The sequence below is a fragment of the Populus trichocarpa genome, chromosome 9 (assembly GCF_000002775.5).
Source record: "Populus trichocarpa isolate Nisqually-1 chromosome 9, P.trichocarpa_v4.1, whole genome shotgun sequence".
In the NCBI taxonomy this organism is placed as follows: Eukaryota; Viridiplantae; Streptophyta; class Magnoliopsida; order Malpighiales; family Salicaceae; genus Populus; species Populus trichocarpa.
The window spans coordinates 2,187,497-2,248,444 of record NC_037293.2 but is presented as its reverse complement, the minus strand read 5'-3'; the positions used below and the strand labels follow the sequence as shown (position 1 = coordinate 2,248,444).

Sequence of the window (60,948 nt, the reverse complement as noted above, 5' to 3'; positions counted from 1 at the left end):
CTCGAAGCTCAAACAACCTACAATTCAGAGAGATGGTCCGCAGATGGATCAAAGAGTTGAGCTTGCAAGAAGTTTGAGCTATATTTCTCACAGGTGATGAGCTCGGAGATTCAAAGTTCTGTCGCTATTATAGACACATGCATGCTGTAAGAAGAGAAGTATAACCCAATCAACTACACAAGTCTATCCATCATTTTGAGAAAATTCATCAGGAGCTTGAAAAACTTCACATAGACTCGCTTTATCCTCGTAAATCCTCTCGGGCATGACCATCCATCAATGGACTTACAGTTTTAAAATCACTCGGGGGCACGACCACCCTTTAATGGGCTTCGTGATAAAAATCATTTTGGGCATGTATATATATAGTCACACTAAACTGCTGATATGAACAATCTTTCATCTAGTTTCTTAGGTGATTGCGACCATATTTCCCGTTAATAACATATGATCACTCTATTGATCGACTTTTTTAAGTTTCCAAGGTAATTAATCTATCCTTTAAGAACACATGCAATTACTATGTAACAATATCATTCTCTTACGTAATTATATACTTTCTTTGCATAATTACTATGTAAAAATGATCACTCTGTTGTGTTACTAAGTAAAGCAAATAAATTTTAGGGCGTGAAGATTATTATTTTTAAAATATTAATTATTTTTATTATATTTGTTGTATGATTAAAGTAATATATCTTTGAGATCCAACAAAGTTTTAAACTTATAAATAGTAATTTTTATAAGTTTTTTAAGAATTTCTATTTTGTTTTCGATAAACGTAAATAATAGTTTGTAGATAAAAAATGAGAGAAGAAAATTGTTTTCTAATTGATTTTTGTCAATAACAAACTGATATTTATAAGAAAAATAATACATTTTCAGACCAATGTGTCTGTAGAATTTAAAGAAGCACACCTCTTCAGAGTGTCTGTAGAATTTAAAAGCACATATTTTTAGACCAATATATTTGTAGATTCTAAAAAACAACTCTTCAATCAAATTAACCGGATAACTTGGCAAGAGGTGTCATGTATAATTAATTAATTTTAAAAATAAAAAATTATTTATTTTACGTAATGTCAAGTGCCTAAGTGTCAAGTGCCATTATATATATATATATATATATATATATATATATATATATATATATATATTGGCTTTCCCTCCAAATCTTCCCTCTAACCTCCAAATCTATTGATTTGGTGTCCTTCACATTATAAGTCACAACAAAACCTCTTACCTTTTCAATGTGTGGGATAAAGTTCTATTTGTTTATTTACCTAATATACAAGCTATTTTATAACAATCCTTTAATTAGCTTGTAATATTGAGTTGTACCATGTTTTATACATAGAAGAAGGTATCTTTTGATTTAAACTTCTTCTTAGTGTAAGCATTTCAAAACTTTAAAGAAATCAGGATGGCAAAAAGCTTAAATCAGAATTTCATTCCATAAAATTGGAAATACTACACACATGATCCAATTAATTCAAAACATAAGTTCGCCATTATTTTAGCATTAATATGATCTTGTGCTACTTCCTGTATTCATGAACATTTACAAAGATTTCTAATTTCATATTTTAGCTTAAATCAGATTTGTTGAAGCGGCACCATTTCATATGTTCATACAGATGAAATTTCTTTCTCACATTGAGATTTCATTAAAAGTGTCGCACGTGTGCGGCGTCGCGACGATTGTCCACCCTCAAGGAAAACATATAATGGTCTATCTGACAAATATGGAGAGACAAGGAATTCTTGTCTCTTATCAGTAAAATATGGGCTGGGAGTCGCCACCTAGTATTCTGGTCACTAGGAACCCTAACTAGTCTCAGAGATCGGGTACGGAGACTGGTTGCGTAAAGGGAAGGTATTAGCACCCCAACTACGCCCTACCTAAGGTACGCTGCATTGTTTTTGTCTGATAAAATCTAAAGTCGTGTTGTGATTTCTAATTGTTGGTCTATCTAGGGTTCAAAACAAGCTCTCCTTCAGAAGGAGGTTCTTATCTTAATGCGGTAAAACCTAACCGTTCTATTGTCCGAAAAAAAGAATTAAATATCTAGAATACGCATTACGTGTAATGTCGTACCCCAGATACTAACGGATAAACAAAATAAAATTTTTGTTGTTTTTGAAATTTTGGCCAATGTTCTCTTGACTTTAATAAATTGGTTATTAAAACCAAAATGTATGCTAAAACATTGTTTTTTGGTGTATGAAAAAACACAATATGATTTTTTGGCTTTGAGACACTTGGCCGTATGCACAAAAATATTTTTTTCTTTTTTCAATTTTTTTTGTATTTTTGGAAGTTTTGATGACAACCGGGTATTTTAATACCAGATTTTTATTTTTACGATGTAAAATACTGCCCGATATTAATCAAAATGACATAAAAACTACGCGGAAAAATTATAAAATGCTGAAACAAATATTTTTGATTTTTTTTCTCTTGAAATGGGCCGGATCAGGCCCAAATACATGGGCTAGGCCGAACCTGGCCCAACTACATGGGCTGGGCTCGGCCCAGCCCACATTAACTGGTTACTGTGCATGAGCACAGTAACCAGCTTCTTCCCGCCTGCAGACGTGCACTGTGCACGTCTTGCATGGCTAGGGAAGAAGTGAAGGCAAAAAAAAAAAGGGCGGGCGGCTTACCTGGAGTGGCGGCGCTTCCACCTGAAGCGGTGGCCGGCGGTGCTGAGGGTGGCAAAGGCGGCGATTTCTTCTTTCTTTTCTCCCCTGTTTCTTTCTCCTTTTCTCTTCTTCTTTCTTCTTTCTGTAGTCCCCCTTCTCTCTCCTTTTTTGTTCCTCTTGTTCTCTCTCGGTTCGTTCCCTCTTGTTTTCCCGGTCTCTCTCTCTCCTTTTTTTTTTCTCTATTCCGCTCTCTCTCTTCTCTTCTATTCTTTCCTCTAGTTCCCTTCCTTCTTCTTTTTTTCCCCCTTTTGTGCCTCTTCTCTGCCTCAGTATTTATAGGCAAAGAAGGGCGGTGAAAATGCCCTGCCTCTATCCGGTCAAGGGACAGGGCAGGGCAGACAGGGGCGTCAGCTGGGGGGTGGTAGGCCACCGGTTGGGTCGGCGTCTTTTTGAGGTTTAAGGGAGAGAGGGAGTCGGTGAGAAACATAGGAGAGAAAAAAAAATCTTATTCCCCTGTTCTCTGCGCGTCCAGGGGAAGAAGATGACATATGGTGCCGTTCAAAACGGCACCATTTTTGCTTCTTCTCTGTTTTTTTTATAAGTGAACAGTGTATGAAACGACACTGTTTTTTCCAGAACGCGTCGTTTCATTAAAATTGGAATTGGCGCCAAAACACGTCAGATTTAAAATTAGGCCTTCAATTTGCGCGTGTTTTGCATTTTGGTCCTTGGTCTCAGATTTCTTCAATTAAGTCCTTAATTGGCCATCAAACTTCAATATTTATGCAATTAAGCCCCTGATTTGACCAAATTAACTCTCAAAAATTATATTTTGACCCAGAACTTGAATTTCTTCCAATTAAAGCCCAAATTAACTCCAAAATCAATTTTTCTTGCAATCAAAACCTCCATAAGTTCAATTAAACTTCAATAAAATTTAATTGAATCCATAAACATCTGATTTTGGACTTTTCTTCCTCAAATTGAATTTTCTTTGTCAACAGGACTCTCATCAGTCAACAAAATACTGCCAAATTTTAATCTTTGTAATTTTGAACCTCCTCAACCAATTTTTGACCATTTTTAGGGCGCTCTGGCATCCTCTTCTCACTGCTATTATTTTTTGATAATATTTTCTTGATTTTTTCTTGTATTTTATTATTTTTTGTGCGGGGACCCAAAAATGGGTTACAACAGTTGCCCCTTTCTTTACAATGCTTACGGAGCAAAGATTTTGTGTAGTAAGTGTTGTAAAGATAAACAAAATTGGTCTTCCGAAACTAGTCTTCTCAAAATTTGGTTGACCTGAAACATCAACCGGACCCAAAGTCCTGTGTGTGGTTGGGCTAAACTGAGATTCCTTTCGCCAATTCCCTTTTAACCAGAACCAAAATCTTATGTGGTTAGGATAGACTGAGATTCATTTCACCAATCCCCTTTAACCAGAATCAAATCCTGTGTGGTTAGGCTAAACTGAGATTCCTTTCGCCAATCTCCTTTAACTAGAACCAAAATTTTATGTGGTTAGGATAGACTGGGATTCTTTTCGCCAATCCCCTCTAACCAAAACCAAATCCTGTGTGGTTAGGATAGACTGAGATTCCTTTCACCAATCCCCTTTAACCATAACAAAAAATCATGTATGGTTAGGATAGACTGAGATTCCTTTCGCCAATCCTCTCTAACCAGAACCAAAAAATCATGTGGTTAGGATAGACTGAGATTCATTTTGTCAATCCCCTTTAGCCAGAACCAAATCCTGTGTGATTTGGCTAAACTGAGATTCCTTTCGCCAATCCCCTTTAACCATAACAAAAAATCATGTATGGTTAAGATAGACTGAGATTCCTTTCGCCAATCCCCTCTAACCAGAACCAAAATCCTACAGGTGGTTAGGATAGACTGAGATTCCTTTCGCCAATCCCCTCTAACTAGAACCAAAATCCTATTTGTTCAAACCCTTTGTTTTTTTTGAAGAAAGATAGTCTATTTTCACGGGTGACCTGCCCACGCACTCACACTTACCCTGATCTATTTTCATGGGCGACCTGCCCACACATACTTTAAGTGGTTTATTTTCAGGGGCGACTAGCCCACACACTCACGCTTACCCTGGTTTATTTTCATGGGCGACCTACCCAAGTAGAAAAAGGAAGAGTGGTCTCATTGTAATGGGTGACCTACCCAAGTGAAGGAAATGTCTCATTGTAATGGGTGATCTACCCAGATAAAAAAACATAAAGAAGTGGTCGAATTGTAATGGGTGACCTTCCTAGATAAGAAAACATGGAGAAGTGGTCGAATTGTAATGGGTGACCTACCTAAATGGAAAAAAAAAGAGTGATCGTGTTGTAATGGGTGACCTACCCAAGTGGAGGAATGGTCTCATTGTAATGAGTGACCTACCCAGATAAAAAAATATGAAGAAGTGGTCGAATTGTAATGGGTGACCTACCCAAATGGAAAAAAGAAAGAGTGGTCGTGTTGTAATGGGTGACCTACCCAAGTGGAGGAATGGTCTTATTGTAATGGGTGACCTACCTAGATAAAAAAAAACATGGAGAATTGGTCGATTTGTAATGAGTGACCTACCCAAATGGAAAAAAGAAAGAGTGGTCGTGTTGTAATGGGTGACCTACCCAAGTGGGCGAGGGCTCAAAGATGCACTCGAAAGGAGGTGAGGGCTAAAAAACGCACTACCTAGGTGGTGATGGTGTAACACCAATCGGTCAATAAAGGAAACAATACAATATGACAGATATGCATGTATACTTACCTGAGAAATATAGGCCCCCATTTCTTCATGGTGTCTTTCTTTCTCTTAAAAGTTGTAGTGTTGGTAGTAAACTTCGATGGCTTTTCCACTTTTTCTTACTCGAGTTATATCTTGTGATTTTGACCTCTAGGAAGGGTTTGATGTCGTCATACTTCTTTGTCCTCCAACCTGTATCTCAAGGGTTGCCAATTTTGCCCGACATTTTCCTTAGAAAAAGGAATAATAGAGCAAGCCCTACCATGTGCTTTTGGATTGCCCCCCAGCTTGATCATGCCCCCTAAGTGTTCAAATTGGGTTTATTTTGGGGTGAGGCTATGTGAAGGTAAGTTTGGGTTTTTTGTACAATGAAATGCTTTCATGCAAAATTTTTGGAACTTCCAAGTTATTCCAACCACAAAAATCATTTTGACATTGGTTCAAAATAAACTTATTCTAAAGAATTCAAGCGATTCCTATTGACAGGTTTCTTAAAGTGATGAAAGCTTTTTGCTTTTGGTTTTGGGTTAAAGATGAAGTGACATCTGATTGGTCACAAAAGGTTTAAAGTTCAATTTGAGGGTTATTAAGAACCGAATCAGTTCAAACTATTGTAATTGCTTTCCAATAATCTATACTATGATTACTTATGTATTTGGAAAATTTATATATTTTGAAAGCAATATTTGGTCTAGTACAATGTATGTCATTCATTAAGCTACCAATTACATTAGTATATTCAATTTACGTAATTGATATACTAGTATTTTCTGTCAACTTAAAAGGAACATCATACATAATATTTGCTACTTTGATATTCAAATGATTAAATTTATTGAAGACTTTCTCAATATAATGAGATTGACAAAAAGCAGAACCTCCCATTATGTTTTCTTATATTGATACCTAAAATTGTATCTACTTCATTTAAGTCTTTCATTTTGAACTGTGAGGTTATATATTTCTCTGTATCATTGACATCATTCATGTTAGCACTAATAATAAGTATCTCATCCACATAAAATCATATTATCACATTAAAATCATTTGTAAATTTAGGATAACTACATTTATCAGCATTGTTATATTTAAAACTATATTCTAAAATTATACAATCAAATTTTTCATGTCATTGCAGGCGTTTTCCAGAGGTGGAAGATTCTAGTTCTTCCTATTTGACCCAAAACCGATCGATCTAGCCATGAGCAGGTGGTGTTTGTTTCAATCCATATAGAGATTTGATCAATTTGTAGACTTTATGCTCATTTCCTAGTAGAACAAAGCCCTCTGGTTGTTCCATATAAACCTTATCATTGAATTCACCATTGAGGAAAGTTGTCTTAACATCCATTTGATATAGATACAAATTATAAATTGATGATAAAGCTAAAAGTACTCTTATAGATGTTATATGAGCCATCATAGCATATGTATCAAGATAGTTTATTCATTCCTTTTGTATAAAGCTCCTAGCTACTAACCTTGCTTTAAAAGTTTGAACTGATCCATCACTATTATACTTTCTTATAAAAACCCATTTACATCCAATTACCTTGGTACCTGAAGGCAAATCAACAATAGTCTAAGTATTGTTATATAATAATGAATTCGTCTCATCATTAACTGTCTCATCATTAACTGTCTCTTTTGAAAAAGTAATATCTCGAGATATCATTGTCTTTTTATATGTTTTAATCTTCCACTACTAATAAGATTGATATTTTATTAAGCACATTAGTCATATTTCCTTCAACTAAGAAAACAATAGATTATAAAGAGATATAATATGGATGTATGATTCTATTTTCTTCATAAAATTAAAAAAAAAAAAACTCTATGGGAAAATACTCAGCACCTTTATCACTTCCTTAGAATTTCAATTTTCATCCTCTTTTAGTTTTTAACTTCTAATTTGTAATTCTTGAACATTTGAAAGGCTTGATCTTTATGTTTCATTAAATAAACATAAACATACTTTGAATAGTCATCAATAAAAATTATAAAATACACATTCCCTCTCATACTTAAGATGTCATTCAATTCATATATATCAAAATGCACAAGTTCTAATAAATTTGTATTTCTTTCAACTTTAGAAAAAGCCTTTCTAGTCATTTTTGCTTGAACTCAAATTTTACATGTTCTTTTATTTTCAATTTTATAAAAAAAATTTAAATTATACTTAGCTATATATTTTAATGATCTAAAACTAACATGTGCCAAACAATCATACTATAAAGATAAAGATAACTCATTCATATAAATAGAAACATTAACTATATTATTAATATTGAGTTTGAACATTCCATCACATGAGTAGCTCTTCCAAAAACATAGTCAATTTTTGGATAAAATAATCTTATCTGACTTTAAAATAACCTTAAAACCCTTCTTCTAAAAAAATTTGCATACACAAGATTTTCCTTATATATAATACATGTAAGACATTAACCAACAACAATTTCTTTATAGAAGTGAAATTTAGTTCAACACTTTATTTTCTCATCATCTTTATAGTATTATAATTTCCCATTAGAACTTCTTGTTCATCTTCTGCAACATCATAATCTTTGAAATGATTTTTATTGTTGCATACATGAATGGTTCTTTCAAAACCTGCTCTCATATGTGTAGTGCCTTTTATTGCCACAATTATAACAAGTTTTTCCTTTCTTTGAATTACTTGGGTTGCCTAGATTTTTGAAGTGTTTTGTTGCCTCATAATTTTTTTTTTCCAGTATTCTTCTTTCGAATTGATACGAACCTCGTGATCATGTGGTCACGTAACCTATAATAAGATTGACAACAAATCCTAGAAATCCAAAACAAGTTTGATAGGAGTGTGACACAATGAAAACTTATCTTAAAACACCAACACTTTTGGAATAAACCTTGTAAAATAAGGATTAATTTCTAACCAATTAATTCTTCTTGTTTGATATGGAATCCTTATAAAATAAGTAAGCTAAAGGTTTCCACATACATTGTAGTGAATGAAATTCATAACTCTTGAGGAAACAATGTCTTTTCTGTTTTTGTACTTTATTAGCAAATTATAAGCCCAACTTTAAACTCTTTCTCTTATGAATGAATTAGTGGGCTTATCATTCATCATTGAAAAGGTAAAAATATCTCGTTTCCAACACAATTAAAGTCAAATCCAATATCCTCATATAGCTTCAGATATGACCTACAAAGTAGAAAAAAGGAATGGACTGGAAGATTTAAACATTTTTAACCCAATCCTCTTAACTTAGTCAACTGAACTCCTCTTGAATCCACTTCATTTTACGTCTTAGAATAGATCCAATTGACACTCTTAATAGATCATTTGATGTCGTAGCTAGGATCACATCATAAACATTTTGATTTACTTCAACATAATTCACTTTTGTTGCAGGTTTACAGGTGAATTTCTTTACATTTATTTTGGTTTCCTTTTTAATCCGCAAGTGTTTTTAAATCTATTCAAGAGAAAGTTCTTATATGGTATACAATATATTCTTGTAATCATTTCAACTAGGAGGAAGTTTTGCAATAATTCCTTTTACTTGTAATGCTTCAGGAACTTCCACTTTTAAGTTTAGAAATTAGGACTTGTAACTCATGGACTTGATCCATAATAGAAGCATTATCAATCATTGAAAATTCAAAATATTTCATGATAAGATATTTATCATCACCTTCTTTTTCTGTGTTGTATTTGTACTCTAGTGACTTCTAGATTTCATTTGAAAACTTTTTAGATGTAAAAAGACCATAAAAATAATCAGACATTTTATTGAAGATGTGACCTCTGCATAACAATTCATCTCCATCTTGTTTTTTACGACCTGTCTTCAACTGATCACTATCTTCAGGTGCAGGTATAGGAATTTTAGGTAGATTCGGATTAAGAATGTAAGAGATCTTTAAAGCAGTCAACAAGAACATTACCTTGTCTTTCCAATGAATAAGATTTGTTCAATCAAAATGATCTAACTTTATTACAAATGAAAACCTTAAATTTGTTATGTCAATGGGTATAACAAACAAACTTTGAAGCGTGAAGATCATTATCTTTAAGGTATTAATTCCCCTCATTATATTTGTTGCAGGGTTAAAGCAATAGATCTTAGGATACAACAAAACCTTAAACCTATAGACAACAACTTCTATAAGTTTCTTAATAATTTATGTTTTGTTTATGACAAACATAAACAAAGAGTTTGTAGAGAAAAAAAATAGGGAGAGAAGGAGATTGTTTTCTAATTGATTTCTGTCAATATCAAAATGATATTTATAAGAAAAATAACACATTTTTAGACCAATATATCTATAAAATTTAAAGGCGTACCTCTTTAAAGTGTTTATAGAATTTAAAGGTACATCTCTTCAGACCAATATATCTGTAGAATTCAAAAGGCAACTTTTCAGTCAAATTAATTAAATAACTTGGCAGAGGTATCATGCATAATTAATTAATTCTGGAAATAAAAAAATTATTTATTTTACATAATATCAAATGTCTAGTGTCATTGTGTGTGTGTGTGTGTGTGTGTGTAAAGAAAGCTAAATGACATGGGATTTTTACTTAGCTCTAGACACAGATTACTATGGTTTGGGACAGTGAAATTTACTTGGGTATAGTGTGTAATTAAGAGGACTATGGGGGGCATTTTAGTATTTTCACGTTGTTTTTTCTATTTTTTATTTAAAAAAGCTATCGGCTCGTGTTCCATACGTCCTAGTGAGTGGGCAGCGCCAACGCCATTTAGAAGGCGCGTGAGAGGCCTCCCGGTGGCTAAATCTGGCCATACACCGTGTAGATAGATGTGTAAACATGCCCTATTTCACATGGTGCGGCGCGTGTAAACATATTATAGTTGGATTGCCCCGGTAATTGATTGTTTGAATTTTTTCTTTCTTTTCTCTCTCATGGCAACTAAAGTACACAATTCTTCTTTATTTGTTTATTGTTTGCTTGGGTCTAGCAAACATGCCAGATTCAAGCTACTTGGTTCTGGATATCACACCAGACCCAAGGACCTTGGGTCTGGCAACAATGCTAGGCCCAAGAGCCTTGGGTCTGCATGTTTGGTGCTAGACCCGGGCATGGGTTGGCAGCCATGTTTGGCCCCAGACTCACGATTCTTGAATCTGGCATGATCGCTAGACCCAAGTGTCTTGGATTTAGCATGGCCACTGGACCCAATTTGCTTGGATCTAACATGACTGTTAGACTTATATTTAAAATATTTTTAAATATTTTTATATTTTTAAAAAATAATATTAATTTGTTGCGAAGCACAAATCAATATGCTAGTATGCGTGTATAATTGGAAAATAGTAAATTAAAAGAAAAAATGTAAATCATTAAACGGTTACGATTCCTTTAAGGGTATGGAGACAAGTCCAGCCCAATCGCAACTGAAGGCCCAAAACCACTAGTAATCCTTGGAAGTCGCCATCGATCGCCAGTACCTACTGTCGGAGAGAAATGGAGAGAGTGGCGAAATCCAAAAGAGAAATGAAGAAGAAAAGGAGTAGCAGCAAAGAAGTCGTCGTCGTCACAAAATCAAAGCAAGAGAAGAAGAAAAGCAAGAGCAAGACAGGCAATAGTTCACCAAGAGAACCTGTTGTCTTATTACTCTCATCCTCCTCCAGCAGCAGCAGCGATTCACAGGAATTAATAGAAATCGAGGGAGAGGATGATGAAACGAACAGCGGAATCAAGAATCGAAGCATGAAGAGCTCTAAAATCAAGAGTGCTAATAATGCTAAAAGAAAAGGAAAAGATGATGACTTAGACGGAGAAGGAGAAGAAGATGGGACGGCGTGTAGGTTTCCGATGGCCAGGATAAAGAGGATTATTAAGAGCGAAGATTCTGAGTCGCTATTGAGTCAGGATGTAGTTTTCTTAGTAAACAAAGCCACGGTACTTTCTCTTTCATTTTGTTTTCTTCTGTCAACGCAAATGTCAGGGTTAAGGAGCTTAAGGGGTTTTATTTATTTGAGAATTGTGCCCCAACTGTCGTAATTAAGGCTTTATTATTGCATCAGCATGTGTCTTACTGTGTATGCTATGGTTGGTTTTGAGCAGGAGAAGTTTCTGGAGCAATTTAGTGACGAAGCATATGATTATTCAGTTCAGGATCGTAAGAAGTCTCTTGCTTACAAGCACCTATGTAATCTCTCTTTCTTTCTTTCTTTCTCTCCATATTAACTTCTATTTTCTACTAAGTTTGCAGTTACTGTAACTGTAACATTGCTCTGTGTGATCATTGCTTTACACTAATTTTGATAAATTTTCATTTGAGAGCTAGAAATTGAGCTCTTTTCTTGTTGTGAATGGGATTTCTCAGTATTTTTTTTTATTTTGCTATGTCAACATTTTCAACTGTAGAATCTAGTACCCTTTATCCCACTTGATATTTCATAGATTCTCCTTTTGTTTTCTTTCTCTCTTTTGGATAAAAAAAAACCTAATCTAGCTAAATTTATTGCACATGATGTCCCATTTATTTTATCTCTCACTTCTATTTAGCTGTTTGCAGCTATGACAAGCTGGTTGTTTTTATGTTTTGTGCTCACTGCCAAATCAAATTAATTTCATTTCATGTTTTAAACTATATCAGCTTCTGGAAACTATCTGATGGCTCACATAATTAGCAAGCAGGAGACAGTAGAATCACTATACAATGCCTTGCTAAATAATGTTCCCGAGTTTAATAGACATGCTGTTTTCTTTTTTGTTTCAGCAACAGTTGTTAGTAAAAGGAGGAGATTTGACTTCCTTTCAGGTACTTTTTACTCATGTTCTGTCCATTCTTTCTCATTTTTAATGGCAAGCATAAACTTTACCTATATTGACTATGCTATGCTGCCTGGTATAACTTATTTTGTGCATCTAGATTTTGTTCCTGAGAAATTAAATGCGAAGGATGCATTGGCAGACAGAACACTGGCCATGACAGGGCAAGGTTAAGCCATGGGAATGGAGATGATAATCCTAGAAGTTTTCTTTGGTCTTGAGTTGCTTGCGGAATCATGCTCATTTCATAGCCTTGCCTCGTTGTTATCAGTTGGTAATATGATTGCCTAGGCATTGCTTCTCAACAAATTTGATGGGATGTAAATCTAAGAGGGCATTTTGAAATTTGTGTGCTTGTGGTAATGGGAGCTGGTTGCATCTCCTCTAACTGGGGGCCATAACCGGAAACTTTTCTTGTTTGATCCATGAAGCATTATGCCTCGCATTCTTATATATTTTGTGTGGGGTTCATTCTTTGTTCCCCATGCTTTCACAGTTGCATCCCAATCATCTTACGGCAGATAGTTTATAGAAGGCTGTAAATGAGTGATTCTTCCAATGCAGGATAGCTTCACAGTATATTTTGCACTACTAGTTCGGAAAGGAGTAATTCTTTTTCGCGCTACTAGATATTTAGCATTTGCTTGGATGTTTGTGCTGTGGGGGGGTTGGTCATTAACTTGTAGCCTGCCAAACTTAGTCTAGGGATCACAATTTCATTTGAATTTAATGAATATGCATTCAAATTAACTTTTAGGTTGTGTTTAGTTAGTTAGTATTTACAGGAGGAATATACAAATTGAATAAAAACATGTGTAGTTTGAGGGATTAAAACAAAGATATCAAATAAATTTGTTTTTAAAATAATTTTTAAGTGAATTTATTACGAATAAGAAATATAAGATATATTTCTTTTATTTTCACTGTTTTTATCCTGTGATGCCACATTAATCAGAATATATTTTTTTCTAAATAGTTAATGTTTGGGTTCGGCAAGGATATTCAAAATTAAATAATGAATAAAATATAGAATAAAAAAATTTTGTTCTTGACTACTCGTGGGTTCTTGTTCAGTCTAGGCCTTGGGTCTAAGTTATGGGTTAAATTGGATATTAACAAAACATTAAAGGATATGATAAATATGAAAAGTTAACCTGATTTTACTTGAGTATTTTTTTTTTAATTTAATAATTTTGTTTTAATTTCATTATTTATCATTAGGTTGATCGAGAATTGATTTTTTTTATGGTTTTATGATTCGTGTCGTGAATTTAACAAGTTAATTCAATTTGATTTAATATTTTATCTTTTCATTATTTTAAAAAATAATAGCATCCAATATATGGATATTTGAAAATGATGGCATCTAATCTTAATTATATTTTGAGTCTATGGTTATTATTTTTAGAAAATAAGTTAGCAATACTTTAATATTTTTTATATATTAAAACAATTTAATCTATCCCGCAAACACAGCGCAAGTTAATGATCTAATTATAACTATAATAAAACTTGATTTGAGCAAAATTCAATCTCAAATATACAATGTATAGCATTAATATTGAGTTGAAATCAATTATCCACCAAATCTATATTGTTGTTTCAAAATACATTTTTGAGTAAAGTTTTTTCCCCCCTTTTGGTTCAATGCCTTTTATTCTTCCAAATTAATTTCAATATTTTATATCCGGAGGAACATATTTGTTTCAAAAGGTGTCAGAAAATCAAAGCCCATTGAAAATATATAAACATATATAGATATAAAAACTCAAGGATTCATTCCAAAATATAAGAACAAACTGATTGAATTAATTTGTTATTTTAAGAACACTGTCTATATGTTTTTTTTTAGTTTAACGTGGGTGTCCGGGCCAGCTTGCGCGCACCTCAACTAATCCCACGGGTCCTGAAGTTAACGATCATGTAAGTCTCCAGTAGCCATCATATGAGCAACCACAGGGCTCGAACCTGAGACCACAGAAGGAGCAAACCTCTTGGTCCCAAACTCTTACCATTGAGCTACCATCTAGATGGTTACACTGTCTATATATTTATATAGTGGTAGGTAGTGTTTTTAAAATCATATACTAACTTATTATAAAAATAAATCATAAAAAAGGAACCTCAAGCATCCCTTTGTAAGCTCGTATGTAGGAATACTCGGAGATCAAATGTCCGAATGTCAAATGTTAAGGCAAGTGAAATATCCCTAACTTTTTAGCAAGCAAATTGTTGAGTAGCTAAAATGAATTATTTTAATATTTTTAAATCATTTTAATATATTAATATTAAAAAAAATTAAATATTTTTTTTAATACATTTTCAATAACAAACACTTTAAAATATAATCTTTGTCACACTCTTAAACAGTAACAGCAGAAAGCATATGTGAGTGATATAGCTATAGTTGCTGTTTGACACGGACAATCTCCATCTAAATTCATGAATAATAAAGTTTTGCCTACACACCCACTTGAAATCTCCTCCTAGTTTTCCTGATTTGCCATGCTAACTACAAGAACAAGATGCTAGCTAGTATCTTGTTCTGTCTCTCGCTCTCTCTCTATCTCTCCAGTTGATAGTTGATAGTTGATAGTTGATAGCTGATACACTCCCACCTTTCCCAGAAAGATGATTGAGGAACTAGTCACTGTGTTCGTGTAACTAATACTGTTCATGGCACCTAACTTGATCCTCTCTTCACCAGACCACTATAAAAACCCTATCTGTCCTCCTCATAATCATCTCACTACACCCAACACTTCTGCAAGCACAACTCCATTCAAGAACATCAAGAGTATAGGCCGCCACTGCAACAAAACAGCACTCCTAGCTACTTCAAGATGAGGCCACAATCTTTCATCTTAGCATTGTCTCTTATCTTTTTCTTCCTCCATTGTACAAAAACGTTGTGCCAGTCACCTGCCGCGGCCCCGGCTATGGCGCCCCCTAAGACACCAGTGAAGGCACCGCCTGCAGACTCCTCACAGGCACCATCTGCACAGGTTGCTACATCACCTGGCCCCGTTGACGTCAATAAAATCTTGCAGAAGGCTGGCCACTTCACAGTCTTCGCCCGCCTGATGCAAGCTACAACAGAAGACACCGAGTTAAACAAGGAGCTGAACACCACAAACAATGGAATAACAATCCTGGCACCAACTGACAACGCATTTTCGAGCCTCAAAGCAGGCTTTCTCAACTCTCTAAGCGATGAAGACAAGACTGAGCTGGTGAAGTTTCACGTGCTGCCTGCATTTATATCAACATCCCAATTTCAGACTGTGAGTAACCCTGTAAGGACACAGGCGGGGACAGGTCCCAGGGTAACACTAAATGTCACCACCACCGGGAATTTCGTGAATATAAGTTCAGGGCTGACAAATACAAGCATATCAGGCACTGTATACACTGACAGCCAGCTTGCTATTTATCAACTTGATAAGGTACTATTTCCTTTGGACATATTTACTCCTAAGCCTCCAGCCCCTGCTCCCGAGCCAGCACTGGGAAAGCCTAGGAAAGCAGCACCCGATGCAGAGAGCCCTACTGCTCCTAAGGATATTTCTGGTGCTCCAGCTCTGCTTTTTCTGCATAACAACGCCTTGCTTCTTGCAGTCAGCTGTGCGTTTGGTGCAATAATACATTCATGAGTTACATAAGCTGGGGCCTGGCCTGGGTGCAGATATATATTTCTGGTCCCTTTCCATGTTTTTTTTTTTTTTTAATTTTACTATGATTTTGTGGAGTTTGCAATGCATGGTACTGGTGACTAAGATGGATGGAGATCAGTACTGCTTTTCAATAATTGACGTTTTCCTGTCATTCCCATTAATTTTGTATCATTTAAGTTTGTGATTTTATTACTCAAGAGAATGGATTTTGTGTCTTCAATTAATTTGCCCAAAAATCCTACCTTTTTCCTTCATTTTACAATATGCTGCTTTTATATATATATATATATATATATATATATATATAGCTTCTATTCTTTTTATTCTGTATGTCATCCTACTGCTATGTACGTACATGTATAGAAGCGATTGCAAACAAATGATGGGGAAATAAATAAATTAAAAAGATCAATGGAATTTTGTATGTCTGTTGTGGGCTATAAAGTTTCATCACTGGTGTATTTGGTATTGTGTTTTTTAAAATAATTAAATTTTTTTTATTTTAAATTAATATTTTTAGATCATTTTGATGTATTGATGTCAAAAATAATTTTTAAAAAATAAAAAATAAATATTATTTTGATGTATTTTAAAATAAAAAACACTTTAAAAAATAATAGTTATCACACTTCTAAACATATTTAAACAAAAATATAGACCGCACTCGGCAATTCATGGCTTTGGCTTCTTCTTTTTTTTTTCTAAAAGTCAAGAAATAATAAAATGTTTGTTAAAATTTTAGAAATTGTTTGGAATAAAGTCGTGATACGTTGTAGCTCGAATAAAAAATTTTAATATAAAAAAAATTATGATAATAAAAAACTATTTAACATTATAATCCCTCAAAGAAAAATCATTATAAAAAAATAACAAAAATACTTATAAAAAATACAACGACGACATGAATTTATATAAATTTTCTTCTTTAAAAAAACAAAAAACAAAAAACAAATTGCATCAAATCTAGTACATAACTGTAGACGAAATGTTCCATCTAACCTGATCCAATCAAGATGGGATAAGGATATTCATAGTTGGAATTGGTACATAAAAAAAAAAAAAAGGCCAACCTATTCTCAATTCCTAATAAAATCAAAGACTGCAAATCCCGGCATGAGAATTTATTTGCACATTTGTTCTTGTTTATTGGACGGAAAGTAATTTTTTTAAAAAAGTAGTTTTTTTAAAAAATAAATTTTTAAAAAGTAAATTAATTTTTAATATAGTATTATGAAAAATAAATTGAAAAATATTTTCTAGTGTTTAACTATGTCATGAAAAATAAGCTGAAAAATAAAATGTTTATATATTTTTTTAAGTTTATTAAAATAACGAGAAACAAATCTTACAAATTAAAAAGTTGAATGAGAATAAAATAAAAAAAATCTAATTTTATAAATTATCTCAAATAAAATAAATAATAATAAAAATAATAGAGATCAAATCAAATAGAAAAAAAAGTTGAAAGGTGATGAAATTAAAAAAAATTATAATTTCATAAATTATTTCAAATAAAATAAATAACAATCAAAAGAATAAGTACCAAATCTGATAGATAAAAAATTTCAATTAAGAAAATGACAAGAAAAAAGCAAATAACAATCATAAAAATAAAAATAAAAATAAAAATTGATATAAAAATCAAATTAAATTAAATTATAAGGAATGAAATTGAAAAAAAAATTCAAAATAAAATATATAGAAATAAAAAATTTAAGGATCACATTTAATATAATTAATAAATAATATAATATTTTTCGTTGATTAATTTTTTTTATTGATAAATAAACATAAAAAAGTTAAAAAAAAAAATTTTAAAATCATTTTATGCGAAACAAACGTTTCACAGGCCTGGATTTGATTTGCACCGCTGAAAAACGAACACCAATGGTGCTTTCTACTCCTCCAGAATTAGCAGGCTATGTGGATGTGAAACTGAGTGAAAAGGCTAGACTTTCTGTCTGATGCTGACAGACAGACCTCAGCTCTACAGTTATCCGGCACCTTTTTGTTTCCCAGCACTGTATCATCACGGTTTTGCTGCCTTAGCAAGCAAAATAGTTGCTGAAACATTGACATTAATCTTCACCTTTCGAAGCAATTGGATAAAATGTGGAGCTAAGCAGCACAAGTTCTAGCAAGTGGATGCCCTCCTCCACCTTTTCCTGACTATGATAAGCTACTCTTTCGTAACTATAATTGCACCACAGCACCTTACTTCACTTCTCTCCACCTACAGGCTAGCTACCATAATTACATGTATATAAACTCTCTCTAGCTAGCTCTCTGCAAATCAAACGCTTAAAGAAACAAATCATATATGTATTTTTTTTATTCTGTACAATACAGGCCACGCCTCTGCCCAAGAATGCAACCATTTATCTTGTTATTCTGGCTCCTCTTCCTCCATGCTTGCTCCCAAACATTTTGCCAATCACCAGCCCAGTCACCAGCAGCGACTCAGACAAAGGCACCAGTGCCACCGCCACCCCCAGCTGGCCCTACAGACACCATCCAAATCCTCTTAAAAGCTGGCCGCTTCTTATCCTTTGTCCGCCTGATGAAAGCTACCCATGTGGATACCCAGTTATTTTCCCAGCTTAACAGCTCAACCGATGGCATAACCATGTTTGCACCAAATGATAACGCATTTTCAAGCCTAGTTGCTGGGGCCGTAGGCTCCCTAAACGATAGAGAAAAACTCGAGTTTGTGCAATTTCACATACTACCGAGATTTCTTTCAATTTCCGATTTCCAGACTCTAAGTAACCCTGTAAAAACCCTGGCAGGATCAGACCGGAAGTTCCCGCTTACTATAACCACCAGTGATAACTCAGTGACAGTAAGTTCAGGGCTTACGAAAACAAGCATATCAAACACTATATACACAGACAAGCAGGTTGCTATTTATGAGGTCGACAAGGTGCTAGTTCCTAAAGATCTTTTCCCACCGGCGCCTCCAGCTCCAGCACCGGCAAGGCCTCTTGCAGAGCCTGATCCTGTTGCTCCCAGGGATGCTTCTAGTGCACTAGTTATTGCTTGGCAACATCGTGTTAACGTTGTGCTCTTCGGGGCTGGCCTCTACATAGCTGCTCTAGTAATGGATCCATAAAATATTTTTAAGTGGGGCCAATGACTCAAATGGTATTTATAATACTCCTTACATAATGAAAATGTAAGCTTTGCATAATTTATTTTTTTATAATTCTGCCTTTATTTTTTTCTTTTGCTTTGTTTTACTTTTTCCGGAACGCCTGATATTAATAAATTTCAGTAATTGACCTCAACTAACTAAATTGAGACAACACAAAGGCAAATTTATTGAAATGAAAATACAGGAGCAAATTGACAGCTGACCACAAAAATAACCTCGACTCCATTAAACGATCGTCCTGGATACATGTTTTGCACCGTAAAAGAATCAATGCATTATCCACTTGGCACCCCACATTCATCATAAATTTCTAATTCCAGCTCTGGGCTGCTGCTCCTCCTAACTAGGGAACCAACACCAGTACATGTTGATGATGAGGGGTAAGGGGAGTTACGGAGTTCAGAGTTATCATTAGTTGTTTAGAAGTTGAAACGAGGAGGGAAAGCGGTGATGAATCCGGCCAGTTTCAGGCAAGAAATGCTTGTTGCTAGCAACTTGCCATTTTCTCCGGAGGGGTGAGACACAGAGCTGCCAGCATTTACTGACCTCTCCAATTATCATAAATGAGATCTCCTCAAATCATATCATCAATTCTCTTGGCAGGAAGCTACCACTAATTATTGTTGGATTTTCCAAGCTCAGCATTTTATCTTCTACAATTTTATTTTTTCCAACTCTAAGATATACATATAGTTATTGATTTCTCAAATTCAAATTCGTCTGCAGCAACCAGGATGTTCCTCGATTTAAATTCCAGAAAAAAGAATTACTGACTCTAGCTGGCTGGCTGGCCGGCCGGCCAGTCACCTCTCTAACATGTTAAATTAAATCAATTGCCAAAAACAATTAATCAGAAAAATCAAACCCATAAATAAATACATAAAGTAAAATAAAAAAGTTACTTTGAAAGTAACAATACTATCCAAAGGAAAAGAAACAAAACTATCCGCAACCTTTTTTCCTGCCATGATTATTTACAGAAATATCAAAAAAAAAAAAAGGAAACAAAGCATTCAACTGCCGAGTCAAAGATCCGAAATAGAAAGCGATCCTTCTTTTTATTCGGGTTGTACGCTCAGGGACTAACCTTGCTGCGATAAAGCTTGCCAAAGACATGGAGAGCAGTGACAAAGCCAATGAAGCAGAGACTTATCACCAGGACTATCGTGGGCGAGATCTTCAAGCCCGGCGCATCATCGGTGTAGAATCGAAGCATGTTGCCGCCAGGGGCTCCGATTCCGCTACCGCTACCACCGCCGGAGGAGGATCCGGAGGATAAGACGCGGCGGCGGCGCATCCCAGCAGCGGCGGCGGCGGAGCCGCGAGGAGCCGCAACTCCAGCACGGGAAGAGGAAGAAGAGGAGGTGGTTTGCGATTGAGAAGCACCTCTCGCCATCGTTGAGGATAACTGCAGAAGAAGGGAGAATAAAAATTGAAAATGGCGAATGTGGCAGGAGTGTGAATATATGGAAAGAGAAGGGGATTTGGAGAGAGCTGCGGTTTTTTTGGATGGATGTTATCTAGACTGGACGCGCGGATCAGGAATGCTCACGCGGTTATAATTACTTTCTCGATGTTGACTTTCGTAAAACTTTTTGAGTATTTAATAATTAATTTTTTATGACCAAAACTAATGCCATGTTTATTTATTAAAAAGTAATTTTTGGATTTTTTTATGTTTATTTATCATTAAAAAAGTTGGTCAACAGAAAACACTTTCTGATCAATAGAAAATACTTTTTAGTCAACGAAAACACTTTCCGGTCAACAAAAAACACTTTCCAGTCAAAGAAAAATTTGGTTTGGTTTTCAGGAAAATGTTTTCCCTTTTGGCTGTGTTTGTTTTCCTGAAAGTGGTTTTCGGGAAATCACTTTCCAAACTTTTCTATGTTTGTTTGCCATTAGAAAAGTTGGTCAATGGAAAACACTTTCCAGTCAAAGGAAAATTTGGCTTGATTTTCAGGAAAGTGTTTTCCTGGAAAATTTGGGCGGAAAACACTTTCTGGAAATTGTGAAAAATTTAGAAATGTCATTATTTGCTGATTATATCAAATTTGATTCTCAAACTTTTGATTGCTATATATAATTTGTTTTGAATATTTATTTTTCAATTTCATCTCTTAAAATTTAATTTTTATATTAACTTTGATCCTTATTTTTATAATTTCTATTTGCTTTTTCCTTATCATTTTTTTATTGAAATTTTTTATCTATCAAATTTGGTCCTCATTCTTTTGATTGTTACTTATTTTATTTGAAATAATATATGAAATGTTAATTATTATTATTTTAATTTCTTCATCTTTCATTTTTTTTTAATTTTTTAAATTTAATCTCTATTATTTTGATTATTATTTATTTTATTTGAGATAATTTATGAAATTATATTTTTTTTCAATTTCATTCTCATTCAACTTTTTAATTTGTAAGATTTGTTCCTCATTATTTTAATAAACTTGAGAAAAATAAAACATTAATAAGTTATTTTCCAGCTCATTTTCCATGACATAACCAAACACTAGAAAGTGTTTTCCAACTTATTTTCCATTACACTACCAAACATTGGAAAATACTTTCCCGGAATTCACTTTCCTGGAATTCACTTTCCAAAAAAAAACTATTTTCCAGCAAACAAACGGGGCTAATTCAGTTAGTGTATAGTTATTACAATTATTTTTTATTCTAAAATAGATTTATTTTTAAGTTTTTATTCCTTTAATAAAATACATTTTTATTTATTTTTATCTCAAAACACTAAATTAATTTACAATTAAATCTGTTTAGGTTCAACGGATGAAACTAAATCATTGCCCACGTAGTGTTGAGAGTAGGATAATTTTTTTTTATGTAAGACGAATTATGCAAGTGATGGTAACATGTTTTTTAATTTAAAAAAAAAGACTTTCAATTATAAACTCAATATAATACATGTTGAAAGATATTTTTAAAAAATATTAATACAATGATGTATTGGATAATTTGTTTTTCTAATATTAAGACTATAATATATTGTATGGACTTGGTTAACTTATCAAATTTACGATTCAGGTTACGAGACCGTGATAACTCTATAAAAAATAAATCAAAATAAACTATAAAGACAAATTCTTAATTAATTCAACGTTGAAAAATAAAATAAAAAATAAAAAAAATAAAAAAAATTATTCAAGTCAACCCAAGTTAACTTATCAAATCTGAAATCTAGATCATGAGATTAGAATAGTTTTATAGATAAAAGAATAAAAAAAATCAAAAAACTCAATTTTCAATCATAAAACATGAACCATTTAAGGGTTTTATCAAAACTTTTAAGCATCACCTCTATATAATATTGTATTGACATTTGAATTTAACTATCAATACCCAAAAAAATCAATTAATTAAAATGTTAAGTCTTCATCCCTGACAATTAAATATTAAGACACAATTAAATTTTTTAAACCGTAGATTATCTAATCTAATTATAAACTATTATGCTTTATATTAAATTATTAAGATTTTAATAATAAATTTTTAATTCAACAAATATTCATATTTGTTCACAGACAAATAATTAACAATCTATTAATAATTAATTAAATATTAAGACACTTGTTTTCTCTTCTTCTTCTTTTCAAATCTCAAGGCATAAAAAAAAAACTTTTTGTTTGACCATTAAAAGTTCCCTTACAACATAAAAAAAAAACAAATAATAAGAGAAATTGCTCGTTTGATTTCTTTATTTCTGACACGGTATATAATGAGAATAAAAAGTAGAGTTTACAAACTCTGAAGTTGTTGTTCTAAACTTTATTCGTAAAACAATACAGAAAATTTCTTATATTTTATATAAAAAAAATCCAAATAATAATCTGATGTTAAAACAACACCAAAATTGTTCAATTAGAGCTTAAAAACTGACATAAACAACAAATCTAAGTTAAGTAAAAAATAAATAATTAAACTAAAAAAAAAACAAACAATTTGTAGGCTTAATTCTAAGAGATCCAACTGTTAAATGACCAAAAAAATGCATCTTCTAAAAAACTCGGCCTGTAAAATCATCTGATCAAATTTAAAAATGATCCAAAGATTAAATCTTATTTTATCGTTGTTTTTGTAAGTTTTATATTTGATGTGTCTCAGCTTCTTTATGAACTTCTTTTCAAGCTTGGCTTTGTCTATTTGGCTCATAAACTTGTTTGCAATAAGTTCCCACTTCAATCCCTTTTACTTGCAAAAAACTCAGCCTCGAGTCAACTTCAAGCTCCAGATATAAAGGTTGGTCATCATAAAAATAAAATATATCTAAAACATTAAGAGTTTTGAAAATATTTATATTATTTGATAGATTGATAACATAAGTATTGTTATTAATATTATTTATGATGGTGTAAGGGTTGTATTTTTTCTATCGCAGCTTACTATACAACCCCACCGTAAATCTCTCTTTCAGTAGGAATACCATTACCTTCTTTAAACACTTTAGCACAAAGGAGTTTATCATCAACCTCCTTGTATTTGGCATTAGCCTTCAACAACTTCTACCTCACATCTTGTGTATAATCATCTTTTCTGCAGCCCCGTTAAATCCATCACCATTCTGAATTGGCATAAAATCCAGCATTTGCTTAGGACACTACAAATACACAATCTTGAATGGTGATTTATTTGTGGCATTGTGCTTAGTATTGTTGTATGCAAATTCTGCTTACACAATGGCACAAACCCAATGTTTTGGTTTGTCATCATAAATGCTCCATATTGGATTTTCAAGAGTCTGTTGCTTATATGTTTATGGAAATGCCAAACTATTAAATTATTTATGCAAACCCGAGAGGGTAAGAACCCTATAAATCATTGTCAAGATTGAACACAACCCAAAAAAACTAAAATCAAGTTGAAAAGAACATGGCCCAGTGATTACCTGAATCAAAGAACCGTAGTTATTGAATAAAACCCTTGACCCGTTGATTATAATGAATCAACAATTAAAGTTATAAAGGTTAAACGTCATATAAATAATAAGTCCTATTTAATTAAATGAAGAACCAATAGTAAAAAAAAAAAAAACAATTCTTAATAAATAAAGCTCAGTTTGTATGGTAACCTATGAACCTTATTAGAAGGCTTTTCGATGTTTGATCACTACAAAGTTGCAGTCCTATACGAAACAGAGGCTTTAAAATCTTTTAACAAAATTTCAGCCTAATCTAACAAGTAAATTGAAAGTGATGACTATTAACATAAAGTTATATAGCCAAGCTCTAGTACATGTTAAACAACCTCATCTCTTGCTTGGATCATGTTTATCAAGGCTTAACCCTTATTTCCATAGTTATCAAACCCGGCCCGGAGTTTGACCCGGCTAAGGGGCCGGGTCCCGGGTTTCATGGGTCAACTCGGGTCAACCTAGAAAAATTTTAAAAAAAATATTTAAAGTTTTAATATTTCATATGAAAAAATTAAGAAAAAATTCATATGAATATAGGCTATATATCTTGTAAATAATGAAATTTAAAATAATATTTTTAAAAAAAATTTATCTCACATTGAAAAAGCATAACTTTTTTCTTGTGAATATAGAGTATATATACTAAAGGGTTTCAAATCTCACATTGAAAAGATATTATGTTATCCTTTTAAGTTGAAGTATTTAAACCAAAAAGTTTTTTATCCCACATTGAAAAAACATAACTTTTTTCTTGTGAATATAGAATATATATACGAAATGAATTCAAATCCCACATTGAAAAAATAATTTTTTCTTGGAAACATGGAAGTATATATACTAATGGGTTTCAAATCTCACATTAAAAAAACATATTTTTTTTTTTGTGAGCATAGAATATATATACTAAAAGGCTTCAAATCCCACATTGAAAAGATATTATGTTATTATTTTAAGTTGAAGTATTTAAACCAAAAAGTTTTTATCCCACGTTAAAAAAACATAATTTTTTTCTTGTGAATATAGAGTATATATATGAAATGGCTTCAAATCCCACTTTCAAAAAATAAATTTTTTTTCTTGAGAACATAGAGTATATATACTAATGGGTTTCAAATGTCACATTGAAAAAACATAATTTTTTTCTTGTGAACATAGAGTATATATACGAAAGGGCTTCAAATCTCACATCGGAAAGATATTATGTTATCCTTTTAAGTTGAAGTATTTAAACCAAAAGGTTTTTTATCCCATATTAAAAAAACATAACTTTTTTCTTGTGAACATAGAGTATATATACGAAAGGACTTCAAATCCCATATTGAAAAAATATTTTTCTTCTTGAGAATATAGAGTATATATACTAAAGGGTTTCAAATCCCACATTGAAAAAACATAATTTTTTTCTTGTGAACATAAAGTACATATACGAAAGGGTTTCAAATCCCACATTGAAAAAATAATTTTTTTCTTGGAAACATAGAGTATATATACTAAAGGGTTTCAAATCCCACATTGAAAAAATAAAACACTTTTCTAATATTTATATAGTGAACTTTAAAAAGTGTTAATAACCAACTAAAAAAATATGAAAAAAAAAGGGTATAGGAGAAAAATCACATTTGAAAAAAAAAACATCAGGTTTCGTTCGGGTCATGGGTCGACCCGCCGGGTCAACCAGGTCGTTGCACCAGCCGGTCTTTTGACAAACCCAGACCGGTCCAACCACCAGGTCGATCGAGTCCCGGGTCGACCCGCCGGGCCGGTCTGGGTTTAATAACAATGCTTATTTGAGCTCAATTTCATACTTATGCCACTTTAGAATGAATTCTCAAGGCTTACTTGGCATAAATATCTTGAATCAACCCATTGAGTGCATATTTAATCCTCTTGGCTCTTACTCTTATAATTAGTTTCATCGGTACATGTAGTAGATTCTATGGTGTTACTTATTGATTCTCATCAATTGTAATGATAAATTATACACCTTTCATAATATATGTTAAAAGTGACTGAGAAACATATTATCCTAGTCAGAAATGATGATCTTCATCACCCTATATAAACAAAACCACCTCTCAAAAGAAAAGCCAAACAATTGCATGTGCATTATTCATCGTTTTACAAGGAATAAAGTATTTAAGAATCTGTCAACTACAATAATTATAAAATCTATCAATTACCATCCCAAGTGGTCAACCAAGCCTTCTTCATATAAATACTTAATAATTTTCTCATGCAATGAAGATTGAGAATGCAAAATTGATTGCCTTTCATTAAAAATCCCTTATGAATATGAATATTAAAATTATATCTCTTCGTCCACAACTCACCGAAATCCTCATCATGTTCATATAACTTTTTTAAACAGTTGAATACAATAATCTCACTTCTTAAAATAACTAACAAGGCTGTTATCCTACTTATAGCATCAACAACTCTATTTTAAATAATCGTTACAAGTAAGTGACCTACCTTGCATGCATATCATTATTGATTCTTCTCTTATTATTTAAGAATTCCAGTGCCTTATGATCAAAACACAATATAAAGTCCTTGTTTATTAGGTAATGCTCCAACTTCTTAAGAGTATGAAAAACAATATAGAATTTTTTATCGTATGTGGACCACTTTAACCTAGTATCGCTCAACTTCTCACTAAAGAGTGCCACAGATCTTCTCTTTTAGGATAATGCACCACCAATCCTGATACCACAAGCATCATGTTCCTCTTTAAACAATTTGATAAAATTTAGATTTACCAAAACCGGAGCATTGCTTAATTATTTTTATTTTTTTTATCAAATCAAAGCTCTTTTCTGCCTATTCTCCCTAATTTCTTTTTTTCATGCATTCGATAATGGGTGCAATAATATTGCCGAGATTTTACATGAATCTCTGATAGAAAGTAACTAATCCATGAAAACCACGAACCTCACTAACTATTTTAGAGGTTGGTCAATCTCTAATAGCCTAAACCTTCTCATCATCAACAATAAAGCCTAAAAAACATTAGTTTAATAGTCAATAAGCTATACTTTTCTAGGTTCACATATATTTTATTGTCCAACAATACCTCAAGCATCCTAATTAAGTCCCCTCATATAATCTACTTCAGATCTACTATAAATTAGAATATCTTCAAAATAGACAACTGCAAATTTATTTATGAAAAGATGTAAAACTTGATTTATCACTTCATAAAAGTTTTTAGAGTATTAGACAACCTAAAAAGCATAACCAGCCACATGTACAACACATTTATCTTGAAAATTGTTTATCATTCATCCCCTAACCAAATTCTAATTTGATAATATTCGCACCTCAAATTAAACTTTGTAAAGATTTATGCCCCATGTCATCTAGCTTAGATATTGAAAACTCATATCCTATAGTTATTTTATTAATGATGCAACCTATCCACACATATATGCAAAGTACCATCATTTTTCAAGATCAACCATACTAAAACTATACAAGGATTGAGGCTCTCTTGAATTCATCCATTTCTCAACAGCTCTTATACCTTCTCTTTTAATATCTCATCCTCTTTAGGACTCATTTGATAATGTGGCAGGTTTGGAAAGCTACCTTCTGACACCAAATCAATTTGATGTTAAATATCTCTCATTGGTAGCAATCCATCTAGTAATTTATCATGTAGAATCTCTTCAAACTCATCAAGTAAAGTTTTAACTACATCATGAATGTCTACTCTTTTCTCTTCTGTTTATCCATCCACTAAAGCCTTTATAATTAGTGCATGAATCTGTATAGTTTCTTGTAGATTAACTTACATCTCAAGTGTTGAATTGATTACTGTAAAACAAATCTTTCTTTTTACCTTAGAAGCTTTAGGGTTAGGTTCTCCCTTTAATAGTACAAGAGTATTATAATTCACATCATTCTTCCTAATCTTGTACAAATTAATTCTACCGAGGAGTATAGAATCCATATCATATTGTCAAGGCCTATCGAATATCAAATTACATGCATCCATATCTATCATATCATAATACATCTCATCCTTATACTTAATAAATAAAAAAATAAAAAGGTATTATACAATATTGAGTTACGTTTATCTCTTCAACTGACTTAATTCACTCAATCTTGTAAGGTTTAGGATGAGGTTCTAGTGGAAGTTTCAATTTATTAGCAGTATATTTAACAATAATAGTTTCAAATATTATACTATTAATAATTAAGTCCAACATGACTTTATTTATGGTATATTATGTACAAAAAAACTTTCACTGTGAATATTTAGCAATCTTTAGTGTTAGCAGCATCTTTTTAACCACATAAGTTTGACTCTTATCATCATCATATATACTTATACAAATCTTCTCCATCTGACTCACACTGCCCTTATCGTTTGAGGGTTCTAGCTCATATTACCCTTCAATCACATTAATAGATTTTTGTCTCCTACAATCACTAGAACAATGTCTTGGCTCTCTATATTTAAAGCACTTACCATTGGTTTGGCATGAAGGTTATTTAGTTTGTTCATTTCAGCTTGCTTTTCTAAAGTGTTGTCAGGTTTATTAGCATCTTGTCTTACTAGAGTTAGCTTTGACGGCTGTGTTGCCTTCTCTTTATTAGTAGGATCAAATTTGTATGCCTTATACATGTCTTACTAGAATGATCAAATGTGTTACTACTACCATCCCTTTCTTTCATTAGCATCTCAGCTTTCAACTTCATATTACTTGCCTCAGAGAGTGTGAACAACATCTGCACTCCAATCTTATCTTGGATTGTTGGCTTTAACCCTCTCAAAAACCTTGTATCCGACTGATTCTCCATCTCCTAAGTTTGTTATGTTCGATCAACCTTTGAAAATCAACGGTATACTTATTGATAGATTTATTACCTTATGAACAATCTCGGTATCGTTGAAATAAATATTGCTCATAGTCAGGAGAAATGAACCTTTCATGCATCAACTGCCTCATATGCATCCATGATGTAATAGGTCATCTCTTAACTACATATCTATCCTGACATTTCCATCAGGAAGAAGCTCCACCCTTTAGATTATACACGACCAGTTTCACCATCTTCTCTTTCACAAAACATGCAAACTCATTAACCATATCACATTCAGTGATCCGATCCGATCAAAGAATTCTTATATGTCTAGATCTCCATTGAATGCAAGGATTTCTACCTTTATGCTATAATCGTGTCTATTGTGGTGGTCTGTCTTGAAATGCTAAGGCTCTACGACCCCCAGCAAATTTATCTTCACTAACACTGTCTATATAGAAAACTAGTTCTCTAGGTAGATCTTCAGAAATAGGTATGATGTTAGATTTATCCCGAGATAAATCTCCAAACATATTCCTTTCTTCCCCATTATCATACCTCTAGTCGGTCTAAATCTATTTGGAAACTAAAAGTAAAAGGCTAGCTTTTGTCTTATAAAAAGTAATATAAGGTGTTGTTTTGCCAATAAAATTACTTGACTATTGAATGATAAGTTATTTTGTATTTAAATTTAAAATTTATTGGAATATATATATATATTAGCTACCAAATTCATTATTTTTTGAAATTTGATAAAGAAAAAACATGAATGAATATGTAAAACGATCAATATTCCAAAATAAATAAATAGATCCTAATTTTATTTTATTTTTTTATCAATGGCTGTCGTGCATCAATTTACATAATGTAAAAAATCCAACAAATAACAAGAAATTCGATGGATCGTTGTATATACTTGCACGCACATTTCTGCCTTAAATGGAATAAATAATTAGCAACGGGTGCATGCATGCATCTCTCGCATTTCCAATCTCAAATGAAATGAAAGCATGCATGTTCCAGCTTGCACTGTCTTCTTCATCTATATAAATGTCCCAAACGAGTAACTATTTACTTGTTCTTCTATCAAATGAAAATTCCTTTTTCACAATATCAATCTCGTGGTGGGTTGTAGGTGGTTGTGGAAGTTCTGTTGCGGCCACTTGATCGCGATTCAAACCTGTTTCCATGTCATGAATATCCTTGTCATCTTCTACGTAACCAGCTACTGAAGCTAATTCAAGTTGTTGCTGGTGGCGGTGTGACGATGAGCCCTCGCCGGCGTAATTGGGGTGGTGAGAGGGCGAGGGAGACTCTGTCTCCCAATGCTCAACATCAAAGTTGGATCTTCCTGGAGAAGTATGGAGACTGTCTATTTCACCGCGATAGTGGCGCAAGAGGTGAATGGGAGACGTATGGCGAGAAGGGGTGGTTGGTCTGCTAGACATAGGAGTCACACTCACAGACCCCTTGTTTCGCTTGATTTGCTTCTTAGCTGTGTGGTGCCAATTCCGCAGTGCTGTTGCTACTCTTTCATTGAATATGGTTGGTTTCATCGACGAGCCCATCTGTTCATATGAAATCAAAAGCCGATCAGTACTGGAGCTCTAGCTTTTTTATATTTTCTTCCCAGCACTGCACAGAGCACATATCACGTACCTGTGTTACAAGGGCGTAGAGAGGGAGAGTGACATAGCTGCATAGTATTTCTATGAGGACCCTGCGGATTCACAAGTGATTCATTATCTTCTGCTAATTGAAATATTTGCAACTTTAATTAATTAGTTTAAGGAAACTAAAACGTCTTACTAACCCCATTGAAACTCTAATGACTATGTCCTCCACGTGCTCATGGAAACAAGATTTTATACCAAATTCATACTGCCGGAGAGAAAGACAGAGAGAGAGAGCTTCATTAAATATGTAAACTCTTAAAAATTACAGCATCAATCTATCCCAGATGATCATCGATCAGACTTACCCAAGACCACGCAAAGAACGCGAGCTGGAAGGCATTCTGCGTCGGTGGAAATAAAATAGGATAAATGGATGTCAGTATCATCAAACTGTCATCATGTCGTCATACACTAGACCAGCAAAAAAAACAATCCAGACAGACAAAATATAATGATTTTTATACGATTCTGTCTATATATCTTATGTTTTTTAAGGAGGCTTTGCTTGGACAAAAAGTCCTCGATCGTATTGTTCTTGTTTCCAGTTAAACCATATATACTAGCGATTCGTCACAGTATATATATAAAAAATCAACTAAGAAAAATTGAATATTCAGATTTATTTTTAATGTGTTTTTGGATGTAAAATTTTTTCAATATTTAATTAAATAAATAAATATTTGATCAAGAAATAATTGAAATTAAGATATTAGAGCCCGCAACAAAGATCATACACACAATTATATCTAGTACTTCATTTCTTATAATAATATTTTTTGTTCAATCAAACAAAACAATGATCTATGCCTATAAAAATAATAAAAGCCATCACCAGAAGCAAATTAAATAAAACTATAAAACTCTATTAAATGATAAAATAAAAACATTATTGAAAAAAAACTAATTTTTATAAAAAAAACAAAACCAACTCATGATAACTTTTAAAACATGTGACTAGTCATATGGAAGGCAAACTCAAAAATCAAAGAAGCAAAATTTTCAATAAAAAAAAACTGAGATAACTCGAGATTAAAATAATCTCATAGAAAAAAACACTAATTAAAAAAAAATCAAAGCACCCTCGTCTCTAATGAAAATAACAAATTAGCACAAAAAAACCAAAGTACCCCTCATCCCTCCTGAAAATAACAAATTAGCCAAGATAAAAAGATAATAAAAAAAAAACCTTGCAAAAAAGCTTTAATTTTATTTTATTTTATCCCAAAGGGCATCCAAGATTTAACTATACATCAAAAAATGAGATTCCAATAAAGTCATGGACCATCCACAGTGCCCCCGGCCCCTCCCCGGCGTTTTAATTAGTTTTAAAGTGCATGTGAAGACTTTATACGTACCTGAAAGAGAACAAAGTTGATGAGATAGAGAATGAGGCGTGGGCGGTTGAACCAGAAGAGGTCGTCGCCTGGCTGGACCACCGGCACTCCTTTCACAACCTCTCCCCTCTCTTGTATTCTAAGCCCCATTTTGGTTATGATCACCTGTAGCTTAGTCCCCACCAGCACTATGATCTAATACATTGATTAATCATTAGCCGTTCGATCCCGTTATCGCTTACAAGGTCTTTTCAAGAATTTAATGAATTAATATTGAGAGGTCAATTTATGTACACTTACAATCAATGGGATAAATGGAAGCCATAGATAAGAATACCAGCCTGCACAGAAAGAAGCAGCTTCCTTGGTCAAACTATTTACTCTTGACTTCGGGCCTGGTTTTAAATTTTTTTCAACTTATTTTTTTATATATAATATCCTAGAAAATGTTCAGGAATTTAATAAGTAATTAATAAAAAGAGTAGACAAAGTAAACGGTGGATTAAGGGCGTGTTTGGTAGTCATTCTAATTTTAAATGGTTTTTTAAAATGTTTTATTTTAGTGTTTTCTGATAATTATAATTCGTTTATGTTAAAAAAATTTAAAAAAAATTATTTTAATGTATTTTTAAGTGAAAAATTATTTTAAAAAATATGTACTAAAATGGTTTTAAATTTAATCCATGAAACACTAAAATCTTAAACATTAAAAATAAAGAAATATTAAAGACAATAATCAGATTTAACTAAGTACCCACCATGAGTGTTGAAGAGCAGGAAAATCACGGCGAAGAACCATATTGGTGGACTGAAAATCGACAACAAGAACGATACGACCGTTAATTAAACACTTAAAGCAACATATAAATGGAATTAAATTGAAGATTACGTTACTAACCTTATGCCCACAACAACCTTGAAATCCTCTTCCAGTGATCTATTAATGTACTTTTGGAAATCGAATTTCGTATGGCTTTGGGGAGCCAAATGTGCCTGGATTTGTTGACTAATTAATTACAGTGTTGACTTCTTCACTAATATTAATTATTGCTTGTCATTAACAGCTTGTCTGAATAATTGATGGGGAATAATTAACATTAATTACCATGATAAAGCCATGTCTCAGAGTCAAGTAATCAACTTTAGGAACCGACCTCACAAATTGCCTAAAGAAACAGACCTGCAATCAAGATAGAAACAACCAATTAATAAAGCTTCCTTGTAAATTAAATTATTTAATATTAAGACTAATTGCATGATTAGGGGGGGGATCTGTCTAGAAGGGCAAATCAGTCATCGCGTGATAAAAGTCAACACAACTGAAAATGAGACAGACGTTGATGACTGGAGAGAGGAGATGTAACGGCAAAGAATACTTTATAAATTTGGCTGGACGGCCATCTCTGGTCGTTTTCTATCAAAGCATTCCAGGACCGTTACTTACTCTTATTTTCCACCTTCTACCCTCGCCAAGACCTTTTCTTTTTTCTTTTTTCTTTTTTTGTTTATCTTGGTATTTATTTTCAATTACAATGCTCATCTTTATTTTAATATTATTTTTCTTATTTTTTTATTTCACTTACTATCCAAATTAGGACGGGTGTCTTGGTCCAGAAGCTCAAGTGCCTTCTTCCAAATGATGTTTCTCTTGCAAACCTGAACCTTTCTGGATCTGTTGTGCAATAACACATATATTTATATATATATATATATATATATATATATAACATCAGCAAGCGATTTTAGTCACAGTTGTGAAGGATTATATATAAAAAAAAAATGAGGACGACTTGCTAGAAGAAATACTGATAAAAAAAGGGACTGGTAATTAAATTAATTATAATAAATAATATATATTAATAATTAATTAATAATTAGAGGTTTGAACTAACCGTGTGAGAACTGGTATTCAGCTGTTCTTGTTTCCTTTTCCCATCGTTTCCAACTTTTCATCTATTTGAACAAAAAATAATTCGTAATTAAATCTTATTATGTGTTTATAAGAAGTAGAAAGATTACAGTTTCTCTGATATGCTAGAAGGAAAATAGCTAGCGGGGATCAGATAGAGGTATATATGGTGATTCACCTTGGCTCTGCCCAAAGCCATGGTCAGAATACAGTAGAGGATGTGAAAGATTGCTAAAACGAAGATGAAAATATGGAGTTGATGAATCCCATCTGAAGACACAAATGGAACTTTACCCTGCACGCACGCGTAATTATCACATTAATTAATATGCACATGCATGTCTAAAACGACAACGACTGTTCAAGAGATTAATTGGATGTATATATGTATTACAAGAAAAAAAAAACATAAAAATATGCTTTATGAGCTGTTAAATTAGTCAAATCTATAACATTATGCATGATTTGATGATTCACATCACAGCAATTTAAAAGGAAAAAATCCTCCCATGGTGTTGTTTCAAGTTATTAATAATGGAAAATATAGAGAGGTGCCGTACGTACTTTCAAGTTATTAATAATGGAAAATTAACCATGTTGTTGTTTCCCAATTTGTTGATCAAGTTGGTAAAAGAGAAGAATCTGAAGAGGTCATACCTTGGCAGCGCATTTGTCAGTTGATTCGCCAGCTGCCAAGACACGCCGGAGACTTTCACCGGCAGAATCCGATATGGAAAGAAGTTTCCTGCGGTTTTCATAATCTGTTTCTTTTATGTTTTCAGTACCGTTGAGTTTTGCCTCTTCCTTCTTATTGCATGGATGCCAAGTAGCCCCAGCTTTCTTAGATATACATATATTTGATATTGGACTCTGTCCTACTGTTAGCAGCAATGATATAAATCCTAGTAGCATAAGTTCTGCATAAAGAGAATCAGGATCGATGATCATGATGAAGTTAATCTATCCATTCATATACTAAAACAATATCTACCCTTTTTTGTATTAAATACCCAGAGAGATTAATCAAGGCGCATGATGATCAGCTAATTTATATGATTAAATATTTACCTGATTTTATCTTTTCGAGTGCTTCATAAAGTGCTTTCTTGCGTTTCTTCGTTAACCACTGCGCATGCAATTTGAGGACCGAATAATTAATATCACCAAAAGCTAAAATAATTTACGGAAGTTGTTTTTCCTTATTTAATTTCTTTCTTTTTTTGTGATAATTAAGTAAGGGCACATGCAGTAGTTATACACCCTGTAAATACCTTTGCAATAAGATGAATGATGAACTCAATGATTATTGAAACGGAAACCAGAACAAAGCAAACTACGGCAACAGCCCATGTTGGTGTTTGTTCCAAAGATCTCCCGGCGCTGCCTCCTGCCATGTTTGGAGCTTCACTCCCTCTGCCCAGCTATGTATCAAAGCTTGCCAGAATATATACAGCAGAGACTAACGAAGCAGCTACAAGCTTAAGAAAATCTACTACGTACTTCACCAATGTTTTCAAGAAATGAAGAGATTTATATGAACAGAGAGAGGCGAGTGTGTGAATATATTTATAACAAAAAAATAAATGATTTAACTAGTTTGAAACTGAAGGGCATTATATGAAGTATGAACAGAAGGAAAGAAGAACAGAAGGGGCAAGTGGATGACTTGACTTTCTTAACGCGTGTCAGAGAGAGAGAGGGGGATTAACTTGATCAAATAATTCTAGTTCAAATATACAAAGGTTTCTTTGACCAGGACCTAAAACAAGTGCAGTCTCGTCCGTTGATTTGGTAGGGTTATTTCATCAGCGTTGATCAGTTCCTCCGGTCAACGTACGCTTACTGGAGTTTTTTTATTAATAGAAGTTCCATTGGGCTTGAGTTTTTTACTAAGCTCCTACGACCCCCCCCCCCCCCCCCCCCTGTTATCATCTCAGATTAAAAATATTTTTTCAATAAATTCTAAATAGTATATTTAGATGGAATATTTCAATTTCACGAGGAAGGAAAATATCTCGTAAAGAACCACGTCAAATTAAATATATGATGTTATCAATAGATAAAATTACCATAATTAATTTATAATTTAATTGTAATTACATTTATTATTGTACCTAGAAAAATTATAATTTATATCCTTGATGAGTTTAAATACACTAAATTATAAAATGATTTAAAATACAAATTGTTATTTGCACAGCATAATTTATGATATAAATTATAATTTTATAAAGCATGGAAAATAAATATAAAAACAAATTATAAAATAATTAATATAACTTTCCAATAACAACATTACCATGTGACCACTTCAATAATCAACAACACTATGCATTGCCACTCTATTATTGTGTGTTCGCTATCACATTATCACCTCCCCATTGTAATCACATTTTTAATGAGATACCAACATATATTATCATTATTAATTATATTATTATTATTATCAACATCATTAATTTTATCATAATCATAGTAATTATTGCCATTACCAAAGATTTTTTTAATTTTTTTTTCAATCAACATTCTTTTTTTAATATTATATTTATTTTTTATTGGTTTATCTCACTCTCATGACATAGATTGCGGGTTTGGCGGGTTAACCCAGTTGACTCGAGGTTTTTTTCTTTTTCTTAATTAAATTTTTTTCTCAATTTCATCATTTAATATCGAGTTGATTGAGAAATAGGTTTCATGATTTGTTTTGTTTGCTTTCTGCTAGGTTATTTTGATCTAATGACGTGAAATAGTGTTTAACGAGTTGACTTGAGTTGACTCATATTGTGTTTTGTGCCCTTATTTTTAATTGAATTTTTTTCAATTTCATCACTCAACATTATGATTTACTTTCTATGGGAATATTTTGATCTTATGATCAGGATCGCGGGTTTTGGCATTTTAACTCTAGTTAAACAAGTTGTTTTTTTTATTTTCTCTCTAAAAGGTAATTTTGGTCTCATGATTAGGATCGTGAATTTTTGACCTGGATCATGAGTTTAACATATTAACTAGAGTCATTTTTTATATTCTTTTTTTAATCTCATCCTTCAACATTAGGCTAATTGGGAATTGGATTTCGTAATTTGTTTCGATTTGTTTTCTATGGTGTTATCACAACCTTATGATCCGAGTCGCAAGTTTGACAAGTTAACTTGGGTCACTTTTTAGGTCCTTTTTAATTGATTTTTTTTTCAATTTCATCCTTCAACATTGGTTTGATTGAGAATTAGACTTCATAATTCTTTTTATTTGTTTTCTATGGGGTTATCATATTCCCATAACCAGGGTCAAGGATTTGACATGTTAACTCGGGTTAACCCAAGTTAATCCAATATATTGTTATCTTGATATTAAAAACATATGTCATCTTAAAAAAAAATTGAGTCAAACTATATTTTAACGGGTCGTTTGGGTTATTTTACGCAAAGTCAAATGAGTTAGATCATGTTAACCACCACACAATTTAAATTATTTTGCACTAGAAAAGAAAATTAGCAACATTTAAATATTTTTTTATGTTCAAGAAAAATTTATCCCGACCTAGCATGGGTCAATGATCTAGTTTAGACATATAACTGAATAAGTCATGTAACTATTTATAGATGCTAAGTGGTCGTTCATATGCCCCTACATTGTTATTGATGTGTTTGCGATTGTTGTATGTAGTGCGTTTTAAAATAGATTTTTTTAAAAAAAATACATTCTAAAAGTCGATTCGAGCAGGTTAAAAAAATTATTTTATTTTATTTTATTTTTAACATCTGTCATCAAAATCATAAAAACATAACTAAAATAATATTAATTTAATATTTTCTCAGACCAAAAACACTTTTAAAAATTATGTAAAACCAATCCCAAAACCCCTATAATAGATGTATTAAAATTTGGTATGACCAACAACTTATTTGAATAAGATCAATGTTAAATCCATCATATGAGATAATTAAGAGTCTTCTCTGAAACTAAGATAAAGAAGAAAAGGAAGGCATCAATGTCTAATCATGGCTGCAGAAAGTACACCGGAAAAAAGGACAAATTATCAACAATATTTGAAAATAATCTTGATTCACATGTCTAAACGTGGCCATTAACAATTGCAAAAGAATCGCGGCTTGGAGATTTTTCAACAGTCCAACGAATTTCTTCCCACTCCGTTCGTTGTTGTCATCGAACATAGAACTATGAAAATTGTTTAACATGTTTATTGAATGATGCACATGTTAGTCATTCGGATTTGATTAAAATAAAATTATATTATGGTTAAAATTGTTTAAAATCTTTATTAAATGATTTATTTTTATTCAATCGAAAATATCAAATATGATTTCAACTTTCATTAGGGCTGAGCATTTCCGGTTCGGTTCGGTCCGGTTTTGAACCAAAATAAACAACCAAACTGAAATTTTTTTTTATAATTTTTTGAACCGAACCAAACCGAAAATCGCTTCGAACTGATTAATTTCAGTTCGGTTCGGTTCGGTTTTTTTCCCTTCCAAACCAGTTCAAACCGATAATTAGTGACTGGGAAGACGAACCCGATGTCTTTCTTCTCATTTCCTCGTTTAGAACATCTGAGTTAGACAGTGACATTCTAAATAGTTTGGTAAACTTTCAAGAAGCCATAATCCATGTATCTCATCATCAAAGTTAATACCCATTGCAGGTAACTCATTAATAATTCCTTGAAACTTGTTAAAATGATGTTTCATCTTGGTATCTCAATGATATCATCTGCTTTATCGCATATAACTTTAGGTTTACAGAGAGTAAAGGGAGGGGAGAAAAATCAAAGCAAATGAGAGTAAAGGGAATCAAAGCAGAGACTAGAGAGTAAAGGGAGAAAAATCAAAACAAGATTTGATAAAGCGTCCAATGGCTAGCCGAATAAGATCTTTTATTTGATTAGGACCGGCATGGTGGAAAGCCTTACTACTTGAGGGGTGAAGGAAAGAAAGTAGATGGCTTGCTAGCTTTCCCGAGAAGATAATCCGTTATCCCCGCTTTCAATAATCCTTCTTTTAAACTTGTCACAAGATGGGATTCATTCAGATAATGAATAATGCTTTCAAAGGGGCTTCCTTACTTAGAGACTAAAGTGAGAGTAAAGGGAGAGATATGCAGAGAAGGGAGTAAAGTGAGAGTAAGGGAGGAGAGATATGCAGAGAAGGGAGTAAGTGAGAGTAAAGGGAGGGAGAGATCTGCAGAGAAGGGGGGATGACTGATGGCTGAATGTGATTTTAGGGTTAGAAAACATTGTATTTATAATTGGTTTTTTTTCAAGTGTTGGCTGGTTGAACCGGTTCAATTCGGTTCGGTTCAATCGGTTTCAGATTTTAGAAACCGAACCGAACCAGAATTTTTTGTGATTTTTTAATCAGTTAATTCGGTTTTTTTTCGATTCGGTTTTTTCGGTTATTTTTTTTTTCTCGGTTTAATCAGTATATCAGGTTTTTTGCTCACCTCTAACTTTCATCCATAAAATTAAAAACAAAATGACAAATTAAAAACAACAAAAAAGGCTCGTTAGTTATTAAATTCATATTGTATAAACATTATAGTTTTGACAATACTTGAACTTAACCATTAATTATATATAAAAAAAACATTTAAAATCCATTATGCACCCACTTATGTTTTTTCTTTCATTCATTATACAATTCTTCCAAATCTTTATATATTTAGTCCTTGTAATTGCAAGATTTACAATTCAGTCATGAAAATTTATTTTCTTCATATTTTAGTTTCAAAATGTTCACAAAGAGGAGAGAGCTGTCCATAAAAGATGATGAGAGACAAATATTTTGGACGACCGCATTTCGACGACGAAAAACAACCATCTTGTTTTCCATGGGCTCATGTTCACAAGGGTCGTTCCATGAAGGTGATTTTGGATCTCTACTCATGCTAGAAAAAGTAGATCTAGGCTTAAAAAGTTTTTCTGAATAGTAAAGGGTCTTCAGGTGGAATTACAAAATTACCCATACTGTTCCAATTTTTTAGCCTTGCATTTAGGGGACATGATTGTCATCATATCATGTAACCACTTGAAAAATCAACAACACATTCTATTAGTTTATTTTGATCTCATGACCCGGGAATAGTGCTTATGAGTTAATCTGAGTTGATTCGGGTTGCTTTGTGTGTCCTTATTGTTAATTAAATCTTTTTCAATTTAACCATTCAACATTGAATTGATTGGAAATTGAACTTCATAATTTATTTTGATTTGCTTTTTATGGGGGTATTTTGGTTTCATGATTAGGATCGCAAGTTTTGACATTTTAACCCCGATTAAACAAGTTGTTTCTTTTTATTTTCTCTCTAAAAAGTAATTCCGGTCTCATAACTCGAGTCATAGGTCCTTCAACATTAGATTTGTTTTTTATTGGGTTGTCCTCGTCTCATGAACCGGGTCACAGGTTTGGCGAGTTAACCTAGTTGACTTGGGTTTTTTTCTTTTTTTAATTGACTTTTTTTTACAATTTCATCATTTAATATTGTGTTTGATTGAGAATTAGGCTTCATAATTTGTTTTGGTTGTTTTTTATTAGGTTATCCATGCCTCATGACCCGAGAATAGTGCTTAACGGGTTAACCCTGGTTGACATGTCTCATTTTTTGTGTTATTTTTTAATTAAAATTTATATAAATTTCATCGTTCAACACTGTGTTTGGCAAGGTTGGTTGAAAATTAAATTTCATGATTTATTTTGATTTGCTCTTTATGAGGTTATCTCAGTCTCATAATTATAATTGCGAATTTGGCAGGTTAACTCGGGTTAAATCATGTAGTTTTTTTATTTGCTTTCTATGAGGTTATCTTGGTCTCATGACCCCGGTCATAGGTTTAGCAGATTCACTCAAGTTATTTTTATGTTTTTTTTTAATGTCATCCTTCAACATAAGGATGATTGAGAATTCAACTTCGTAATTTGTTTTGATCTGCTTTTTATGGGTTTATCTCATTCTTATGATCCGAGTTACATGTTTGATAGGTTAACTCAGGTCAATTTTTTAGGTCTTTTTTTAATTTATTTATTTTTCAATTTCATCCTTCAACATTAGGTTGATTGGAAATTAGGCTTCATAATTTTTTTTATTTGCTTTCTATAGAGTTATTATAGTCTCATAACCCAGGTTGAGGATTTGACATGTTAACTCGGGTTGACCCAAGTCAATCAAATATGTTGTCATCTTAATATTAAAAATATATGTCATCTTAAAAAAAATTTACGTTTTTATTAGTCGTCTGAATTGTTTGTAGACATGCAAAATCCAATGAATCACATCAGATCAACCGCCACAAGAATTAAATTTTTTCCACTAGAAAAGAAAATTAGCAACATTTAAATATTTTTTTATGTTCACGAAAAATCTGACCTACCCTAGCACGGGTCGATGATCTAGTTTGGACATATAAATGAATAACTCCTGTAACTATTTATAGAAGCTAAGTAGTCGTTGTTATGCCCCTACATTGCATAGATTTCTTGTGTTGTTGATGTGTTTGGGATTATAGTATAGATTAATTTTTAAAATAGTTTTATTGTTTGAAAATATATTAAAATAAATCATTAAAATAGTTTTATTTTATTTTTAACGTCAATCATTAAAATCGTAAAAACATAACTAGAAGAAGCATTAATTTAATATTTTCTCAGATCAAAAACACTTTTAAAAATGATGTAAAACCAATCCCAAAACCCTAGATGTATTAAAATTTGGCATGACAATTTTCATCAACAACTTATTTGAATAACATGAATGTTAAATCCATCGTATATATATATATATGAGATAAGAGTCCTCTGAAACTAAGATAAAGAGGAAAGGCATCAATGTGTAATCATGGCTGCAGAAAGTAAGTACACCTAAAAAAAGGACAAATTATCAACAATATTTGAAAATAATCTTGATTCACATGTCTAATCCTGGCCATTACCAATCGCACAAGAATCACGGCTGAGAGATTTTTCAACAGTCCAGCGAATTTCTTCCTTCTCCAATCACATTCACTGTTGTCATCAAACATAGAACTATGCATTATCCTATAATAGCATAGAAATCAAAGCATAAATAGTTACAGTTATAATGGAAAAGAAGGAGCTGATTTGGAGGCATTTGCGGTGTAATTTTTGCGTTTCAAAAACGCTTTTGAAAAAATTTAATTTGATTTTTTTTGTTTCAAATTAATATTTTTTTGTTATTTTTAAATCATTTTAATGCGCTGATGTCAAAAATAATTTTTAAAAATAAAAAATATATTATTTTGATATATTTTCAAATAAAAAGTACTTTGTAAAGCAACCACAATCACATTCTCAAACACGCTCTAATTGTCATATAATTTTTCTAACATGGTTTTTAAGATATCAATTATTTGTAGCATCATTTTTAAGATAGCACATGTTAGTTATTCAAATTTGATTAAAATAAAATTAGATTATGGTGAAAATTGTTTAAAATCTTTATTGAATGATGCACATGTTAGTTATTCGGATTTTGATTAAAATAAAATTAGATTATGGTGAAAATTGTTTAAAATCTTTATTAAATGATTTATTTTTATTCAATCAAAAATATCAAATATGATTTCAAGTTTCATCCATGAAATTAAAAACAAAATGACAAATTGAAAAAAAAAAAAAAAAAGGCTTGTTAGTTACTAAATTCATATTGTATAAACATTATAGTTTTGATAATACTTGAACTTAACCATTAATTATATAAAAAAACCCAAACATTCAAAATCCATCATGCACACCCTTATGTTTTATTTTTCATTCATTATACAATTCTTCCAAATCCTTATATATTTAGTCCTTGTAATTGCAAGATTTACAATCAAGTCATGAAAATTCATTTTCTTCATATTTTAGTCTCAAAATATTCAAAGAGAGGAGAGAGTTGTCCATAAAAGATGATGAAAGTGAGACGATCGCATTTCAACAACAAAAAACAATTATCTTGTTTTTCATGAGTTTGTCTTTACGAGGGTCATTCTATAAAGATGATTTTAAATCTCTAATCATGTCAGAAAAAATAGATCTAGCCTAAAAAAGTTTAAAAGTAGATCTAGACTTAAAAAGTTTTTTTTTTGAATATTAAAGGATATTTTAGAGTTGTTAGTGAGGCATGCATGTTTAACATTTAAGAAAATCTAGCCCATATGCCCCCCTTCTTTTTTTTAAAAAAAAAAATTCCAAGAGATGTGGCATGTCTTTTTTTATTTTTATTTTTAAAAAAGTAAAAAAATAATAATTAATAAATGCGATGTTATTTGAATTTTCAAAATAATATTTAAGTTTCATAAAAGGCGAGAGCCATAAATTTTATAGGACCAGATCGAAGGCCACAGCAAACACGCCTACAAGTGGGGTATGAAAGCGACAAAACACAGTTGAACTTGGTGACCCGCATCTCAGTTATCATTAAGAAACATGTCGGCCCGTTAGCATCGGGTCGTTTTAGAGGAACATCTAGCGAGATTTTGTGATCTGGGTTACAATTTGCCCCACCGCACCCAATAATATCTCTACTGCGCTGATGAATGTGCAGCAAATTACGGATCCCACCACTTTACAATTCCCAGAGCACGGGTGTCTATTATAAATTAGTTGTATACTTCTTCTTCTTCTTTTTTATGACATATTTTTCTTTTATGTTTTAAAAATATTTTATAAAAATTTATTTTTTTATTTTTTATTTACTTCAAAATAATATTTTTTTATATATCTACATCATTTTAATATATTGATGTCAAAAATAATTTTTTTAAAAATAAAAAAATATTATTTTAATACATTTTAAATTGAAAAATACAACCACACCTTTAAACATCCTCTTGTTTAAAAATTAATCAATTACTCTCTTTACTAGTCTTGACCATGTTTAATTTTTCAAAAAAAATTTCTTCTTTTCTCATCAATCTTTCTATACTTTGTACTTGTTAAAACTAAAAAAAAATTATAAATAACATGAAATTGATAAAAAAAAAATCAAAAATTATTTTTTAATTTTTCAAAAAAGGTTTCTCATCGATTAGCATATCAGTTTGTTGCATTAAAAAAAATAAAACTTAAAAAGACGAAATAAATATATAAACCTCATGGAAATCTCTTCAAAATTATAACTAATTAAGGGAGCATAAGGGGGCGTGGGATAGAAGATGTAAGAAAATTATCCTTTGAACCAAAACAAATGCCAAATTAGATGGGTCATACTCTCTCCTCCATGTCTGTCTGGGTTCTGGAACAAAGAACATCTACCAACTCAGCTTTGAATTGCTGCGGGTCCAAGTGACTGACTTATTTGTGACACTCTGATTTCAGGTATTTAGTAGTATGGTAATGATTGTTTTTAAAGTGTTTTTTTATTTAAAATATATTAAAATATTTTTTTATTTTTAAAAAATTATTTTTGATACCAACACATAAAAATAATAAAAAAATATAAAAAAAATTCAAATTTTACCCTACTCTTGTTTGAAACACCGTACCGAACAGGACTTGTTTGAAAAAGATCCCCCCCACCCAAATTTGAGAGGGACCAAGTTAAAATACTACTAGAAATAATATACCATAGTGTACATGCTTATACATTTGGTTCTAGTAAAGTTAAAGTTAGAAGAAACTTGTAAAAAACAGCATATTAGTTGCTATTTTAGATGCTAATTTCACAAAAACTAATACGAATCTTACCTGAATTAAGGGTGAAAATAAACCATTTATAAAATAATATAAATTTAATACATATAAATTGCTTCTTTTTATTTTTTATGATTTTAGTATGCATGATGAGAAAATAAAGAAAATCCATATTCAAGATTGCATTAGCAGTTGCTTGTTATTATTGAATACCTCTCCTTTATTTTTTAGAGGCAGGTTTATAATTTGTTAAGGACATGTATGAAAAGCTTATAAGACTACAGGGACTAAAATAAAATCTCGCCCGACAGCTCCAGCCTCCTAAAATAAACAAATCTTGCAATAATTGTTGGATAAAGGAGGCGAAATAGGCCAGGAACAGAACTAGTTTGGTTTAAGGTATTTTTAGTTCTATTGTCTTTTTATTGTTGTCGTGGTGTAGAATTGTTTTACTTAAAAATATGTTTAATTTATTTTTTTATCAATTATTTTTTATTTTTAATGTTAGTATATTAAAAATAAATATTAATTTGATGTTTTTTAAAGTGAAACGCATTTTTAAAACGCACTTAGAAGTAGAAGCTATCACACCATGCATGTTTGAGAGTGTAGTAAATATTGTTTTTCAAAGTGTTTTTTTTGTTAGAAATTCATCAAAATAATATTTTTATTATTATTTTTAAAATTTATTTTTGATATCGGCACATCAAAACGATTCAAAAACATAAAAAAAAAATTTAAAGTGTTGTTATCTACTTTAGAGCCCACATAAACATGAAAAAAAAAAGAAGAAAATAAAAAGAAATTGAAAAAATATATATATATATATATATATATATATATATATATTAGTAAGAAGAAAATATCTTAGAACGCCCAAGAAATTACCACAGACTGGTTGAGGAGGATCAAAATACCCAAAGTTGAGAATTTGACAGTATATGTTTTACTGATGAAGACCTTATTGGCAAGGAAAACTCAATTTAAGAAGAAAAATTCAAAATTAGGTGTTTAAGGACTCAATTACAATTTTTCAAGGTTTAATTGAATTTTTTGAAGGCTTCATTGCAAGAAAAAAAATATTTAAGTCAACTTAGATTTTAATTGGAAGAAATTAAAGTCTAGGGGTCGAATTGCAATTTTAAAGAGTCAATTTGGTCAAATCAAGGGTTTAATTACATAAAATATTAAAGTTTGATGAGCAATTAAGGACTTGATTGAAGAAATCCAAAATCAAGGACCAAACCGAAAATGACATGTGAATGCAGGGGTTGAAATTGATCAAATCAATGGCTAAATTTAAGAAATTTGATGCTTGTTGATCAATTGAAAGTCAAAACTCACAATTTCATAACCAAGTACTAAAATGAAACAAGCGGTCAACTTTAGGGCTGATAATTGAGTTTGACAATGATGGAATTACATGAAATTAAAAGTTTGGGAGGCAATTAGGGGTATAATTGAAAGCAGTTAGGAGAAAATAGACTAAAATAAAGTTTGCCAAATCCCAAATTAAAAAACCTTGATTTTAAGGATAAAAAATTTACAATGAATTTTATCCAAAATATTATTTAAAATGACACGATAGATAAAATTTCAAGTTTATCCTAAAAAACCTTAATAATAAATGAGAACATTTCATCATTGTAGATCAAGTCCTTGACACAGAAAACTAGGGTTTGTTCATTGTAACAAACCCACCATAGTGGACTGATAGAAGTAGAAGCATTATCAGACCACAACAAACAAAGAGAAAAAAACAATGCAGCTTAACTCAGGTAGGACGACGAAGGGTGCTAATACATTTTCAAGTTTATCCTAAAAAACCTTAATAATAATTGAGAACATTTCATCATTGTAGATCAAGTCCTTGACACAGAAAACTAGGGTTTGTTCATTGTAACAAACCCACCATAGTGGACTGATAGAAGTAGAAGCATCATCAGACCACAACAAACAAAGAGAAAAAAACAATGCAGCTTAACTCAGGTAGGACGACGAAGGGTGCTAATACATTTTCTTTATACAATCAGTCTCTTGCATAGAATCTCTTAAAGACCAATTATAGTTCCTAGTAACCATAATACTAGGTGGCGACTCTCTTATCCAACCAAAGACCATTCGAGGACACCGCCCAGAAAGTGTCGTCACGACGTTAATTTGCAATTTTAAAGAGTCAATTTGGTCAAATCAAGGGCTTAATTACATAAATACTAAAGTTTGATGAGCAATTAAGGACTTCATTGAAGAAATCCAAAATCAAGGACCAAACCGAAAATGACATGTGAATGCAGGGGTTGAAATTGATCAAATCAATGGCTAAATTTAAGAAATTTGATGCTTGTTGATCAATTGAGAGTTAAAACTCACAATTTCATAACCAAGTACTAAAATGAAACAAGCGGTCAACTTTAGGGCTGATAATTGAGTTTGGCAATGGTGGAATTGCATGAAATTAAAAGTTTGGGAGGCAATTAGGGGTATAATTGAAAGCAGCTGGGAGAAAATAGACTAAAATAAAGTTTGCCAAATCCCAAATTAAAAAACCTTGATTTTAAGGATAAAAAAATTACAATGAATTTTATCCAAAATATTATTTAAAATGACACGATAGATAAAATTTCAAGTTTATCCTAAAAAACCTTAATAATAATTGAGAACATTTCATCATTGTAGATCAAGTCCTTGACATAGAAAACTAGGGTTTGTTCATTGTAACAAACCCACCATAGTGGACTGATAGAAGTAAAAGCATCATCAGACCACAACAAACAAAGAGAAAAAAAACAATGCAGCTTAACTCAGGTAGGACGACTAAGGGTGCTAATACCTTTTCTTTATACAATCAGTCTCTTCATAGAATCTCTTAAAGACCAATTATAATTCCTAGTAACCATATTACTAGGTGGCGACTCTCTTATTCAACCAAAGATCATTCGAGGACACCGCCCAGAAAGTGTCGTCACAACGTCGTCCCCACCCCCGCGAGGAGGGCACAACATAAAGCTAGAAAAAATATTTTAAAAGTATTGTCACAGTCTTACCCAACCTGCCACATATTGTTCACTTTGGACCTTACCGCTCTCACAGATTTGTTCTTAATGACTACGCGTGGCCCCAAAACGCGTTTGACAAATCAACAATCAACACTACTAATAAGGCCAACTACCAAATCATTACCCGCCGACGTGGGATCTTACAATCCACCCCACTTAAGGAGCCCGACAACCCCGTCGACATAACTAGACAGCCAGTGAGGCCGGCTTTGATACCAAATGTCACAGCCCGCCCCAACCTACCAGATATTGTTCGCTTTGGGCCTTACCACCCTCATAGATTTGTTCTTGGTGACCACACATGGCCCCAAAACGCGTCTGACAAGTCACTAATCGACACTACTAATAAGGTCAGCTACTAAATCCTCACTCGCCGATGTGGGATCTTACAAGTACAACTAAACTGCAATGCCAAACTCCTCTTACGAGGTGTTTAAAAATAGTGATAAAAGTTGTTTTTCAAAATGTTTTTCATTTGAAAATTCATTAAAATAATATATGTTTTCAATTTTTTAATTTTTTTTATATCAACACACCAAAACAATCAAAAAATACAAAAAAAAAATTAATTAAATTTTGCAAGCCGATGGGTGCACCACTGCGCCAAACAAACCTTTACTCTGTAAGATGAAGACTTTGGAGAAATTCTTCAACGGTCAACATAGAGTTTAGTGTAATGCGATTTAGTACCTAAGTTTGTATGGTAGCTAGTGTAGCATAATATAAATTATCTTTTTAGCGCAATTGTGATCTTTTTATTATAATTACAAATGCAATTACATTATATTATAATTATAATTACAAAATAAACTAAAAGAAAAAATATAATGTTCCTGTTATACTTACTCTTTATTATCTCAAACAACTACTTTGGATTGTTGTAGTGAAATTTAAGATACGTTTTCTTTTGTTTTGTTTTGGTCTTTAAAAAATTATACAGTAAACGATCATTGATTTTATTTTTTTTAATTTCATCATCTCATGTTGTATTGTCATGGTTTTATATTTTAGGATTTGTTCCGATTTTCATGCTTTAGCATATTTAAAGTTTCATAAAATAGTCTAACATTAACTTAAAGGTCCATATTACAAAATAAAATTTTAAGTTATATTTAAAAAATTAAAACAAGGATCAAATTTAACAAGAAAAACAAAGGCTTTGAACTTGGTGCAAAAAAAAATTAGTTTGGTCTTTGAAGTTTACTTTTTCCAAACTTAGTCTATATTGTTTAGGTCTTTACATTTTGATACTAAATTTTATTTTTGTCACATTCAATTTTTCAAAGGAGAGAGAAAGTTATTTAAAATAGAAAAGGAGAGAGAAAGTATATGGTTGTCCACATTACAACCACCAAAAAAATCTAATCTTAGTGTCAGTTTGGTCATTTTAGATAGAGAAGTTCAATGAAAATGATATTGCTTTTCAAATATCATTAAAAAAAAAAGATTTGGATTGAATTTATGGTGCTTAAACTCATTAAATAGTGTTTTAAGATTGAAAATGATTTTATAAAGGTTTTTATTGTACTTTTGAAGTCTTTTTATACTAAAACAAACTTATAGCCCAGGTCACGAGATTCGGCTAACCTGATAAAAAAAAATGAAGAAAACTACAAAACCTAATTTTTTAAAAAAGAAAAACAACGTCGAATGATAAAACTAAAAGAAAAATAAGTAGAAAAACAAAAATAAAATTATGTCAACCTACATTAGCTTTTCAAGCCTGTGACCTGGGTTATTAAACCGGAAGCACCATATATGGAAAAATCACAAAGCTCGATCTCCAACCAATTAAATGTTAAAGGATGAAATTAAAAGAAAAAAATCAATTATACAAAAGGATCCAAAACCAAAAATAGCAATTAAAAGAATAAGGATCAAATTTGAAATAAAAATAAATTAGAAGAAAACCACATTTTTTTACTAGAGAGTGAAATTGAAAAGAAAAATTAATTTAACTAAAGGACAAAAAAACAATTGAAAGAACAAGGACCATATTGAAAAAAAATAATATGTCACGAATTGGGATTGAATGATAGAATTCAAAACAAATAAAATTTTCACAAAAGAGCCAAGAATAAAAATTAAAAATACAAAAAAAAAACTGAAGTTAAAATATCAATAACTAAGAGTACAACTCTAGAATTTTGATCGGTTAGTATGATTTTTAAAGGTGTGAGAGAGAAAATGGGGAAATGACCACCGGCGACAAACCGTCTCATCACTGATGACATGTGCACGCCCCACCAGGAAGAAAACATTGTGAAGATTATAATGACACAACGGAAGGAAGATTTTGGCCGTCCGAAGATGTCATACATGCAGCTGGAAGGTTGTGGGCACCTCCCAAGCTGGCATGTGCACTACAAGCATCGACAATTTTTTTTATTAAAATACCAAATTGGCCTAATTCAAGTTGATAATAACAATATATATATATATATATATATATATATATATATATATATATATATATATATATAAAGTTTATGTATACAAGCTTTCAAAATTTTGCTTTAAAGGGCAATTGAATCATTTTATTGTGCATTAAAAAAAAAAAAAACAAATCCTATATGCTATTTTTTTTAATTATTTTTAAAGGTAAGTTAGTTATTTCATTATGTTTTAAAAATGAAATAGAAAATTCTATCCCGTAACCAATCTTATAATGATCAATGAGCCTTGTGAAAAGATTGAAATATCCTCAACAAGATCATTGGTTTTTTAGAAATGACAAAATAATAATTATGTTGTCGTAATAAATAGTAAAATATGTCTATATCCACAATATTTTTAGCTTTTCTTTTAGTCATTTTCCCGCGCTGCTTTGCGGATTAGATATAGTATTTTGGATTGGATAAATTAGATAGCTAAATCATGAGGGTTTTTTTTTTCACTATTCCAATCGAATAAGCTTTGACAATTATAAAAAGTATTTCAGTAATAGGTATGTATAATCCTTGAAAGTAATACTTCTAGTCTTGACAATTCGCATATAGATAGCCCAAACAAACTTGCCACACACACACACACAAAAAATTCAATGAAAGAGAGAACAATAAAAAATAAATTCCAAGTGATTCAAAAGTCCATGTCTTTTAAAAGAAGCAAGCACCTGACACTAAAAAACTACATCATTTGACATAATAAAGAAGCAAAAAGAATACGAGCACAGCTCCCAGTCAAAACAGCCATTGCATTTCCAAAACTACTATCCACATAGGACATAGCCATTAATTTATTTGCTGCCAAACCAGGCAAACGCCTTGAGCATAGGCTGTGGTTGATGGAGCTGGTCAGCCCTCTCCCTTGTCAACAACAACAACACAAACATGGCACTAACCTGCACCAGCCCTTGTCTGTCATTTTTTCCACTACAAGCATGATCCAACAGAGAAATGAAAAAAAAATGAAGAGTAATTTGCAGCCTTGTTATAAGCATTCTCTACGCGAGGTCAGAGCACTTTTCATTTGTTTCACGGCAATATTCATGCAAGCTGGCTAGCTCAATATAGATTTTGTCGAACCAGTTTTTGTTTTTTTTACTCTACACCTAAATCATGTAGTTCTGAAAGGAATGGATTCATAGCGCTAAAGTCTGCAATCTTGACAACAATCAAAGCAAAATGTCACAATTATAGGATCAACACTAAGCTTCATTTGACAAAATCTCAAATCTATAGATAATATTATCTTAAGGGTTATCATTAATGTTCTTAAATTGCTAAGAGAAGTTCAGAAGAACACCAGTTCGATGCAGTTGGTCAAATAACTGCAACAAAATTTAGGTCCTAATTTGTTCCATTCCAACAAAATTTGCTGAATTCTGCCATGACTGTCTCGCCTTTGTTTTCCCGGCCCCCTGTGATCTATGCTCAGATAGACCTGGATTCGACAGCTTACCGGTAACAATCGAAAATCACATAAATAGAAAAAAGTTGATACAAATTTAGCTCTTAAATATAGTGATCAACAAAGAGAGGGAGCCCTGTTGTGGTTCTTTTTTAGAGAATTGTGTTAGGAAATTCCAGAAATCAAATACACACAAGTGGTTCGGCAACTTGCCTATTCCACGAAGCTACGAGTTTGTATTAACCAAGCTTAGAAACAATACACACAACAAAAAAACAATGACTACTCAACTCAACTCACTCTATCTCTCTCTCTGTTTCTTTCTATTTTCGTGTGTTACACAGCTTTTATTAACACCCTTTATTTATAGCTAATATGAGAGGCTAATATGAGAGACAATCCTTCCTATTTTAGTCAATTATAACAGCCATTCTTGCCACAGTATTTAATATTCAGAACCACTCTTGACCTTCTCCTTGCAGCCATCCATGTTTGACATGGCAGCCAACAATAACAAATTGTATGGAGGGTGGAGATTGAGAGAAGAAGATAGGGAGGCTATAGTGTCTGGAAGGAAGGAAGATAAAAGGCTAAAGCTTTGTTTCCATGTTTTGGCGATAGCTGCTAAGTTATAGGAAATTAACGCAAATATTCTCCTTTGTCATCTCAACAGACGCATCATGATATATTTAAATAATTCATTAATTGTTATACCACGAACTTCGTGGGAAATCACCCTTTTCTGGGCAGTCTAAATTATGTTAAACCACCATGCAACCTTCACCTTGCAAATGATTTAGGTTTTTCTAGTCGAAATTAGCAGGAGTATCCAGTCAAAATCAGATCAACTACAGGATTCTATCACATTAATTAAATATTAAAAAATAAAATAAAAATAAAATCAGTATAAATAAATCTTACACAATGTAAAAAAATAGTAATTATAAATAAAAAAGGATTAGATTTGATCGGGAAAAAAAAACTCAAGAATGATGAAATTGTAAAAAAAACAAATAATTTCAAAAATCATTTAAAATAAAATAAATAGTAATAAAAAGAATTAAAACTAAATCTAACATAAAAAATCTATTGATGATGAAATTAAAATTATCCTTAATTTCATAAATTATTCTAAATAAAAAGGATATGGACAATGTCTTAAGAACAACAAACCTCGGGGTCTAATTTGAATTTTTTAAAGTCGGCATGAAAATCAAGTAGGAAAGAGGAAAAAAAAACAAAAACAAAAGGCCACACACGTCACTTAAACATGGAGGGGATGCCGAGACGCATCGGTCATCATCCTAAAAGTACGGTTTTGGCCACCTAACGGCATGACACGTATCGTCCAAACCCGACAGATATTGTTCACGTGCTTCTAGCTTTTTTTATTTACAAAATTACAATGTTGCTTCTAATAACTACCAAATAACCAAATGCAAAATACAAAAGAACTCCTAAAACAAAACTAAATAATTTTGCCAACCAATAACAAAATATTAATTTCATTGTGTAAAATGTTATGATGTAAAATAAGAAGCATTGTGCAACAATATTATTCATTCATCCATTTTTCTTTTTATTCTTTTTTAATTTTATATAAGTTTTACTAAATAACAATTTTATGGCTTTCTCGTGGATGATGTTGTTCTCACTCCATTTTTTTTATGACTAATATAACCTTATATAATATTCTTATGTGTTAATTATAGCTTTGGCGGTATGTTTTGACAAAGTTAATTAGTAAATCCTCGTGGTTTGAGAAATAACACTAGACATGCACGCGCTTCTCCGCGGTTGTAATAATAATATATATATATATAAGAAAAATAACAGGTATTAAAAAAATTCAAGTTAAAATCACTGGTTAAAATGACAATTTAAATAATATAAAAAAATAAAACATAATAATAATAAATAAATTAACCAAAACAACAATGAGTAAAAGATAGAAAAAACTAAATCTGAATCTATTTGAATTATCAAACTACTCGATGCTAACCTAACTAGAAAAAAAACCAAAACAAAAGAAACTAAACTTCAAAAAAACATCAGCTTTAAAAAAAAAAAAAACTAAGCAATTCCAAACGAACCTCTTAAATCTCATCTAATTTAAAAAACTTGTAACTTGTTAAATTATAGACCTAAGTTCAATTAAAATGCTTAAATGTCATCCAATTTTATTTTAAATGATAAAATCGATGAAAAAACTACTAATAAAAAAACTTGCAAAGGAAAAGGAGTAGCAAAAAAAAATTGGTTAAAATTTGACTGGAAAAAACCAAATAAAGATAAAATTTGAAAAAAAATCAAAATTATCCCATAAAAAATTGAGAGAATGATTAGGAGTAAATTTGACATCGAGGGATGAAATTGAGAAAAAAAATCAATAAAAAAACCATGCAAAACAAAAAAAAAATAGCAACTAAAAAATTTAGGACTAAATTCAACATAAAAATCAAATGAAATTAAATATTCAGGGATGAAATTGTAAAAACCCAATCCATAAAGAAAATGATGTAAAAATAGCAACTAAAAGAAACATGACCAAATTTGACACAAAAATTAAATGAAAAAAAAAAAGCCTAGGGTGAAATTGTTAAAAAAACAAATCAATCAAGAAAACAATTAAAAACAAAAAAAAATAGCAATTCAAGAATGAGCAACAAATTTGAAAACAAATTTGAAAGGAAAAAAAATTAAAAATAAGAGAAGAGGGACCTAATAGAAAGAAAAAAACAATTGAAATGCTGATTTGATTTTCTGCATGGTCTGCACACAAATCCAGGAAGAAAGAGAAGGAAATGAAAGGGGAAAAAGAAAAGTCATTTATGGCCAAACTGAATCGAACCATCATACACGCGCCATCCAGAGAGGAAGAGGATGTCGGGACGAATCCAATGATGCGGCGAAAGCGCCGGTACAACCACCAGAGTCAGTCGCACGCGCCGCCTGAAGTTGGCGGAGCTACTGACGCGCTGGTTAATGCTTTGCACATGCTAGCAGCTTTTTCATTTTTTTTTAATTCCATAAAATTGAAAATGCCCCCAAGACCAATCAACAATCACAAACAAACCATGAGGAAATTACCACAAAACCCTTGAATGCAAGGCTAAAAAATTAGAATGACATGGGTAATGTTGTAATTCCACTGTTCAACCAAATATGAAAATGCAAAATTGTCCTTGTACAGAAAGTATTGAATTATTTTATTTTAGGGTTAAAATTGTTATTTTATTGTGCATTTACAAACATAATTACAAAAACAAACTCACTCAATTTCCAAAAGATATTTATGTTCTATGAAAAAGACCATTATACCCCTAAGAAAAGATAAAAGAGAAAATAAAAAAAAAAAACAACATAGTAATTATAGTATTAAAATAAATAGTAAACTTTGTCTTAAAGCATGGGAAAATTACCATCAGCTTTAACTTTTTCTTAATGTTCAATATTTTTATTTTTTTAAATATGTTTATAGCTTAAAGACAGTAGATGACTTGGTTTTGATTTTTTTATGAAAAATAGTTAAGATTTTGATGTATTTTTATAATATATAATTATTTTTAGAAGAAAAAATATGCTATCTAAATTTTTATTAAAAAAAAAAAGAAAACTAGAAAAGAAAAAATGTTTTACGTTAGGAAGCACACCACGAGCTCCCTCAACATCTAAAAGTGATGAGCGAGAGAGAGGAGATTGTATTGCACGCTAGTGATGAGCGAGTGGGGAGGAATCTGGGTGTGGTTTCAAATAGATGAAGGAGAGGAGAGGATGCTGAGTACTATCCATCGGCGCCTTTGGCGCTTCCTCGTGGACCCCACCACATACATTCCTCTCTTTTTCTACCTCGATTTCCCCGACCTCATTTACCCTCAATGTTTGTCTTTATTTACTAGGTTGCCTTCCCTTCCCCTTTCCTCTTTTATTGCCCATTTGCAGGCCGAGCAGAGCAGACGCCACCAGCTTGTTAAAGTCCCCGTAGCACGAGATTATCTGCTTGTATATTTTTGTCTTATTTTTTTAGTCTAAAAAAAGAAGACTTTTGCAAGCTTTTATTATAGGATCGCCTAAAAGATGAATAATGCTGCTGCTGCTGCGAGTTAAATTGAGTTTCTGTTTGATATTTTAAAAGCTCCGAGAAGGGTTTTTACATGCAAGACAAGTGAAAAACAGGTCTTGAAAAACATGTTATTTTAGAGTTACAGAACCAGGATTTAAAAAACAATTATACGAGATTTCATGCGGAGAATATAAGCTATTTGGATAATCAAATAATGGGAAAAAATCAGAATAGCCGTGAGAGAAATAAATTCTTGAAGTTATTTCACTGATCATGGTGGGGGGGGGGGAAACAGATCGCCGGTGGTGAAAAATAAGAGGGGAAAAGGGTTAAACAAGAGGTTTAGGTAACGCGTCCCTGCGTGGAGTGGGAACGGGGCTGTCTGTTGTCTGTCTGTCTGTCAAGAATGATAAAAGAACAGAGAGTGATGAGACTCGAGGGAGAGAGAGAGAGGGACTGCTTGCTCTGCGGGGTTCTCTGACTCACTGAGTCGTCCTAACAACTAACAACACGCCCCATGATAGTTGCTGACACTGCCAAAGTCCACGGGCCCCCCTTTTACATTGACAACTCTCTCTGTCTCTGTATCACACACTTTTATTAACGCATTGTTGCCACTCCAAAAGCTTCGCCTTCGCTTCGCTGGGTAGTATAGTTTTTTAACCATGGACTAGTGGTAAGAGTTTAAATTCAAAAATTTTGTTTTTTTATAGTCTCAGATATGATTGTGTTATAGTTTCATGTTCGAACCTTGTGATTGCTTATATGATGGCCACTAGAAAGTTACATGGTCGTTAACTTCAGGACCTGTGGAATTAGTCGAGGTACGCGCAAACTGGCCCGGACACCCACATTAAACTAAAAAAAATTAGTAATTATACAAATCTTATTTATCTTCTTAAAATATATTGATTTAATATAAAATATATGTTTTTTCAATTGTTTTAAGAAAATTCACCCAAATAACTAAATAATAATAATGCAATTTTATGGCGTTTTTCTGCCTCCTTCTCATCATCTTCCTACTCAGTTAAATAATACATGGATATATATATATATATATATATATATATATATATATATATATATATATATATATAGAGAGAGAGAGAGAGAGAGAGAGAGAGAGAGAGAGAGAGAGAGAGAGTTCAACCTTAGATAAAGTTGATGAAAGCTAGGTATTTTCTATGGCTGTTATTAGTTCAACTTTAAAAGATTGTTTTTTTCTGATTGTTTTTATGTAGCAATGGGAGATTTTATTTATGCAAGAAGAAAGGTTAGTTATTATCCAGGGAATAAAGAATATAAAATTCATAATTCATGAAAATAATAGTAATATTTTTATCTAGAATTTTTCTCTCTTGATTCCATATTTTTATTTTTTAAAAATAAATTTAAAAAATAACTAATAAGATGTCACTAATTATTTTTTAAATACCAGAAAATTACTCGAAAGAAATAAGAGTTTTATTTTAAATTTTTTTAATTGAATGAAACCAAAATTTTATTTGAAGGGACAAGTTTAGAGTGTGTTTTAGACTATGGTAGAAGTTATTTTTAAGAAATATATCAATATAATATTTTTTTATTTAAGTGTTTTTATATTAGCACTTCGAAACGATCTAAAAATAAAAAAAAATTAAAAAAAATTAAAAATATAGTTAAACCACAAAAACAAACAAAGCATTACTAGCGTGAGTTTGTTTTTATGAAAATTCATTAATTATTTGTAGTTTTATAAATAATCAATTACTACTTATCAGCATTGGTCATTTTTTAAATTTATTGGTTTTTTAAAAATTAATATCTTATATTTTTAAAATTTATTTAAGAAAATTAGAATAAAGACATGGAATTTGTGGAGTGCTTGAGCTGCGTTTTTTTTTTATTGTAATAGAAAAAATAAATGAATAAATTATAAACATGTTGAAAAAACTAAAGATTAAAGAGTTTCTAAGCAAAACTTTCCCATTTTCACCGCTTAACTTTTTTCTTCAATTTAAAAACCATAAACATAGAGAGAAGATGGGACTGATGGAAAATCGAATAGAAATACTCTTTTTATTATTATTATTATTATTGTGAAGGAGAATGGATAGAGATATTTAAAGATTAAATATATTGTTTTAAAAATTATGAGGATTGATTAATCAGTTTCATTAAATTAAATGATAAAACAATAATTAACTCCTTGAATGAGATTTTGTTTTTTTTTTCATTTCAAAAATATTTTTGAAAAAATTAAAAAAAATTATTTTTTTTCTTTGCTTTAAATTAATATTTGTTGGTGTTTTCAGATCATTTTGATGTGCTGATATTAAAAATAATAATAAAATATTATTTTAATACATTTCCGAGTGAAAAATACTTTGAAAAATAACCATAACCACACTCCCAAACATTCTATTTTTAGTTAATCTCGATTTATCCTCCATGTATTATATACCTAGTTTATTAATCAACACCCTGATATTATCTTTTCTATCAATAACCTCTAATGTAGACACGTTTCAGCTTTACCTTGAACACAAAATAAATAAATAAATAAAGTTATCTAATTTTTTTTAAAAGGAGATTACATTACAATTACAATTACAATTTACGGTTGCAACTATATAAAAAAAAAAGCTTGTGACAGAAGTACTGTAGCATATAAGAGAAACACAGTAGATTGTAATAGTATTTCATAATGTTTTCTTTCTTTTTTTGTCTTTTTTATTTATTTATTTTTATTCTCTTAAGATTGTGATTATTTAGGATTGCGCTTGGTGATTTATTTTAATTATTTAGATTATGGGATACCAGAGTGTTTTTTATTTATTTAAAAAACAATTGGAGCTATGAGAAAGAATATGAATAATAGACAAATATTAGCCTACTTTTTTTCTCTGGTCATCCAATTTTTTTCTTTTTAATTTGATCATTTTATGTTAAGTTTATCTATGATTGAACTTAATAGTGTTTTTTCATTGCCTAAATATGAGGGCCCTACGATGTCACAGAAAAATTATGAGCTTGGTTGATACTCGGTTTTGCAAAATAAAATTCAATTTTATTGATTTAAAACAATCAAGATTTAAGGACCAGATATAAAACGTGAAATAATTAAAAGGGACTAGGATCAACATGTAATGACAAAAAGGATGAAACATGTATTGTGTGTGCCAGCGTGTGAAGGAACTCATTTGTGATCTGACAGCGTGTGCAATTTCTTCCGTGGCCAAATGTCATTTTTCTTGGTGGCATTTGATATTTCTTGGTGAGCCCTTTTTCTTGATGTGGCGCTTGTACATGTTGGAGGGTGTGGGGGTTTGTTTTCTTTTTCTCCTTTATCTTTTCTCTCATTTTCCTCGGTTTCCATGCAAATTCTCCACAAAAATAGTTTTGTGTCCTGCTATTTTATTTTTACTTCAAATTTGATCCTCACTCTTTTAATTGGTGTTTGTTTTGTTTTGGAATTTTTTATGATGTTTTTTTCAATTTCATCCATCAATATTATGTTGATTGGTGATTAAACTTTGTGATTTTTTTTATTTGTCTTCTACGAGGTAGTTCCAGCTCATGACCAAAGTCATGAGTTTAAAAGGTTAACCCTAATTGACTTTAATTTTTTTAATTTTATCATTCAATATTGAGTTGGTTGGGGATTGAGTTTCAAATCTTTTTTCACTTTACTTTATATGTGATTATTCTAGTTTCATGACCTAGGTTGTGAATTTGACAAGTTAGCCCAAGTTAACTTGAGTTTTGTTTTTTTGTAATTTTTTTTGCCATTAAACATTGAGTTGATATGAGAATTGAAGTTTATATTTTCTTAAAACTTACTTTCTACAGGATTACCTCGGTCTCATGACTCGATTCATAGGTTTTTTAAATTTGATTTTTTTAAAATTTTGTCATTCAACATTAGATTGGTTGGGGATTGAACTTCAATTTTTTTTTTTCATTTTACGGAGTTATTCATTTTTAATGATTTGGGTCACGTGTTTTAAGGTTTAACTTGGATTGACTTATTTTTTATTTTTATTTTTTATAATTTTTTTTTATAATTTTTGTCATTTAACACTAAGTTGGTTTAGAACCAGCCTTCATATATATATTTTTATTTCTTTTTTGACAGGGTTATCCCATTTTCATAATCCAGGCTACAAGTCTGACAAATTTACTCTGATTGATCGGGTAATTTTTTCTGTTTTTTTTAAGATTGAATATTTTTTTTTATTATATCTACCCTTTAATATAAAGTTTACTTGGAATTATATTTTGTAATTTATTATAGTTTAATTTTCATAATCATCATATATCCATGATTTAATATATCACTATTTAAATATATTTTAAAAAATATATCATTCAATATTTAAAAACGAGGAAGTCTAGTATGAATAAGATTTTTTCTAAAGATTGCTTTTTTTTTTCATTAGAGAACAAATTCACAATGATTTATATTTTTTATATTTTATATTAACAAAAAAATTAACTTAATATAAAAGATGAGGGTATTTAAATAAAAAATAAAATTTCTCAATATCAAATCCCTTGCATCTCAACTCCCAATATTTCTCTAAGGAAATTGAATCCCTGGATTTGTTTAATGGCAATTATGATCCTAGAGAAGATAAGACGTGGGATTCTAATAGCTATTTGTTATTTTATTAACAATTATTTTTTAAAATATTTTTTATTTGAAAATATATTGAAAAAATATTTTTTTATTTTTCAAAATTTATTTTTAATATTATCATATCAAAACATTGAAAATAAAAAAAATAATTTGAAGAAAAATAAAAATAAAAAATTTAATTTTTTTCGAAAATTCTTTGAAAACGTGAAAAGAAGGAGAGGAGAAGAGCAAGAGTGATAGAGGGGGCTAATTGATAGGAAATCTAAATCCGGGGATTGATTGATAAAATTTGGTGTATGTAGGAGACCAAACACAGATTGAGATAGAAAGAAAAGCAAACGAGAAGGGGGGAGAGAGGGGGGATGGAATGGAATGGTGGGGAAGAGTAGTGTCTAGGCCTGTCCCCTCCACCAAAAACAGTCTTTCTCTCTCTAAAACAGACCAAAAGCAGCCACCACCACCACTACATTGGCTTTTTTTTTTTTTTTTTCCTTAAAACTTTTTGCCCTTTTGTTTTCTGTGCTTCCCATGTCTGCTACTTGTGCTCCCTCTTCCCTGTACCTGCAAATGGGGGAGGAATCATTCTTTGAATTTCTTGTTATTATTTGATGCATACTAATCTTTTTGCTCCTTTCTCATCTCATCTCATCTCTTAACTTACTGTGTGTCTAAAGCTAAATCTAAAACTAAAACTAAACACGACCTTCTTGTCTTGTTGTTGTTTTCTGTTCAGCTTCTAGCCAGTCTCATGTTTTGATTATCTTTCTTTCCTTATCCATGGTTTATATCTGATTTCTTAACCTCATTTCCATTCTTCCTTGTTGATCGCATCTCTTTCTCTGTCTATCAAATTACTTGATGTAAGTTTCTGTTTGGTTATGTGGTTGCTGTACTTGTATTTTTAAGCCCACACTACTGGGATATATTATACATTATACAAACACTGGGTGGGGTGGTGTTCATGGAAATTGATCTGAATCATCCAGTGACTGAGGTGGAGAAGAATTCATTTTGTACCAATGGG

At 31.6% G+C, this 60,948-nt stretch overlaps 6 protein-coding genes across 7 annotated transcripts in view; 4 read left to right on the top strand and 2 right to left on the bottom strand.

Annotated features, from left to right (window-relative positions):
* The first annotated feature begins 10,799 nt into the window (after positions 1-10,799).
* LOC7491140 (DNA polymerase II subunit B3-1) lies at positions 10,800-12,686 on the top strand. Of its 2 annotated transcripts, none has more exons than XM_024608311.2 (4): positions 10,800-11,315; positions 11,481-11,565; positions 12,145-12,180; positions 12,292-12,686. In XM_024608311.2, the coding sequence occupies exons 1-4, from the start codon at positions 10,878-10,880 to the stop codon at positions 12,363-12,365; spliced, it is 633 nt and encodes a 210-aa protein (XP_024464079.1). In that variant the 5' UTR covers positions 10,800-10,877; the 3' UTR covers positions 12,366-12,686. The 2 variants fall into 2 exon arrangements, with proteins under 2 accessions (XP_024464079.1, XP_002313518.1); XM_002313482.4 differs by having other exon boundaries at positions 10,807-11,315; positions 12,139-12,180.
* Positions 12,687-14,925: 2,239 nt separating this feature from the next.
* LOC7463298 (fasciclin-like arabinogalactan protein 12) lies at positions 14,926-16,089 on the top strand. The gene has a single exon (XM_002313483.4). The coding sequence runs from the start codon at positions 15,035-15,037 to the stop codon at positions 15,842-15,844; it is 810 nt and encodes a 269-aa protein (XP_002313519.2). The 5' UTR covers positions 14,926-15,034; the 3' UTR covers positions 15,845-16,089.
* Positions 16,090-18,028: 1,939 nt separating this feature from the next.
* On the top strand, positions 18,029-19,055 carry LOC7463299 (fasciclin-like arabinogalactan protein 12). Its single transcript, XM_002313484.4, has one exon. The coding sequence runs from the start codon at positions 18,186-18,188 to the stop codon at positions 18,975-18,977; it is 792 nt and encodes a 263-aa protein (XP_002313520.2). The 5' UTR covers positions 18,029-18,185; the 3' UTR covers positions 18,978-19,055.
* Positions 19,056-19,865: 810 nt separating this feature from the next.
* LOC18101968 (protein transport protein Sec61 subunit beta) lies at positions 19,866-20,556 on the bottom strand. The gene has a single exon (XM_006378897.3). The coding sequence runs from the start codon at positions 20,413-20,415 to the stop codon at positions 20,095-20,097; it is 321 nt and encodes a 106-aa protein (XP_006378959.1). The 5' UTR covers positions 20,416-20,556; the 3' UTR covers positions 19,866-20,094.
* Positions 20,557-29,564: 9,008 nt separating this feature from the next.
* Positions 29,565-35,320, bottom strand: LOC7491141 (MLO-like protein 6). The gene is made up of 15 exons (XM_024608261.2): positions 34,955-35,320; positions 34,752-34,809; positions 34,341-34,600; positions 33,862-33,978; positions 33,667-33,727; positions 33,358-33,446; positions 32,880-32,954; positions 32,673-32,767; positions 32,533-32,582; positions 32,075-32,115; positions 31,796-31,969; positions 30,746-30,781; positions 30,578-30,645; positions 30,424-30,484; positions 29,565-30,332 (listed from the first exon to the last, which is right to left on the bottom strand). Exons 1-15 carry the CDS (start codon positions 35,075-35,077, stop codon positions 29,832-29,834), a joined length of 1,809 nt encoding a protein of 602 aa, XP_024464029.2. The 5' UTR covers positions 35,078-35,320; the 3' UTR covers positions 29,565-29,831.
* Positions 35,321-60,277: 24,957 nt separating this feature from the next.
* The window catches only part of LOC7491142 (auxin response factor 4), a 7,624-nt gene continuing 6,953 nt past the window's right edge, over positions 60,278-60,948 (top strand). The window contains 1 exon segment of the mRNA XM_024608865.2: positions 60,278-60,948. This exon segment is cut by the window's right edge and continues 240 nt beyond it. Within this exon segment, the coding sequence (XP_024464633.1) occupies positions 60,886-60,948 (63 nt within the window). The 5' untranslated portion in view covers positions 60,278-60,885.

Coding starts and splice junctions, on each gene's coding strand:
- LOC7491140 (XM_002313482.4), top strand. CDS start 10,878: ATGGAGAGAGTGGCGAAATCCAAAAGAGAAATGAAGAAGAAAAGGAGT. Junction 11,566..12,138: donor TCTTGCTTACAAGCACCTAT/GTAATCTCTCTT, acceptor TTTTTGTTTCAG/CAACAGTTGTTAGTAAAAGG. Junction 12,181..12,291: donor GAGATTTGACTTCCTTTCAG/GTACTTTTTACT, acceptor TTGTGCATCTAG/ATTTTGTTCCTGAGAAATTA.
- LOC7463298 (XM_002313483.4), top strand. CDS start 15,035: ATGAGGCCACAATCTTTCATCTTAGCATTGTCTCTTATCTTTTTCTTC.
- LOC7463299 (XM_002313484.4), top strand. CDS start 18,186: ATGTATTTTTTTTATTCTGTACAATACAGGCCACGCCTCTGCCCAAGA.
- LOC18101968 (XM_006378897.3), bottom strand. CDS start 20,415: ATGGCGAGAGGTGCTTCTCAATCGCAAACCACCTCCTCTTCTTCCTCT.
- LOC7491141 (XM_024608261.2), bottom strand. CDS start 35,077: ATGGCAGGAGGCAGCGCCGGGAGATCTTTGGAACAAACACCAACATGG. Junction 34,810..34,954: donor TCATTCATCTTATTGCAAAG/GTATTTACAGGG, acceptor TTGCATGCGCAG/TGGTTAACGAAGAAACGCAA. Junction 32,955..33,357: donor CACCCGTCCTAATTTGGATA/GTAAGTGAAATA, acceptor TCTTGATTGCAG/GTCTGTTTCTTTAGGCAATT.